Source organism: Glycine soja, chromosome 9, assembly GCF_004193775.1.
Source record: "Glycine soja cultivar W05 chromosome 9, ASM419377v2, whole genome shotgun sequence".
Taxonomy (NCBI): Eukaryota; Viridiplantae; Streptophyta; class Magnoliopsida; order Fabales; family Fabaceae; genus Glycine; species Glycine soja.
In genome coordinates this window covers 25372559-25444647 of record NC_041010.1, presented here as the reverse complement: position 1 = coordinate 25444647, position 72089 = coordinate 25372559, and positions in this window count along the sequence as shown.

The window sequence follows — 72089 nt, the reverse complement described above, 5'->3', positions numbered from 1 at the left end:
TAAACCAGCTTTCGCTAAAATTTGATGCGTTTGAAAACATTCATGCATACGCATACGCATGCATATTGTTGTGGTAAAACATGGGCAGGATCGTCTTGAGCTACCTTCTTGGGTAGAGACAAAACATGAACAGCAGAAATCAATCAAGGTAAGACAAAGACGGGGTGAAGATTGGCCATACCTGGTTGTTTATTACTTGCAGGTACTTAGGAACGGGTGCAAGTGGGGATGGAGTCACGACCGACTGATCGTTGCCCTTTCCCTGCGCTAAACAAGCAGAGAACGTCGCTGCAAGGCAGCCCCGTATCCTTTGTATTCGCAGTTTTCTTTTACTATTTGTTTGTTTTAAAAGAAAATAATAATAATAAAAAGTCGACGCCTAAATTCTAACTTAAGTAAATTCAAGTTAGGCAAAACGCTAACCCATAAGGAAGGAGGGGACATAGTTAATGTTCCCCTCAAAAAAAAAAATGCAGGTTAGCTCGCCTGGGCGAGCCACCCCTGCACCAAAATATAAAAGTGACGAAAGGGGGGACATTTTTGCATTCAAAAACTTCCTTTCCCCCTTCAAAATAGCCACGGAAGTTACGAGTTTGCACCCCTAGGGTCTCTACTTTTCGCATTCTTCGATTCCGTTTTGCGCTTTTATTCATCACCAACAAGTAAGTGTTCCATCCTTAAGCTTTCTAGCTTTTCATTGGTGTATTTTGATCTCCTTTTGGTGCTCTAAATTATGGAAATGTGCTCAAATATGTGGGGCAATTTTGGTTTGTTTTCTTGCTTGATTGGGTTGAATTGGGGGTTTGTATGAGATGGCCCTAGGCCTATAATGCATTTTGAAGTAATGGGGCATGCCACATTGTCCCCGTTCTCTTGCTATTAATGCCTAAACGCACGCCCACCAAGTGTTCGGTGAAATGCCTCAATGGCATTAGCGTGTGATTTTCGTAGGGAAACAACCCATGGGGCATTTTGGTTTGCACATATTTTCTATTTTTTTTTGGGACATGCATTCAGTTTAGAAAGGGCTAGAGTAATTGCCCCACATATATCCTAGGCCTAGGAACCAAAGTTTTTATGCAAAAGAACACAAGAGGAGGTGCATATTGGGTAAAGTTACCCTTTTTGGCCAGCAATCAGCTATGAGTCACGCTACAATAATTTCCCTACGCCTAGATGTTTAGGAATTTTGCTCGTCACAAATGTGTAGGTTTAGAATAGGTAGCAAAATACCTTTGGCAAGTTACACTTTGGGTGTGGTTGCAAAATACTTGGATGTATGTACATGTAATTTTTTGGTAGTCAAAATGTCTCACAAAAAATGCATATATGTTGCATGTTATGTAAAGAAAATACCTTACCAAAAATGCCTTTTAATTTGTGTCGCAACCTACCCTTCGGCGGGAGGGCGACGCGTGACTCGCGGGATGCGTGTTCCACGAAAGGAATACGCGCGGAGTCGCCACCAACGTTTATTTGAGGAAAACGTCGGAAAAACCGGAAAAGACGCGATCTACGAACTTTTAAGTGAAAGGTTCGGGAGTTGTATTTACGCACGGGGAAGGTATTAGCACCCCATACGTCCGTCCTAGGAGACAGCAGCCTTTAATCGAATGTGCAAACATGACTTTGATTTTTTATGTTCCCTTTTTATGTCTTTATATCCTTTATACCCTTTTTATATTTTCCTCTTTTTTTGGTCGACAAGGGTGTTTCCCTTTGCTCCTACGTATTCCTCAATTGCGATGAGGAAATCAGACCTACGTAGTTCTTTTTTATCAAGTGATTCTTTTTTTACTTAAAAGGTGATCATTTTAAGGCGTTGGACCTTAGAAATGATCCATTTTACTTAGTAAGAAATTGAAATGACAAACTTCAAAAACCTATTTTTGTGGACGAGCTTGACTACGCAAGTTGATTTCCAACGTGGTTACGGCACGACCGAACGGTCGGAATTCATTTTAACCGAAGTTAATGGATAATACAATTCAAACGTTCGGTGGAAATTTATTTTATTTTTAAGTTAAGCGAGAAATGACTTAAGTAAAATGGCTTAAGCACGTCAACAGGGGGTATAAAAAGTAAATGAAATGAGAATAAAGATACACGAAACACAATGTGGACCACCATGGGTACATAGAACGAATCGAAAAGCTTGGTTCAAGGTACTTACCCGTTGAAGATCGAAGAACGATGAAGAACGGATGAAGAACGTCGAAGAACGGTTGAAACCTTTGCGAAATTCTTCACGGAAAACGTTACGGAAACATTTCGGAAGCGCCTCGGCTTAGATTTTCTTCACGGAAACAATTTTTCCAAGCAAATTCGAAAGAGAGAGAAGTGCCTAAGGGGCTGAACCCTTTTCTTCTTCACTTCCTCCCCTATTTATAGCAAAATAGGGGAGATGCTTGCTGCCCAGCTCGCCCAGGCGAGCCAGGTTGCTTCCTCCAGAAGCAACAGCCTTCTGGAGGAATCTTCTGGAGGGCCCAAGTGGGCCTGGGTGCTATTTGCACCCCCATTTTTACTAAGTACACCCCCCCTCTGCTTTTTTTTGGTGATTCTTTTTTCGTAAAGTTACAGAAACTTACGAATTTCGTAACGATACTTGTTTTCTTTCCGTAATGTTATGGAACCTTGCGGATTACATAATCATCCCCTTTTTGACTTACGGAATGTTACGGAACCTCACTTAATTATGCAACGATGCTTCCATTTGATTTCCGGTGTGTCACGGAAACTTACGGATTGTGCATCAATATTTTTTTTGTTTTTCGGCATGTCCCGGAATTTCACAAATTGCCTAATGATGGGTGCCAAGCACCTCACAAGGACCAAAGAAAAGTCGCATGTCATCAAGCAAAGGTTCCCTGACGAAATTAGGGTATGACAGTTGCCCCTCTTTACTTGTCTTTTATTGGAGATAAAAGGAAAGTAAAGATAAGACACTAATTTCGTTTCTCTCGATTTGACGAGAGTCGCGGGTGACCATATAATTTCCACATGCAAATGACTTGTTGTTCCCGAGGGAACAAAAGGTGCAGAAGACGATGTCAGTCTCTGCATGCTATCAAGAGTTCTGTCTTACAGATAGCAAAAGAATGTTTATACGGATAACCACTCGGGTATTTCCGCCCGTCAGCGTGACTCAAAAGTCAGTATGACAGATCTTGTGAGTGCGGAAGATAATGTAAATCTCCGCGTGTCATCGGGCCCAGCGCCTCTGGATGACAAAAGGGTGCAGAATGACCAAATTTTGTCTTTGTGTGCCATCGGACACGACTGTGTCTGAATGGCAAAGGGGTGCGGAATGACCAAATTTTGTCTCCGCATGTCATTGGGCCCGCCGCCTCTGGATGACAAAGGGTGCAGAATGACCAAATTTTGTCTCTGCGCGCCATCGGACACGACTGTGTCTGAATGGCAAAGGGGTGCGGAATGACCAAATTTTGTCTCCGCGTGTCATCGGGCCCGCCGCCTCTGGATGACAAAGGGTGCAGAATGACCAAATTTTGTCTCTGCGTGCCATCGGACACGACTGTGTCTGAATGGCAAAGGGGTGCGGAATGACCAAATTTTGTCTCCGCATGTCATATGACCTCAGGGTCAGTATGACAGATCTTGTGGGGCGGCCGACAAAAGCAAGGCTCTTGCTCCTACGTATCCTCCAATGAGGAACTCAGACCTACGTAGTTTTGGATAACTTGTGAGACTTGAAAGAGTCTCCACCGGAAGATGCTGACATCTCCGGAAAGGACGTAGACGACCACATTGGCCTCTGCTCATCAATCATACTTGGGGTCACTGTATGACGAGGTGCGGATAACCGTAAGGTGTCTCCGCGGGTTACCAGCTCTTGGGTCATGGCAACAAAAGGTGGTGTGGTCGACAAAAGCGAGGCTTTTGCTCCTACGTATCCTCCAATGACGAACTCAGACCTACGTAGTTCTGGATAACTTGTGAGACTCGAAAAAGTCTCGGTGTTTTCTCCACTAAAATGCAAACATGCTTTAGCAAAGAGACAAATATTCCAACTGATTAGAGCAACATATGCTTTTTTGAGTGAAAAACAATGCGTCTACCGGGGAAGGAGAGTCTGCTGATGAAACCCCCCCATAACCATAAATGAGATTTTGGATGTTTAGCATTTCATTTCTAAATGACCATTTAGAGGAAACACTGGGTTCGACAAAATAGAAGAAAATCACTCAAAGTGTATCAATCTCGCACAGGTAAGTGTTTCATCCTAATTCCGAACCATAGATATGTCATGACTTGACTTTGCAAATTATTTCCTATCAAATAAAAAATTACATGCGTGATCATGGATCAATAGGGCTTCCCTTGGGAATGGGTTCTTTTGGTGGGTTTTTCGGCTTTTGTGTGTTTTTGGCTTTTGATTTTTGGTTGGCTTTTTCCTTTTCTGTTTTTGTTTAGTGCGGGGCGAAAAAGTCGCTAGCGCATAGGATTTTGGTTGGTAATCAAAGGGAGAAGACCACTTTTAGGTCATGGTTTCCTTTTCTTTCTTTTGTTCATTTGGTGACAATTCTGTATTGTTCAGATATCGTCTGGTCCAAAGACCTCTCTGCACATTTCTTCTTTTTTTCTTTCGATCCTTGATCAGGAGCTTTCTTTCCTTCTTCTTCCTTTTTTTTCTACTTTCTCCCATTCTTTGATTGGGAATTTCCTTTCTTTTCTTTTTGCTTTCTCCCACTCTTTGATTGGGAATTTTCCTTTCTTTTCTTTTTGCTTTCTCTTTGATTGGAAATTTTCCTTCTTTTCTTTTTTTGCTTCCGAGGGTAAGGATTGACATTCTCACCCTGGGTCAAGGTTTATGGTGAGTCAGGATTTTGGCTCAAGACTTGTAGAATGGCTAGGCATGGTACATGTCAGGGTTCGGTTTGGTTCAAGGATAAAAGGGATGCCCCACATTATTTCCATGACACAAATGCAAAAATGATGATTTGGAAATTTTATGCAAAACTGGTCATGCATGCATCTATGTGGACACTCAAATGTCAAATTTTTATGGTCATGTGATGCTAAGGCTCAGGATTCATCTCCTCTATTTTAAATCAACCCAATGTTTCCAAAATATGTTCTTTTATCAATTTGTGCTTTCATCCGAGTCCATTTTGGGCGTCCGGGAAAATTTTCACAGCATTCACCCTTCAGGTGTATACACATTTTTTCAAAACTAGCTATGATCAGCGAATTTTTCTTCAAAGAAAAGTTGGAAGTCATCTCTTTTCAAAAGCATGTTGGCTTTTCAGCTAGACAACTTATTTTTTTTTTCTCTCTTTTTCCTTTTTTTTATTTGTTTATTTCTTTTTCTTGTTTGTTTTTGTTTTTTTTTCCTTTTTTTCTTTTCATGAGGTATTTTGCTACCTAAACATGTGTATATTTTTGTGAGGTATTTTTGCTATATACATGCATATCCAAGGTATCTTGCTACCTAAACATACATATATATATTTTGTGAGGTATCTTTTTGCTACATACATGCATATCTAAGGTATCTTACTACCTAAACATACATATATATATATTTTGTGAGGTATCTTTTTGCTACATACATGCATATCTAAGGAATCTTGCTACCTAAACATACATATATATATTTTGTGAGGTAGTTGTTTGCTACCTAAATTACATACATGCATATCTAAGGTATTTTTCACTACCTAAACACGCATACATATATTTTGTGAGGTATGACTACCTTCCGAGCTTGTGCTCGTTTTATTTAAATTTTTATGATTATGAGCAACTAGGTGTGTCCAATATGACTTGAGAAACAAAAGGTGATCAAATAGCAGGCAGAAATTTAAACGTTACTAGGTTGCCTTCTAGTAGTGCTTCTTTAGCGTCTTGAGCTGGACGCCTTATAACTTACTAGGTTGCCCTGTAGGGCCGACAGAGGCCCGTAACCAGAGCTGGAAACCCCAGGGCCCTGTTGGACTTCTTCAGGTCCACTGGGTATCTTTGTGGGTGCGATCCCTGCAAACAATAGATGGTATCAGAAATCAGTTGAACCATATGCATACTTACCCATGTCGGGACGACACAGACCAACTGATACTTTTGCAGGGGGAGATTGGCATTGCGGTCGCTGGACAGAATGTTGCTAAGTAGCAATGTCATCTATATCTGTGTAAGAGTGTTCATGTTGGTGCGCATGATCCGCACTCGTCTCTTTGCAGCGGCACAGGTGAAATCTTGCCCCGGTATGCATAGTAGCCGTGTGATAGCCTCCCTCTCTGGTTGTGCTCGCACAGTTGGCCCTCCTCCAATATCAGGGGGTGGCCCAGGAACCGTTAAAAGCAAACTACTGGCCCCTTAACCGGGAGTGCAAGTCACGGTTAAGCATTTAAGGACAGAGGACCTTAAATTCTCTTAAGGTGTGGATGTGGAGCACACTGAAAATGAGGACACGCAGCCCTTTAAAGGTGAGAGCGTGCAGCCCTCTCAAGGCGAGGATGTGTAGTCCCCTGAAGGTGAGGGCGTGCAGCCCTCTGTTGGCGAGGACATGTAGTCCTCTTCAAGGTGAGGGCGTGCAGCCCTCTGTTGGCGAGGACGTGTAGTCCTCCTCAAGGTGAGGGCGTGCAGCCCTCTGTTGGCGAGGACGTGTAGTCCTCTCAAGGTGAGGGCGTACAGCCCTCTATTGGCGAGGACGTGTAGTCCTCTCAAGGTGAAGGCGTGCAGCCCTCTGTTGGCGAGGACGTGTAGTCCTCTGAAGGTGAGGACATGCTGTCCTCTGATGGCGAGGGCGTGTAGCCCTCTGAAGGTGAGGACGTGTGGTCCTCTAAAGGTGAGGGCGTGTAGCCCTACGAAGGTGAGGACATGCAGTCCTCTGATGGCGAGGGCGTGTAGCCCTACGAAGGTGAGGACATGCAGTCCTCTGATGGCGAGGGCGTGTAGCCCTCTGATGGTGAGGACATGCAGTCCTCTGATGGCGAGGGTGTGTAGCCCTCTGAAGGTGAGGACGTGTGGTCCTCAAAAGGTCAGGGCGTGTAGCCCTACGAAGGTGAGGACATGCAGTCCTCTGATGGCGAGGGCGTGTAGCCCTCTGAAGGTGAGGACATGCAGTCCTCTGATGGCGAGGGCATGTAGCCCTCTGAAGGTGAGCACATGCAGTCCTCCGATGGCGAGGGCGTGTAGCCCTCTGAAGGTGAGGACGTGTGGTCCTCTAAAGGTGAGGGCGTGTAGCCCTACGAAGGTGAGGACATGCAGTCCTCTGATGGCGAGGGCGTGTAGCCCTACAAAGGTGAGGACATGCAGTCCTCTGATGGCGAGGGCGTGTAGCCCTCTGAAGGTGAGGACGTGTGGTCCTCTAAAGGTGAGGGCGTGTAGCCCTACGAAGGTGAGGACATGCAGTCCTCTGATGGCGAGGGCGTGTAGCCCTACGAAGGTGAGGACATGCAGTCCTCTGATGGCGAGGGCGTGTAGCCCTCTGATGGTGAGGACATGCAGTCCTCTGATGGCGAGGGTGTGTAGCCCCCTGAAGGTGAGGACGTGTGGTCCTCAAAAGGTGAGGGCGTGTAGCCCTACGAAGGTGAGGACATGCAGTCCTCTGATGGCGAGGGCGTGTAGCCCTCTGAAGGTGAGGACATGCAGTCCTCTGATGGCGAGGGCATGTAGCCCTCTGAAGGTGAGGACATGCAGTCCTCCGATGGCGAGGGCGTGTAGCCCTCTAAAGGTGAGGACGTGTGGTCCTCTAAAGGTGAGGGCGTGTAGCCCTACGAAGGTGAGGACATGCAGTCCTCTGATGGCGAGGGCGTGTATCCCTACAAAGGTGAGGACATGCAGTCCTCTGATGGCGAGGGCGTGTAGCCCTCTGAAGGTGAGGACGTGTGGTCCTCTAAAGGTGAGGGCGTCTAGCCCTACGAAGGTGAAGACATGCAGTCCTCTGATGGCGAGGGCGTGTAGCCCTCTGAAGGTGAGGACATGCTGTCCTCTAATGGCGAGGGCATGTAGCCCTCCGAAGGTGAGGACATGCAGTCCTCTGATGGCGAGGGCGTGTAGCCCTCTGAAGGTGAGGACGTGTGGTCCTCTAAAGGTGAGGGCGTGTAGCCCTACGAAGGTGAGAACATGCAGTCCTCTGATGGCGAGGGCGTGTAGCCCTCTGAAGGTGAGGACATGCAGTCCTCTGATGGCGAGGGCGTGTAGCCCTCTGAAGGTGAGGACATGCAGTCCTCTGATGGCGAGGGCGTGTAGCCCTCTGAAGGTGAGGACGTGTGGTCCTCTAAAGGTGAGGGTGTGTAGCCCTACGAAGGTGAGGACATGCAATCCTCTGATGGCGAGGGCGTGTAGCCCTCTGAAGGTGAGGACATGCAGTCCTCTGATGGCAAGGGCATGTAGCCCTCTGAAGGTGAGGACATGCAGTCCTCTAATGGCGAGGGCGTGTAGCCCTCTGAAGGTGAGGACGTGTGGTCCTCTAAAGGTGAGGGCGTGTAGCCCTACGAAGGTGAGGACATGCAGTCCTCTGATGGCGAGGGCGTGTAGCCCTACGAAGGTGGGGACATGCAGTCCTCTGATGGCGAGGGTGTGTAGCCCTACGAAGGTGAGGACATGCAGTCCTCTGATGGCGAGGGCGTGTAGCCCTCTGATGGTGAGGACGTGTAGTCCTCTGAAGGTGAGGGCATGTAGCCCTATGATGGCGAGGACGTGTAGTCCTCTTAAGGCGAGGACGTGTAGTCCTCTCAACGGTGAAGGTAACTAGTACCCAAGGTGAGGGCGTGTAGCCCTCTCAAGGCGAGGACATGTAGTCCTCTGGAGGTGAGGGCGTGCAGCCCTCTGATGGTGAGGACGTGTAGTCCTCTTAAGGCGAGGACGTGTAGTCCTCTGACGGTGAGGGTAACTAGTACCCAAGGTGAGGGCGTGTAGCCCTCTCAAGGCGAGGACATGTAGTCCTCTGGAGGTGAGGGCGTGCAGTCCTCTGATGGTGAGGACGTGTAGTCCTCTCAAGGCGAGGGCGTGTAGTCCTCTCAACGGTGAGGGTAACTAGTACCCAAGGTGAGGGCGTGTAGCCCTCTCAAGGCGAGGACATGTAGTCCTCTGGAGGTGAGGGCGTGCAGCCCTCTGATGGTGAGGACGTGTAGTCCTCTCAAGGCGAGGACGTGTAGCCCTCTGAAGGTGAGGACGTATAGTCCTCTGGAGACGAGGGTACTAGTACCCAAGGGTCCATCCTTATGAGAAAGCAAGAGATCGACTCATCGAGAGAGCCAGTCATCCTAAATTCAAAAGATTTGGACATTTAGATGTAGGGAATCTATGTAGTCAACATGATTTTTAGGGATGCAGATGCATGCAACCTTTGTTGTGAAATTTGGTAAATGCGGACTTCATATGAAATAATGCAATGAAATGGAAAGTTTGTACAATGTTCATGTCATTCTTTCCTTGTTTTGTGATTTTGATTTGGATTTAATTTTTTTTGGAAAACACAGATTGACTGTCCTTTTGAAAAAGGTGATAATTCATGCAACCTCATCCTATCTTTTTGCAAATCTCTCCGGTAACTCCCTCAGAGTGTATGTTCTGTTTGATTTAGTCACTTGACCGTTTTGGAGTGACGGGAACGGAGCCGTTTGATGTTTAATCAATCTATTGAAATCCTAGGGTTTGTCCCCCTTTTTTTTTGTTAAAAACATCGACAGGTGAGAACTTTTGATCTGCCCGTATGTTCACTTGAGGCTCATGCACGATGCCCCTCATTGCCCCAGTGTAAGGCTTTGAGGTACCACTCGTTGTCTTCCGTCATGACCTTGTAGGAGGGAACCTATTGGGTGAGAACTTCTAATCTGCCCCTAGGTTCGCTTGAGGTTCATGCATGGTGCCTTTCATTGCCCCAGTGTAGGGCTTTGAGGTAACCATCGTTGTCTTGTTTTCATAGCCTCGTAGTGAGGAAGAATGAAAGAAGCAGTTGATTCTTGCAAAAAGAATTTTTCCAAGGACGAGAAATAGTTGAAGGATTTTTTTTTTGATGGCTTAAGTCAAATGACTCCTATGTAGAAGCAAGATGTTTTGATGTTTTGATGATGCCAAAGGATCAAGTGCTTTCCAATTTTTATTCAAGACAAGAATCCAAGAAAATCAAGATATATGATCAAGTTGATCTCTAGAATCTTAGGAAGAAGTTCCCAAATTGAAAAACAAAAGGTTTGACCAAAGAATTCTATCATTTCAAATTGAGATTTGCTCTCTGGTAATCGATTACCAGCAGCTGAAAATGTTTATAACAGTCACTAGAAATTTGAATTCAAAATTTATAATGTGTAATCGATTACACATGGATGGTAATTGATTACCAACAGTTTTTTGAACGTTTTAATTCAAATTTCAAAACCTGTAATCGTTTACACAAGTCTTGTAATCGATTACCAGAGGGAATTTTCGGAAAATAATTTCCAAGAGTCACATCTATTCAAATGGTTTATGAATGGGCATCAAAGGTGGCTTGGAAACACGAATTTAAAGAGAGTTTTCATTGCCCACAAAGTTTATCCTCTCAAAAGATTAAGAGTTTTTCTGAACTGAACTGTTTTATTCTCTCAAAAAGATTCCTTGGTCAACCACTTGCATATTCAATAAGGAATTTTGATTGGTCTTCATTGTACAATCTATCCCTTTTAAGAGAGATTTCTTCTTCTCTTCTTCTTACTTCTGAAAAGGGGTTAAGAGACTGAGAGTCTCTTATTGTAGAGGATTCTTGAACACAAGGGAAGGGTTGTCCCTGTGTGGTTCAGACTTTGTAAAAGGAGTTTTATAAAGAGAGTGGAAAATCTCAAGTGGGTTTCTTGAGGACTGGACGTAGGCGCGGGAAGTGGCCGAACCAGTATAAATCAAGTTTGCATTCCTCTCTTCCTTTAAACTTCTTTTATTGCTATTTATCTTTTGCTTTAAAGAAGTTTATTTTGATTTGTCTTTTGAGTATTTCATGTTAAGGGTGCATTGTTAATCCAAAAAGAAAGAGTGATAGTTTAATTGGGGAATAGTCTTTGCATCTTAATTCAACCCCCCCTTTCTTAAGATAACTGAGGCCATTTGTCCAACATCCTATTCTTGACAACTCGCTTCTCTAAGAAGACAAACTTTCCGGCATGATAAAATGAGGCCACATGAACGTCTATATTTTTACTTGAAAACACAGTCAATCAAATGCCCTTTTTCTTTTTGAACCCCTTTTTTTTATTTTGGAACTTATTTGTCTTGAACTTTACTCGTTGTTTTACGGCAACCCCACCAACGTGCAAGACGAGTAATCTCTGATTGAAGGGTCTTGGAGGTCCAAACTCAGGAGCACAGGTCGCTTGAGCAAACTGACCAATGGCTTGCACTTGAAAATCCTGATGAGTCATTAGAGACATCTAACAACAGCTTTCAAAATTGCCTTGTCAATGTCAGGATTTACACGCGATTCTCCTCAAATTTCAGCCAGCCCGTATCAATTAGACTTCACACTTTATGCTTCGGGGTCATACAATGCTCAATGGAATGCCCAAGGGCTCCTCCATGATAAGCACACGTTGCGTTCGAGTCGTATCCTTAGAAAAATGGAGGTTGAGGAACCTTGGCTAGGGTTATGGCTACCATTGAATTATCAAGTAGATATGGGAGAAAGTCAGCATAGGACACTGGAATTGGGGTGAATTCTACAGGCTTTCTCGCTGCAAAATTCATTTCTTGGTTGGTGTTTTTGGTTTGTGCTAAAGGTGGTATTCATCATTGGAAGTGCGGTAGACAGACTTTGTGGTTGATTTAGGGATGGCCTTTGTGGATAAATGGGCGGTAGGTAAGGAGAAGGTTTGTTATTGGCTGAGTAATGACATTGTTGGGTTGGTGGGAAACTTGGCCGTACAGGGATGGCAGTCACAACATGGGTTTCTCCCTCATCCTCACCCTCTTTATTTGCCCCAGTTTTCTCATTCGTCTAAGCAGGATGATTAAATTTGCCTCTTTTCAGATCCACTTCGATCCTTTCACTGGCGAAGACCAAATCCGCAAAGCTTTGAGGGTGCGTAGCCCACCATCTTTTCATAGTAGAGTATCGATAATGTGTCTACCATCACGATCATCGTCTCCCTTTCCATCATTGGGGGTACCACTTGGGCCGCCAGATCCCTCCACCTTTTGGGCGTGTTCTTTGAAAGATCCGTCCCCCTTTTTGCAAATGTTCTGTATTTGCATCCTATCCGGAACCATATCAAAATTGTACTAATACTGCCTAACAAAGGCAACCATTAGGTTCTTCCAAGAATGGACTCGGGAAGATTCCAAGTTAGTGTACCAGGTAACAGCTACCCCAGTAAGACTTTCTTGGAAGGAATGTATCAGCAATTCCTCATCTTTTGCGTATTCCCCCATCTTCTAACAATACATCTTTAGATGGTTCTTGGGACAAGTAGTCCCCTTGTACTTGTCAAAGTCCAGCACCTTGAACTTGGGAGGGGTGATGATATTGGGTACTAGGAACAACTCTTCTAGGTTAGCAAAGGAATAATCTTCACCTCCTTCAATGGCCCTGAGCCTTTCCTCTAGATGATCCGCCTTTCCCTTTTCGGCCATAGCAGGAGGGGCTCTTCCCACCGCAAAATGCAATGGTTGAGGTTGTGGGCGAAACTGAGGGCCCTCCAAAGTGTTTTCAAAGGGTATACCACCAACTGCTTGCCCTTCAGTGGCATATCCGAGCCAAGGCTCGAAGTCAGCTAGATTGTGGTGGGGAATTTCATGTGTCTCCCCCATGGTTTGAGAGATATGTGCCTGATCAGATTGAGGTTATTGGTTCTCAATGAGTATCGGAGTGGAGTTATTGAGATTTTCATTGAGAGTGTATGCCACGTTGGGTGGTGTATAGTTGGGAGGCAAGCCATATGATGGGAAGGCGTGCTCATTTTGAATTTGCACATCATGGGGTCGTCCGTACTTCCCAAATCTTTGCCTACCATATTTGAGGTTGGATGATTCATTTGCTTGAGGCCAGATGGGAGCATCGGGTTCACCTTAGCGACAGCGCTAGTAGCGGCAACTATAACCGCATTGGCTTCCATTATCTTCTTCATGCTCATCATGGCCTCCATCATTGTGGCCATTTGCTCTTTCATGGCCTCCATGTCGGCCTTCATCTTCTCTTGCACCTCCTCTGCTTCACCCATTACTCTAGCTCTAGCACGAGTTCGGTAAGGGCACCGTAAAGCGTGTCCTTTTCTTTTTGATAACAATGATTAAGTTCATTTTATTTTATTTTATTTTATTTTTCAAGGAAAGAATGCAATGAGCAATGCAACCAATGAAAAACATGGATGTATGCGAATGATGTACAATTGAAGTATTGCGAATTTTTACGCAGGACATGGGGTTGAATCAATTTTGATTTTTCCACATGGTTCATGACATCTTGGTCAAGGTGAAACTGGAAGTAACAAGGACATCAACAGTCCTAAATGTGTTTGGCAGAAAATGTAGCAGTGATGTAACTCGATTCATCTTTTGCCCCAATTTTTGCAAGATAGTTACTTCCATACTTCAACTTGACTTGATGAACTTTTTTCGAAAAAGCATGAGCTTGGTTAAACCCCATAACCCAGGGAAAGGCAATTTTGATCGCCAATACTTCAACAACATTTCATAGGGATGAAAGACTCAGGAATACGCATACTATGCATGGAGAATGTAATTATCAAATTGAGATGCCCGAAGAAACATCTTTTCTATGCATTAGGTACCATGTTCACTCATTTTGTTTTTAAGTGAAACGGGTTTATGATCCCAACATGGTTGGCTCATGGTACCGAATATATGCAACCAAGAATGCATCATGAATTTTCATGCTTCCTTTTTTGTTTTTGTTTTGTAGAGGAAAATGCAAGGCTCACACATGAGCAAACATGAAAACAAAAGGTATGCAGTTTGTAGAACAAAAAGTATGTTGAACGCATATGCATGATGATGCAATGATTCATGCAAAATGTGATGCTAGAATATGATAACGGACAAATGCAGGAACGATATGTTCATTATGATGCCATGAAGAGATGCTTATGCATGCTAGAGATAAAATGCGGGAGTGATTTGATTCGCACTTATCTTTGGAGTAAAAACGCGGGATAAACTCATTTTATTCAGAAAGTTTATAACTAGTCAAGATCTGAGCGACAATACAAACATCCTAGCAGTTTCTAATCATATGGTCCATTAAGTCTATCATATGCTGACAATAGCTGAGAAGTCCGTGGATCTCCTCGGGGGCGGAGTAGGTGTCCGCCATTGCTTTGGCCTTGGCTAGCAATCGGGGAAGTTCTTGACTCCTGTTCAAAGTAAGAGCAAATTGGTCCATCCACATTGTTGCCTCTTGGTGCAATGAATCAATTACCCTTTCCCTTGCTTCCCTTTCTGCTGATATCTTGGCATACTCATCCTCTAGCCTTTGCTCGTGAGTCGCTGCTAGATTTAGCTTCTCTTTGCACTCATCGATGATGGCCCACATATTCCCTTCAGTCTCACTTAACTGTTGGGACAAATTTCTTTTCGACCTAAGGCAAGCCTTTAGCTTGTCCTTCAAGATCATGCCTTTGACCCGTGATGATTCCTTTCACCTCTTCGGAGCTTGAGCTCACTATTGCTGCCCTATAAAGCCCCTCAAAACTTGTTTTGGTCGTGTTCTTCCTTTCGAGCCTTCTTGGTTTCTCATTCCAAGGCTTCATCGGTGGCCATATTGACGTCCCTTAGTTCATCATACTCTCTTCAGACTTTGATGGCTATGGATTTGAACTTTTCTTTGACTACCCGGGCTCTTTCAAGCTTTGCCTTTAGGGCTTGTACCTCATCACTTTCTTCTGAAGCTTTAACCTCATTGTCTCTCACAGTCTTTAGATTTGGGAGCCAATCCAATCCTTGTGTCCGGATTCTCAGCCACTTATGATAGCCTCCGATGATCCCATTACTGCTTCCCCTAAGCTCTCTGTCCTTTCTTCACGCCGCATCCCATGCCTTGCGAACTCCTTGGAGTACCCTCGTGTTGTGGTCACTGAAACCCCGTGCGATGAAAGGCGTGATGCTTTCGTCTGATGGCACTCCTCTCATGGGGTAGTCAAGCTGTCTTATGGAGAGGACGGGATTATAATTAATACAACCCTTGTTCCCATCAAGGGAACATTTGGACATCCTTCGCATGAAGATAGAATCCTAATTCTTCCTTCCTTCTAGCGAGGGAACCAATTAACAGACGCCCCTCCATGCTAGCCAAGAGTTGGTCCCAATTCGCCTTTCCTTTTTCGACGCACGAGCGGTGACCTTGTAGTGGATAGACAGGCCTACCTTCTTGGAGAAAAAGGTGTGAAACCAGCCACACATAGAGAGCCAGTGCACAACAAACAATTCTTGCGCTGCTCTTTTCACATCCCCGGTCGAACGTGTCATACATGGAAAAAATGGCGACGACCGGGCTTTCCTTGCCATGATGAAAGGCGAGGAAAGCGTCAATCACTGCTAGGTCCACTAACCCTTCCATATTCGGAAATAGGACAACTCCAAAGATCAAAAGCGCCAAGATGTCAATAAAAGAAAGCCCATTCGCCTTGATTTGCCAAGGCCTTTGCCCTTTCCTCCAAACATTTCCTTGGTACTCCGACTACCCCATTCTTGTTTTGCTTTACACGGTCCAACTCTTGTGCTGAGATTTTCACCACCTTGGCAACTCTTGTCGTGGAGGGATAGAACCCAGAGAAAAGATATGGCTTCCTTCCTCCCAGTGGGCATCCCAGGATTTCTTCAAACTCTTTCACAGTCGACACTAGCTGGAAGTCCTCACATGTGAAGCACCTTAGGGGCTGGTCATAATACTGGGAAAGGGATGCAATCGGTTCCATGGAGACTTCTACCCTAGCTAGGTCCCAAATCTTACCATAGGCTTTGCGGAAGGCTTGCCGTTGAAGTTGACCCATTAATTGCCCCAACTCTCGTAAACTAGTGACCTCTAATCTCTTGATTTTGACTTGATAGAACCTCTTTTTAAGCGAAGGCTTTTGACTTGATCCCATGTTTTACTAAAGTGAAATAAAATCTAGTGCGAATCAAAACTTTGACATCTATCATAGGTGGAATGGATGAATGCATGAAGAAATGCATATGACACAGATGCAATTTACGAATACGGGAGCCCGAGAAATTGTCCCCTTCTTGGATACAATGTTTGGGCGGCATGGCACCCAACGTATGTTTTTAAGAAGGCGACACGGACCCTCCGTCGGTTTGCTAAAGTGAGGGGATCAAGACAGAACCCATGTGCGATGCATATGCGCAAGGCGCAACATGGGGATGTACATAGTACGACAAATATTCACAAACAAATATAAGCAAAAGGGTACATGATACTTATACATGATACTAGATGAGGGTTCACTGTAATCAAGCAAGTCGGAGACCTAGCATGATCACAGATTCACCTCCACTCCTTAGGTTCCCATGAACCCGGGTATAGGGCCCTTTTTTCACTCACAATGTGTGCAAATAGTGTTGGTGTTTGTGTGCATCAAATGAATAAATATTTACTTCATGCATACATTTTAAAACGCACTAAAAGCAACAAAGAGTTTATATACACAAGATCATAATGAAGGGAAACCAACAAAGGGGTAAGTCACGGTAAAACATTGCACAAGATTTAAATGGCCTAACTCTCTAAAAACAGTCCCCAGTGGAGTCGCCAACTGTCGCAACCTACCCTTCGGCGGGAGGGCGACGCGTGACTCGCAGGATGCGTGTTCCACGAAAGGAATACGCGCGGAGTCGCCACCAACGTTTATTTGAGGAAAACGTCGGAAAAACCGGAAAAGACGCGATCTACGAACTTTTAAGTGAAAGGTTCGGGAGTTGTATTTACGTACGGGGAAGGTATTAGCACCCCATACGTCCGTCTCAAGGGACGGCAGCCTGTAATCGAATGTGCAAACATGACTTTGATTTTTTATGTTCCCTTTTTATGTCTTTATATCCTTTATACCCTTTTTATATTTTCCTCTTTTTGTGGTCGACAAGGGTGTTTCCCTTTGCTCCTACATATTCCTCAATTGCGATGAGGAAATCAGACCTACGTAGTTCTTTTTTATCAAGTGATTCTTTTTTTACTTAAAAGGTGATCATTTTAAGGCGTTGGACCTTAGAAATGATCCATTTTACTTAGTAAGAAATTGAAATGACAAACTTCAAAAACCTATTTTTGTGGACGAGCTTGACTAGGCAAGTTGATTTTAACCTTAGTTTCACTTTAGTTATTTAGTCAATTCGATTAAGAATGAGAAATCCCAAAGAGAAAACGTCCGATTGATTTTCCGCTTTATTTTACTAAAAGATGTTTTTTTGATTATTATATTATTTTTTACCTCTTTTTTTTTATTTCCAACGTGGTTACGGCACGACCGAACGGTCGGAATTCATTTTAACCGAAGTTAATGGATAATACAATTCAAACGTTCGGTGGAAATTTATTTTATTTTTAAGTTAAGCGAGAAATGACTTAAGTAAAATGCATTAAGCACGTCAACAGGGGGTATAAAAAGTAAATGAAATGAGAATAAAGATACACGAAACACAATGTGGACCACCATGGGTACATAGAACGAATCGAAAAGCTTGGTTCAAGGTACTTACCCGTTGAAGATCGAAGAACGATGAAGAACGGATGAAGAACGTCGAAGAACGGTTGAAACCTTTGCGAAATTCTTCACGGAAAACGTTACGGAAACGTTTCAGAAGCGCCTCGGCTTAGATTTTCTTCACGGAAACAATTTTTCCAAGCAAATTCGAAAGAGAGAGAAGTGCCTAAGGGGCTGAACCCTTTTCTTCTTCACTTCCTCCCCTATTTATAGCAAAATAGGGGAGATGCTTGCCGCCCAGCTCGCCCAGGCGAGCCAGGTTGCTTCCTCCAGAAGCAACAGCCTTCTGGAGGAATCTTCTGGAGGGCCCAAGTGGGCCTGGGTGCTATTTGCACCCCCATTTTTACTAAGTACACCCCCCCTCTGCTTTTTTTTGGTGATTCTTTTTTCGTAAAGTTACGGAAACTTACGAATTTCGTAACGATACTTGTTTTCTTTCCGTAATGTTACGGAACCTTGCGGATTACATAATCATCCCCTTTTTGACTTACGGAATGTTACGGAACCTCACTTAATTATGCAACGATGCTTCCATTTAATTTCCGGTGTGTCACGGAAACTTACGGATTGTGCATCAATATTTTTTTTGTTTTTCGGCATGTCCCGGAATTTCACAAATTGCCTAATGATGGGTGCCAAGCACCTCACAAGGACCAAAGAAAAGTCGCATGTCATCAAGCAAAGGTCCCCGGACGAAATTAGGGTATGACAATTTGAATGCAATTTTAGTCAGCAAAAGGAAATATACTTGAATTTGCATGCGGCTTTAGGTAGCAAAAACACTTGAATAAAGCATAAGATGTAGCACCTTATTGTGTAGATAGCCAAGATTCATCACAAAGTTTGTATATGCATAGGTATTAGAAATACCAGAATGTGCACGTGTGCAATTTTTGGTAGCCAAAATGCTTTGAGTATGCGTGTGTGTAAATTTAGCCAAGGAAGTACATGTGATGTAGGTAACAAATACACCTCGGAAGTACATATAAATAATCTAGGTGACGAAGGTGCCTTGATTGTGCGTGGGTGCATTTTTCTTAGTTAGGAGAACATCTTGTGCGAGTGAATGCTCGTAAGGAAGTATGTGCACGAGTTTGCTCTAAATTTACATTGATGTTTGCGTTTATTGGAGGAGGTTGTATGCCATTTTTGTTTTAAGAGTAGCATTTCTTGGTAAAACTAACTTTCCAAATGTTTTCCTTCGCAGGAAATGGCCCCGAGGAAGCTTGCCTCAAAGAGGTCAAGGAAGGATAAAGCGGCCGAAGGAACTAGTTTCGCTCCTGAGTATGACAGTCACCGCTTTAGGAGCGTTGTACACCAGCAGCGCTTCAAGGCCATCAAGGGATGGTCGTTTCTCCGGGAGCGACGCGTCCAGCTCAGGGACGACGAGTATACTGATTTCCAAGAGGAGATAGGGCACCGGCGGTGGACATCACTGGTTACCCCCATGGCCAAGTTCGATTCAGAAATAGTCCTTGAGTTTTATGCCAATGCTTGGCCAACAGAGGAGGGCGTGCGTGACATGAGGTCCTGGGTAAGGGGTCAGTGGATCCCATTTGATGCAGATGCTATCGGCCAGCTCCTGGGATATCCGTTGGTGCTGGAAGAGGGCCAGGAGTGCGAGTATGGCCAGAGGAGGAACCGGTCTGATGGGTTCGATGAGGAGGCCATCGCCCAGCTGCTATGTATACCGGGGCAAGATTTTGCCCGGACTGCTGCAGGGAGGTGAGTGCTGATCATGCGCACCAACATGACCACCCTGACTCAGATATGGATGACTTTGCTGCTCAGCAACATCCTGCCCACCGATCATAATTCCGACCTCCCCCTGCCGAAGTGTCAGCTGGTGTACGCCATCCTGACGCGGATGAGCGTCCATGTGGCTCAGTTGATCGCTGATGCCATCTATATTTTTGCAGGTATGGCGCCTACTAGGCACCCTTTGGATCCAGATAAGTCCAACAGGGCCCTGGGATTTCCCTCGCTGATCACAGGACTCTGCCAGTCGTTTGGAGTCCCCGTTGCACCTACCAATGTATTTCGGCCACCCATCACCCGGGCTTTTATTGAGAAGTACTGTATCCAGAGACAGGCTCAGGGTGATGTTCCACAGGCCGCAGGCGCGCCACCACCACCTCATCAGGCTGGCCAGGTTGGGTCATTTGACATGGAGCAGTATTTACGGCATTTGGTTCGCCAGCAGGCAGCCAACCACCGGGCACATGTGCAGACCCATGATTGTCTGTACCAGATGAGCCTCAGCATGCAGAGCCAGGGCTTCGCTTCTTTTTCATGCCCTACTCCAGACCAGTTCAGGGCAGAGGTCGCATGGCCCGGGGATTGGCCCGAGGCCCAAGCAGGAGAGGCACCCCCAGAAGCTCCCGGCGATGGAGAAGAGGCCCACGAGGACGAGGAGATGGCCGATTTGCTTGACTTCTTGGGAGGGAGTGGAGCTACATGACTGGGAGATCCCCAGATTCATGTTTTCTTTCATATTTCTTTTATCATTTTTTATGTTATGTTTTGACTTGAGAGACTAATGTTTGTTTTTGTTGTTTCGATTGTCGTTTGTACAGCGCATACATTTTTGTTTGGATTGTTGCGTTAGTGTTTATATCGTTATTATCAATGATGTTTGAAATTCTGGAACCGTGTAGAGTTCTTCGTTTAGGAACATCGTCCAAAAAAATAGGTAAAATAAACAAAAATCATGATAAAAGAGAAAAAAGAAAAGAAAAATAAGTTGTCTAGCTGAAAAACCAACATGTTTTTGAAAAGAGATTACTTCCAACTTTTCTTTGAGAAATTCACTGATCATAGCTAGTTTTTGAAAAATGTGTGTACACCTGAAGGGTGAATGCTGTGAAAATTTTCCCGGACGCCCGAAATGGACTCGGATTAATGCACAAATTGATAAAAGAACATATTTTGGAAACATTGGGTTGACTAAAATAGAGGAAATGAATCCTGAGCCCTAGCATCACATGACCATAAAAATTTGACACTTGAGCGTCCGCTTAGGTGCATGCATGACCAGTTTTGCATAAAATTTACAAGTCATCATTTTTGCATTTGTGTCATGGAAATAATGTGGGGAATCCCTTTTATCCTTGAACCAAACCAAACCCTGACATGTATCATGTCTAGCCATTCTACAAGCCTTGAGCCAAAATCCTAACTCACCATAAACCTTGACCCAGGGTGAGAATGTCAATCCTTACCCTCGGAAGCAAAAAAGAAAAGAAGGAAAATTTCCAATCAAAGAGAAAGCAAAAAAAGAAAAGAAAGGAAATTCCCAATCAAAGAGTGGGAGAAAGCAAAAAGAAAAGAAAGAAAATTCCCAATCAAAGAATGGGAGAAAGTAAAATAAAAAAAAAGAAGAAGAAAAGGAAGAAGGAAAGAAAGTTCCTGATCAAGGAAGCAGAAGAAATGTGCAGAAAGGTCTTTTGACCAGACAATATCTGAACAATACAGAATTGTCACCAAATGAACAAAAAGAAGGAAAGGAAACCATGACCTAAAGTGGTCTTCTCCCTTTGATTACCAACCAAAACCCTGTGCGTCGGCGACTTTTTCGCCCCGCACTAAACCAAAACAGAAAAGGAAAAAGCCAAAAAAATCAAAAGCCGAAAAACCCACCAAAAGAACCCATTTCCAAGGGAAGTCCTATTGATCCATGATCACGCATGTAATCTTTGATTTGATAGGAAATAATTTGCAAAGTCAAGTCATGACATATCTATGGTTCAGAATTAGGATGAAACACTTACCTGTGCGAGATTGATACACTTTGAGTGATTTTCTTCTATTTTTGTCGAACCCAGTGTTTCCTCTAAATGGTCATTTAGAAACGAAATGCTAACATCCAAAATCTCATTTATGGTTATGGGGGGTTTCATCAGCAGACTCTCCTTCCCCGGTAGATGCATTGTTTTTCACTCAAAAAAGCATATGCTGCTCTAATCAGTTGGAATATTTGTCTCTTTGCTAAAGCATGTTTGCATTTTAGTGGAGAAAACACCGAGACTTTTTCAAGTCTCACAAGTTATCAAGAACTACGTCGGTCTGAGTTCCTCATTGGAGGATACGTAGGAGCAAGAGCCTCGCTTTTGTCGACCACACCGCTTTTTGTTACCATGACCCAAGAGCTGGTAGCCCGCGGAGACACCTTACGGTTATCCGCACCTTGTCATTCAGTGACCCCAAGTGTGATTGATGAGCAGAGGCCAATGTGGTCATCTGCGCCCTTTCCGGAGATGTCGACATCTTCCGGTGGAGACTTTTTCAAGTCTCACAAGTTATCTAGAACTACGTAGGTCTGAGTTCCTCATTGGAGGATACGTAGGAGCAAGAGCCTTGCTTTTGTCGGCCGCCCCACAATCTCTGTCATACTGACCCTGAGGTCATGTGACATGCGGAGACAAATTATGGTCATTCCGCACCCCTTTGCCATTCAGACACAGTCGTGTCCGATGGCACGCAGAGACAAATTATGGTCATTCTGCGCCCTTTTGTCATCCAGAGGCGGCGGGCCCGATGACATGCGGAGACAAATTATGGTCATTTTGCACCCCTTTGCCATTCAGACACAGTCGTGTCCGATGGCACGTAGAGACAAATTATGGTCATTCTGCATCCTTTTGTCATCCAGAGGTGGCGGGCCCGATGACATGCGGAGACAAATTATGGTCATTCCGCACCCCTTTGCCATTCAGACACAGTCCTGTCCGATGGCACGTAGAGACAAATTATGGTTATTCTGCGCCCTTTTGTCATCCAGAGGCGGCGGGCCCGATGACATGCGGAGACAAATTATGGTCATTCCACACCGCTTTGCCATTCAGACACAGTTGTGTCTGATGGCACGCAGAGACAAATTATGGTCATTCTGCAACCTTTTGTCATCCAGAGGCGGCGGGCCCGATGACACGCGGAGATTTACATCATCTTCCGCGCTCACAAGATTTGTCATACTGACTTTTGAGTCACGCTGACGGGCCCGATGGCACGCAGAGACAAATTATGGTCATTCTGTAAGACAGAACTCTTGATAGCTGGCAGTGACTGACATCATCTTCTGCACCTTTTGTTCCCCCGAAAACAACGAGTCATTTGCATGCGAAAATTTTATTGTCACCCGTGACTCTCATCAACCGAGGGGAACGAAATTAGTGTCTTATCTTTACTTTCCTTTTATCTCCAATAAAAGACAAGTAAAGAGGGGCAACTGTCATACCCTAATTTCGTCCGGGGACCTTTGCTTGATGACATGCGACCTTTGTTTGGTCCTTGTAAGGTGCTTGGCACCCATCATTAGGCAATTTGTGAAATTCCGGGACATGCCGGAAAACAAAAGAAAATATTGATGCACAATCCATAAGGTTCCGTGACACACCGGAAATCAAATGGAAGCATCGTTGCACAACTAGTGAGGTTCCGTAACATTCCATAAGTCAAAAAGGGGATGATTATGTAATCCACAAGGTTCCGTAACATTACGGAAAGAAAACAAGTATCGTTACAAAATTCGTAAGTTTCCGTAACTTTACGAAAAAAGAATCACCAAAAAAAGGTAGGGGGGTGTACTTATTAAAAATGGGGGTGCAAATAGCAACCAGGTCCACTTGGGCCCTCCAGAAGATTCCTCCAGAAGGCTGTTGCTTCTGGAGGAAGCAACCCTGCTCGCCTGGGCGAGCTGGGCGGCAAGCATCTCCCCTATTTTGCTATAAATTGGGGAGGAAGTGAAGTGAAAAAGGGTTCAGCCCCTTAGGCACTTCTCTCTCTTTCGAATTCGCTTGGAAAAATTGTTTCCGTGAAGAAAATCTAAGCCGAGGCGCTTCTAAAACGTTTCCGTAAGAAATTTCGCGAAGGTTTTCGATCGTTCTTCGACGTTCTTCATCGTTCTTCAATCTTCAACGGGTAAGTACCTCGAACCAAGCTTTTCGATTCATTCTATGTACCCGTGGTGGTCCACATTGTGTTTCGTGTATTTTTATTCTCGTTTCATTTACTTTTTATACCCCCTTTTGATGTGCTTAAGCCATTTTATTTAAGTCATTTCTCGCTTAACCTAAAAATAAAATAAATTTCCACCGATCGTTTGAATTGTATTATCCGTTAACTTCGGTTAAAATGAATTCCGACCGTTCGGTCGTGCCGTAACCACGTTGGAAATCAAAAAAGAGGTAAAATAATAATATAATAATAAAAAAACGTCTTTTAGTAAAATAAAGCGGAAAACCAATCGGACGTTTTCTCTTTGGGATTTCTCATTCTTAATTGAATTGACTAATGACTAAAGTGAAACTAAGGCTAAAATCAACTCGCCTAGTCAAGCTCGTCCATAAAAATAGGTTTTTGAAGTTTGTCATTTCAATTTCTTACTAAATAAAATGGATCACTCTCAAGGTCCAACGCCTTAAAATGATCACCTTTTAAAGAAACAAGAATCACTTGATAAAAAGAGCTACGTAGGTCTGATTTTCTCATCACAATTGAGGAATACGTAGGAGTAAAGGGAAACACCCTTGTAGACCACAAAAAGAGAAAAAATATAAAAAGGGTTTAAAGGATATAAAGACATAAAAAGGGAACATAAAAAAATCAAAGTCATGTTTGCACATTCGATTAAAGGCTACCGTCCCTTGGGACGGACGTGTGGGGTGCTAACACCTTCCCCGTGCGTAAATACAACTCCCGAACCTTTCACTTAAAAGTTCGTAGATCGCGTCTTTTCTGGTTTTTCCGACGTTTTCCTCAAATAAACGTTGGTGGCGACTCCGCGCGTATTCCTTTCATGGAACACGCATCCCGCGATTCACGCGTCACCCTCCCGCCGAAGGGTAGGTTGTGACAGTGGTCCTCATTTGTTTCACGTGCTTTTATTTTCATTTCATTTACTTTCCGTACCCCCTTTTGACATGCTTTGGTCATTTGCTTAAGTCATTTTCTCCCCTAATCAAAAAATAAAATAAATTTCCACCGATCATTTGAATTGTAACATCCGTTAATTTCTGTTAAAATGAAATCCGACCGTTTGGTCATGCCGTAACTACGTTGGAAACCAAAAAGAGGTAAAATAATAATATAATAATAAAAAATATCTTTTAGTAAAATAAATCAAAAAAATCAATCGAACATTTTTCTCTGGGATTTCTCTTTCTTAATCGAATCAACTAATAACCAAAGTGAAACTAAGGCTAAAATCAATTCATAAACCAAACTTTTTTGTCATCGCATAAAAAAGCCATTTTTAAAGGTCCAACGCCTTGAAAAGGTATTTTCCGTGTTTATTGGATAAAATGTAGATTTCTAAAAAGCCTAAAATCAATATGTAACTTTGTTACCTCTTTCAAAAATAAAGAAATCATTAATGGTCCAATGCCTTAATGTTTTTTCACTTTTCAAAAGAATCGAAAGATTGTCTAATGGTCCAATGCCTTAAATGACCTTTCATTCAATAAAAACATATCTTGCAAAAAAGGATAAAAAATAAGTTAACCAAAACGCTTTGTTCACAAAAGAACTACGTAGGTCTGATTTTCTCATCACAATTGAGGAATACGTAGGAGCAAAGGGAAACGCCCTTGTCGACCACAAAAAGATAAAAATATAGAAAGGCATAAAAAAGACATAAGAATGTAAAAAGGGAGGATAACATAAATTGAAGTCATATTTGCACATTTGATTAAAGGCCGTCGTCTCTTGTGACGGACGTGTGGGGCGCTAATACCTTCCTCGTGCGTAAATACAACTCCCGAACCTTTCACTTAAAGTTCGTAGATCACGTCTTTTCTGGTTTTTCCGACGTTTTCCTCAAATGAATGTTGGTGGTGACTCCGCGCGTATTCCTTTCTTGGAAGACGCATCCCGCGAGTCACGCGTCGCCCTCTCGCCGAAGGGAAGGTTGCGACAAAAGGCGATGGCAATTCTTCATCATCCATGCTTGCAAGCAACAATGCTCCTCTCGACAAATCCTTCTTCACAATGAAATGTCCTTCATAATTTGGAGCCCACTTCCCCCTGTGGTCCTTTTGAGCTTGTGATACTTTCTTTAAGACAAGATCTCTGTTCACTCCTCTGTGATGCTAATTGGCAAGTGTACCGAGTCGCACAAGTAATATAAAACGGTAAAAATCGAGTATCGAATCCACAGAGAACTTGCTTCACTTAGAAAATATATGTTCAATAAGTAAACATTTGTATAAAGCAAGTAAATGTTAAGTTGGATATTTTTGTGTGGAAATCTAGTTAAACACAAATTAAAATATCTAGTGATTGAGAAGTAAGAATAGTCAAGTAAAAAGCGTTGGGTCATTCCACTGAATCTACTTTGATGTTGCTGTGTATTTTTCTCTATTTAACACTATCTTAGTGTTCTTATGCTGAAAAATTACCCAAACCAAGATCCCTCGAGTGAATGGGCCTAACTCTATTTAAACCTCGTCCTTGATCCCTCAACAAACTTAGTCTAAAAGAGTTGCATTACGATTATAACATAATGAGGACTAAATCACTGCACTCCATTCCTAGACATACAATTTTCTAGCTTGCTATATCGAGTTCTAAGGCTTTAAAGCACTTTCCAATGCTAAAAATCCTAACTATACATACAAATGGGTGATCAAGCCAGAAGCAAGTAAAAATAAGCATAGATAGAAGCAATGAACACATAAAAACAACATTAAATAGATAGTAAATGAGTATTACATAAAAGGTTTAGCAGAACTCCCCAACAAGAGGTTTAGCCTTCCATTACAAGTAATGAACTTTCAGCACAAAGGATAGATTTTGAGATAAGGAAATGGCTAAGAATGGTTGAGGATGTCTCCTTCAACCTCTAGAACCCTAATCTCACTCCACTAACCTAAACTCTCTTGGAGGCTTCGTTTCTGTCGCTTGGGCTTCTCTCTTGGCTTTATTTTTCAACTCATCTCTCCCTAGATTCTGCCATCTTCAGTGTTTTTAAAGGCTCATTGATGTTTCAGATTCTGAAGGCTCACTTAGCGAGATTGGCTCGCTAAGCGTGAGTTAGTGAAATTTGGCTTAGTGAGCTGGGATCGCTAAGCGTGAGAAGAGACAAACGACTCACTGGGCAAGCTTGTGGCACGTTGGGCGAGTACATCTTTGACTGATCCTCTTCTAGGGTTTCCCAACAGGCTATGCGAGCTGTGTGCCTCGCTTAGCGGATGCACTCGCTAAGAGCATATGCCTCGCTTAGTGAGACACAAACTGCTTGAACCTTCTCTTCTTTTGGCCTAAAATTGAAGTGGTTTCAACATTAATTCACAAAATGGGGGTATCTACTATATAAAATCAAACTAACATGAAAATATATACATTTCCTACAAAAAGAACCATAAATTGGAGGAAATATGCTAATTTCATGCAACTATTCAATACAAAAGTTAGTTGTAAATAACGACTAACAAACTCCCCCAAATTTACAGTTTTGCTTGTCCTCAAGCAAAGAAATAACAGTTTACTTGTCCTCAAGTGACAAAATTCACAGTGGTTACTCAAAAGAAATGTGTTTGTTCTAAAGCATTCAATCACATAACACAAGTGTCAAGCAATACTTCAACCAACAGCCTTTCATAAAGATATGCAGAATTTTAAACATATGAACATGATCATTAAGCAACACAAGTGAAATAAGCTAGCAAGCAAGACAGGTATCAAGGAAGGCTCATCAAGCCTAATCCTCACGGTCACTGTTTCTCTCATAAGCACAAGTATTTTAAGGCAATTCTTCAAATCAATAACCAACATAAGTCTCAACTTTTGCATTTCATCTGATGTCATACAATCACAATCACACAAATTGAATATGAAGGACTTTCTTGGCTTGTAATGAGGCTGGGCAGCAAAAAATTTATGGTTTTTCTAGGATGCAAAAGCTTAGGTTCTAGGAGAGCATTCATCCTTAGATCAACTCTTTTCCTTTCATTCCCATCTTCTATTGAAATGCCACCAACATTTAAGGTACTTAGTAATAGCACAACACAAACTTTTATTCTTGAAACTTTCTCTTTTTGTCTCTCTCTCTCTCTCTCTCTTTTTCATTTTTTTTATTTTAGCAGTTTTTACTTACTGCTTCTTACACAATTTTCTTGTGTGGCTGTTACTTGTCTTACCACAATTATCATCACCCAACATCTTCCCCCAAATTTGGGACAAATTTGCTTTGAACCATGATGCTCTCCTACAACCTAAGAAAGGTAGATGGAAATTGTAATTCAACAGGCTTAGAGTTCAACTCAATCAATCAGATTTAAGCTCAAAATGGGTGCAAAGGATTCATCAATCATGAACAGGGTAAGCTATTTGGCCAAGTGTCTAATTCAATCAATCATGGCCTTCATCATTTCCAAAATCATGCATTCATTTAGTACACAAAGATTCATACAAAAATCGATACTCAATGTTAGTCGTTCTCTCACAATTCAAGTTCACACACTCACCGGTTTATGGCTAATGATTACCTTCACAATTTACCTGTCAAACAAACTAACATTTTCACTTACGTCCTTAATTAATGTTCTTTTCTTCTAATTACTGCATACTTATTCAAAGCACGTGATCTAGCATCTCAATTCACTCAAATCATGCAATCAACCAATTCCAAATTCAATCACAAACACCATAATTTTAAAACCAAAACAAACCACTGCATATAAATGTAAACTGTTTTAAAAACTGCGAAATTTGCTAAATAAGTAAATAAACTTAACTAAAAAAAATTTGTAACTAAAAGCAGAAAAATAAATGAAGCCCTATCTTCAGTCATCCTGTGCCAGTGTGGGCTCATCATGAGGTGAGGAGGAAGCATCTTGGACTGGCTATGGTGTATTCTGAGCTGGAGTAGGCCAACGATCCCAGGTGCTCTGTGCCGCCGCCATATCAACTGCATAGTCTGTGTCCTCGGTGGGTGTGGCAGCAAAAGTATCCTCCATGTTGGATCAAGTGGCCTCGGAATAATTAAGAAGGGGGGGTTGAATTAATTATTAATGAACCTTTACTAATTAAAAATCTATTCTTCTTAATGTTACTAGATTCAATTAGGCTTTTATTATAATGATAAGAAAGTAAATAACTGAAATAGAAACTTAACCAAAAGTAAAAGCGATAGTTAAAGTGCACAGTAGAAATTAAAGAGTGTAGGGAAGAAGAAGACAAACACAAGAATTTTATACTGGTTTGGCAGCAACCCGTGCTTACATCCAATCCCCAAGCGACCTGCGGTCCTTGAGATTTCTTTTCAACCTTGTAAAATCCTTTACAAGCAAAGATCCACAAGGGATGTACCCTCCCTTGTTCTCTTTGAACAACCAAGTGGATGTACCCTCCACTTGAACTGATCCACAAGAGATGTACCCTCTCTTGTTCCCAGTCACAACAACCCAAGTAGATGTACCCTCTACTTGTACCACAAAGGATGTACCCTCTAATGTGTTAAGACAAAGTTCTCAGGCGATTAGTCCTTTCAAACTTTGTGAAGGGGAAACAAAATATATCTCAAGCGGTTAGTCCTTTGAAATCTTTTGTTTAAGGGAAAGGGAAGAATCAAAAGAATTCTCAGACTGTGTTGTTTTGAATTCTTTGACAAGGGAGAAGGGAGACACAAAAGAATTCAGGCGGTTAGTCCTTCATTCTTTTGGAAAAGGGAGAAGAGAGACACAAAAAGAATTCAAGCGGTTAGTCCTTGGTGAATTCTTTTTGGCAAAGGGAGAAGAGAATGAAAAGATGAATAGCACAAGTTTTTGAACAAAGAACTTTTCTTGGAAAAGAAAGTTTTGAACAAAAACTTTTAGAAAGATGAAGAGAAAAAAAGAATCAGAAAAATTTTGTAGAAAGAAATGAAAGAAGATGTTGAAAGATAGATTGAAAGATAGAATGATTGAAAGATATGATGGATCAATGAATTATTTGTTTCATGCCAAGGTCACATATTTATAATTTCTTGATGACTCAAGTCAAAACTTGTAACTCTTGGCAATTCCTTTAAAACTAATTACTTAAAAAGTTATGAATTTTGAAAGAATCTTCAGAAACAAGTCACTTGAAGAATTGTGACTTTTGGAAATGAGTTTTTCGAAAACAGTCACTAGTAATCGATTACCATTAAGGTGTAATCGATTACACATTAAAAGATGTGACTCTTCATTTTGAATTTTGAAAATCTTAATGTTTTAAAAACACTGGTAATCGATTACCAGAGAGTAAAACTCTTTGGTAATGATTTTGTGAAAGCTTCTTGTGCTACTCAATGTTTTGAAAAACTTTTTAATACTTATCTTGATTAAGTCTTCTCTTGATTCTTGAATCTTTGAGTCTTAAATCTTGATCTTGATTATTCTTGAATCTTGAATTTTGAATCTTCTTGATGAATCTTCAAATCATTCTTTGGGCTTTTTGTCATCATCTTTGTCATCATTAAAACTACTTGAATCAACTTGATTCATCGTCATGAAGCTTGCTTCTACACTCCGGTGTCTCCTCAGCCTCTGCCTCGGCCTCTGGTGTCACCTCTGGCTCTGGCTCGGCCTCTAGCTGCGGCTCCTTGCTATAAGAGCCTCACCTCCTCCCATAGGAGGAGGCTAGACTCCTGGCCAGGCCACCTGGGCCATAAAGGCCTCCATGCTCATAATGGGTCGATGCTGAGCCAAGTCGTGTATACTCTGCATCACCTGGCATAAGCTATGGTGGAGGCTCTGCAACATCAACACTATCACATCTGGTGTCTGCATGGAGGTGCCAAAGGGTGTTGGTGCGGGAGCTGGTGGAGCTGAAGAAGAAGGAGCAGAAGCGTCTGAGGGTCCCTGAGCCCTAGTTTTGCGGGTCCCCGGAAAGGTGATCGTGGGATCATCTGGGTTCCAGCAGTTCTTTCGGATATATGCCAAATTAATGACAGGGCTCTGGGACTCAAAGGACAACGAGTCTGGAACAACTCCCCGAGCGATGCATAAAGCAGTGATAAGCGCCGAAAATCCGAGCCTAAAGGAGTTGGACTGGGCCATCTGCCAGATCTGACCTGAAATGAATGAGCCCACATCCATATCCATCCATGTGACAAGTTCATAAACCAACCTTGCCCTGTCCATATTAAGATCAGACGTGCGAGAGGTGGGAGCGAGGTTAGAGTAGGACAAGACACTCCAGGTCTGAGCCAGAGTGGTCAAATCCTTCCTCAGGAGCTTCTAGGGTGCTCCTTCAGCATTAAGAACGAAACTGCGCCCTGGAATACAGAGCTTGGATGCAAGCTCCTGAGGATTTGGGTGCATGCTGTAGAACCTGGTGTATGCAGTGTAGCGCTCCCCTGGCTCCAAAACCATGGGGGTCTCCAGGAAAGTGTTGAGCGAATCCCCATCAAATTTTATCAGCTTCCCCCGTACTCGAACCTGCCTAGGGGATTTATCCTCTGGATCATATAAATTTGCATAAAACTCCTTGACCAGGACCACATCAATGTGACCATCAGGTTGCCTGGTCAAGGCTTTAGGCCACATGCACCTCTCAAGCTCCTGACGAAACTCGTCGTACTTAGTGATGTACAAGTTAACGTTCCTCTCCAGAAGGATGTTTCGGGAGTGAACATTCTGCTCATATCGTTCCCAGGCACCCTCAGAAATAAACCTGGTTGTGTCATAGGGCTCCTGGGGTTGGGAGGCAGTTGCCTTTCTCTTTCTAGAGGCCATTTGCATCAAAAGAATCACAGGAAATAAAGTTAGACAGGTTTTATTCAAAACTAAAAGTAGAAAAATAAAACAGAAAAACAGACTGTGCGTTTAGTGAGACTGGCTGGCTTAGCGCACCTTTAGAAAATAACAAGGTACACTTAGCGCATAGGGTGCATTTAGCACGACTACACAAAAATAAATACTATGGCTAAGTGAGACACACTCGCTTAGCTGACCCAACATAATGGCTAAGCGAGCATGGCTCGCTAAGCCTTATTCTCTAACAAAGAGCTAATTGCGCTTAGCGAGACAGGCTCCCTTAGCGTGACACACTATACAGGCTTAGCGTCAGCAGGTGCTTAGACCACTAGAACATAATTGGCTTAGCGAGACTGGCTCGCGAAGCCTTATCCAAAAATAGAGAAGAAATTGTGCTTAGCGAGTGGGACTCGCTTAGCGCAGGAACGAAATTCAGAACAACTGAATTGCCTTGGGCTTAGCGAGACTGACTTGCTTAGCCCAGGCATATTCAACATTAGAGGCATGGTGGCTTAGTGAGTGTGGCTCGCTTAGCCGCCAACAGAATACAAAAAGCCTCATAGACTCTGATCTTGGTAAACTAACTCACTTAGCGTGGCATGCTAACTTAGCGAGTTCATATGAACTCAGAAATTAAAACTAGAAATTTAAACACTCACAAAGCCAAAGTGCAGTGGCTTAACGAGTTCATACAGAAAAGCATAAATTCAAAAAAAATGATGAACACACTTAGCGGGACAGGGCCGGCTTAGTGAGTTCATCGGAAAACCCAAAAATTCATCTAAAATTGATGAACTCACTTAGCGAGTACATCGAAATTTCCAGAAAAGAATGGGGCTTCGAAGCCCCTACTATCCAACCACTTTCAGGTCTAAGAATCGTATGCAAAAACACGTCAAATCAACCTACATTACCTATGAAACTAAATCCCTAACAACATATGATCAAACAACTTAACAATCGACAACAACAACAACACACAATCAACGATTTCAGGGAACACAACATGGCTTCTATCCTAGGGTTCAAAAACAGAAATTAAAAGAAAGGGAATGAGTACTTACTTGGATTGCAGAGAGTGGTGAGGTGAGATGAGGGCAAAAGAAGCAGAGAATGCAAGGTGAGAACAATGCAGGTATGCAGTGAATGCCAATGATGGAGAAGAAATGTTATAATATGCACAAAGGTAAACTGCCTAAGGCCGTTATGTCTTATTTTTGGCAGTTTCGACTGTCTCGCTTAGCGCAAGCACTTAATGACGCTTGAATTTTCAGATTTTAAATTCACGCACTTAGCAGGGTAGGCTTGCTTATCCCAATTCGAAAATTAGAAAACCCAAAAAGGATTTGGGCTTAGCGCGAAGGTACGTGCTTAGCGAGTTCTGCAGCTCTGGTTGGTCTGCAACTTTCGCTAAGCGGAATGTGGTCGGCTTAGCGAATTAAATGACTCAGGGTGCAGTAGTGGGGTCACGCTTAGCGAGATGGTATTCTATTCCAGAGAGATAATTGGGCTTAGCAGGTATGACCCGCTGTTCGAACCCGGCAAGTGCATCGGATCGCGCAAGTAGTATAAAATGGTAAGAACCGAGTATCGAACTCTCGGGGAACTTGTGTTACTTGGTAAAGCTATATTCAATGAATAGGTGTCTCGTATGAAAAGAGATGTGTCGATTATGCACAAGTATGTAAACTAACTATTAAAAGGAAAATCACATGAGTAATGATGTGTAAAGACAAGTTGACAACACGTTGGTCTTCTTATTAGGTGCCTGATGTTAAAAGGATATTCTTTACTTAACAATGCTCATGTGTTCTATGGTGTCTCCTGAAATGCTAAACCCTGATTCCTCATGATAGTCTAGCCTAATCCTGATCAAGCATCATCCTCAGATTCCTCTTGTTGGACTAAACTCAACCAGAACCACATTAAGACAAACATACAAACAACTAGGTTACCGTACCCCGATCCCTCATGATAATACGATAAACTAGCCCTGTCCTATCAAGTTCTAAGAATCAGACTAGTTTCCACTGTTGAATGATCCTAACAAAGCAAGCATCTACGTGATCAAGGCAAAAGCACACTGAAATGACGTACTGATAGCACAGAGAACACATAAAACATCATTAAATAGATATACAGGTATTTACATCAAGTACCTACAAGGAAGAACCAACAGAGGATTTAGCTCTCCATATCTGGGAAGCTTCCTTTACAACAAAGAGAAGAGAAAAATGAAGGATTCAAGAAATACAAGTAGTGGGGATGTCTCCTTCATAGACTCATCTCATGCTCTTAGGATGGCTTCCTCTTCTGGCTCAGTTCTCTGCCAGTCTTCTCATAGCAAAAGCTCTCAAAACTCTCTAGAACTTGGACCTTTCTCTCTCTAGAAATCTCTAAACATGCAAAAGCTTCGAGAATTGCCCAAACTCCCTTCCAAAATCTGATTTCAGGCTTAAATAGGTGGCTTTGTTTGTGCTAGCGCACTTAGCACGACTATGGACCGCTCGACGTGCATTAGTGGATTTCAGCTTAGCGCATGCTTTTCTTGCTCAGTGGATGGACTGAAGCGGTGCGCTTAGCAGGATGACCCTTCGCTCAGCGTAAATGCACAGCTCATCCTTCTTCCAGATTCTTGCTCATGCTCAGCCGAGGAGTGTTGCGCTCAGCGGATGGCTTGCTAAGCCAGAAGATTGGCTTAGCGAGCGGATGAAAATCAGCACTTCATAAACTTGCCTAATTAACTTGAAATTGCGAGTAAATGGTTATTAAACACACAAAATGGGAGTACTAAGTATTTATTACCTATCTTTAACAAAAAGTAATTACAACACTACTAAATAACCATAAATTGGAGGAGTTTGATACAATTTACACAAGTTTTATACACAAAAGTTAGTCGTATTCATCGACTAACACCCGCTTAGCCCAATTGGCATGGGGGTCCAGGTAGAGAGATATGTGTGCTTAGCACACAGATGTGCTTAGCGAGACTATGTGTTGCACTTAGCGAGCTGACTCACTTAGCCCAATTCCAATAAATGCAATTTCAGAGAGGTTTTTGGGCTTAGCACAGTTGCCTCGCTTAGCGTGAGTGATTACTCACTTAGCGCATGAAGGATTATTCGCTTAGCGCACAGGGAGCGCTGAGAGAATGGATGACTGAAAAATTTTCGAAGTTATTCCTCATCCACAGCTTCAGAAAAGCTTAGCAACCCCTTTTTTTCATACAAAACTTGCTGATGTCTTTCTTTAGCAATCACAAACAAGTTGAAACCTAACTATATGCAATGATTAAGAAAAAACAAAGAAAAAGAGTTGGGTTTCCTCCCAGTAAGCGCTTTTTTAACATCACTAGCTTGACGCATATTACCTCAAGGGTCTAGAGCAATCTTGGCTCTAGCCATCAGAACCATCTCATTCTCAATTTCATCCATCTTAGAACAAATATTCCGATCAAGTGAGTGTTTTTCTGCATCAAACAAATCAAATGTGATCTTCTGATCATCTATTCCCATTTTCAAATTACCTTTCCCCATATCCACCACACAATTGGTGGTTAACATGAAGGGACAACCTAAAATCAGTGGGATTTCAGCATCCTCTTCAATATCCATAATCACGAAGTCTGCAGGGAAGGTAAATTGCCCCACCTTGACCAAAACATCTTCAACCACACCATAAGGCCTTGTGATAGACCAATCTGCCAGCTGCAATGTCATTCTTGTTGGCATAATTTCTAGCTCCCCAATCCTTCTGCACTTGGAGAGAGGCATCAAATTTATGTTGGCCCCCAAGTCAATGAGAGCTTTTCCAACTGACACTGCACCAATAGAGCAAGGGATTGTGACACTCCCTGGATCCTTGTATAGGTGGAAGGATTCTTTGAATAACAACACTACAATTTCCCTCCACCACAATATTATCGTTATGGATATATTTGCCCTTTTTAGTTAGCAGATCTTTCAGAAACTTGGAGTAGAGTGGCATTTGCTGTAAAGCTTCTCCAAAGGGGATAGTTATCTCCAATTTCTTGAAGATGCCAAAGAAACAAGCAAAGTGTCGTTCCTTGTTTTTTTGGACGGCACCAACGGATATGGTACTTCCTTCCCTGAACATGAGATAGCCTCCTTCTTTTTTTCTCGAGCCAACTCACTCTTTGTCTTCTTCTCTTTCTCATTCTCTTTTTTTTTTCTTCTTTTTCTTCTTTCTCCTCATCATTTTTTTCCTCCCTCACCTAATCTTCTTCCTTTTCTTTTTCTCCTTCAGCTACTAACTCCTGCTCATCACTATTCCTCCCTTCATCTTCTACCATGGTTTCCCTCTTGCTTCTAGTCATGACAGCTATGTATTCTTCTTTGGGATTTTTCTTAGTATTAGCTCCAAAACCTCCAGAACAATTCTCAGTTATTTGCTTAGCTAGCTGTCTCACTTGAATCTCCAGGTTCTTTATGGCAGACTCTGTGTTCTTGTGATTTGACATTGAAACTTGCATGAACTGAGTCAAAGTCTCCTCCAGCTTGGTGGTGGTCTTCTCATAAAGGCTAGGCCCTTAATTTTAAGGCCTGTTGGATGATCCTCCTTGGTCTTTGCTGAATTGGTTTCCAGGATGAGATCTTCATTGCCCTTGATTCTGATTAAAATTGGAACCTTGCTGATAACCTGCAATCCACTTGCATTAAACCCTGGTCTGTGCTGATTTCGCATATAATTCACTTCCTTTGCAGCATCATCAAGAGGTATACAACAACCAGATTCATGCGCTCCTCCATATATGCTACAACCTCCAACCTGCATAGTTGTTGAATGTGAAGGTTGAGTCACTTGTAATTGAGTTGGCAGCTTACTAAGTGTCTCTATCAATATCTCAAGTTGCTTAGCTACCAGCTTGTTCCGTGCCAATAGTGCATCTTGTGAAGAAAGCTCTAGTAGGCTTCTTTTTGTGGGTACATGAGTCCGATCACGCAAAATAGCTTGACCACTAGCAGCCATATTTTCAATAAGTTCCATTGCTTCTTTAGGGGTCTTCAACTTAATTTTTCCTCCAACAGAAGCATCCAATAATTGCTTGGACTGTGGTCTCAAACCATCTATAAAAATGTTCAGTTGAATTGGCTCAAATAATCCACGAGTTGCTGTTTTCCGCAACAAGCTACAGAATCTTTCAAGTGCTTCATCTGGAAATTGATGGAATGAGGAGATAGTTGCCTTGCCTTCAGCTATCTTGGACTCAGGAAAATATTTCTTCAAAAACTTGTCTACAACCTCCTCCCAAGACTTCAAACCGTTTCCCTTGAACGAATGCAACCACCTCTTGGCTTCTCCAACCAAGGAAAATGAAAACATGCTAAGCCTTACTGCATCCTCCGGCACACCTGCAATTTTCACAGTATTGTAGATTTCTATTTAAGTAGCAAGGTGTGCGTAAGGGTCTTCATTTGGAAAACCATGAAACAAGTTTCCTTGAATCAGCCGAATCAAGGAATGAGGATAGGTGATATTGTGAGCTTGAACTTTCGGCCGCGCGATACTTATGAAGAATTGTGACACGGTAGAGCTAGAATAATTTTCAAGAGTCACCCTCCGTGGTTGATCTTCAGCCATGATATGTGCTTCAGACGCACCTACTTTGGATTCCCTTAACTCAGGGAATACTGAAGATGATTCAGCTTCCTCCAAACTTGGTTGTGCTGTCCTTTCCTGTAAAATATTTCTCCCTCTTTCTGCATTGTTTCTCCTGCAAGTAGCTTCTATCTCCAAATCTAATGGAGCTAAATTACTTGTAGAAGAGTTACCTCGCATACAAGAAACACTAAACAGAGCAACAGTTAACCAAATCAAGAGAAAATAAATTTTAACTAACTATTCAAAAAATCAATGAAAGAATAAAGAATAAATGTCTACACACTAAATTATACTATCTAAGTGGAAAGAAATTCCCCGGCAACGGTGCCAAAAACTTGTTCACTCCTCTATGATGCTAATCGGCAAGTGTACCGAGTCGCACAAGTAATATAAAACGGTAAGAATCGAGTATCGTATCCACATGGAACTTGTTTCACTCAGAAAATATATGTTCAATAAGTAAACATTTGTATAAAGCAAGTAAATGTTAAGTTGGATCTTTTTGTGTGGAAATCCAGTTAAACACAAATTAAAATATATAGAGATTGAGAAATAAAAATAGTCAAGTAAAATGCGTTGGGTCGTTCCACTGAATCTACTTTGATGTTGCTGTGTATTTTTCTCTATTTAATGTCATCTTAGTGTTCTTATGCTGAAAAATTACCCAAACCAAAATCCCTCGAGTGAATAGGCCTAACTCTATTTAAACCTCGTCCTTGATCCCTCAACAAACTTAGTCTAAAAGAGTTGCATTGCGATTACAACATAATGAGGACTAAATCACTACACTCCATTTCTAGACATACATTTTTCTAGCTTGCTCTATCAAGTTCAAAGGCTTTAAAGCACTTTCCAATGCTAAAAATCCTAACTATACATACAAATGGGTGACCCAGCCAAAAGCAAGTAAAAATAAGCATAGATAGAAGCAATGAACACATAAAAACAACATTAAATAGATAGTAAAGGAGTATTACATCAAAGGTTTAGCAGAAATCCACAACAAGAGATTTAGCCTTCCATTACAAGTAATGAACTTTCAACACAAAGGATAGATTTTGAGGTAAGAAAATGGCTAAGAATGGTTGAGGATGTCTCCTTCAACCTCTAGAACCCTAATATCACTCCTCTAACCTAAACTCTCTTAAAGGCTTCATTTCTGTCGCTTGGGCTTCTCTCTTGGCTCTATTTTTTGACTCCTCTCTCCCTAGTTTCTGCCAACTTCAGTGTTTTAAAAGGCTCCTTGACGTTTTAGATTCTGAAGGCTCGCTTAGCGAGATTGGCTCACTAAGCGTGAGTTAGTGAAATTTGGCTTAGCGAGCTGGGTGGCTAAGCGCGAGAAGAGACAAATGACTCGCTGGGCGAGCTTGCGGCACGCTGGGCGAGAACATCTCTGACTGATCCTCTTCTAGGGTTTCCCAACACGCTAAGCGAGCTGTGTGCCTCGCTTAGTGGATGTCACTCGCTAAGTGCATATGCGTCGCTTAGCGAGACACCAACTGCTTGAACCTTCTCCTCTTTTGGCTTGAAATTGAAGTGGTTTCAACATTAATTCACAAAATTGGAGTATCTACTGTATAAAATCAAACTAACATGAAAATATGTACATTTCCTACAAAATGAACCATAAATTGGAGGAAATATGCTAATTTCATGCAACTATTCAATACAAAAGTTAGTCGTAAATAACGACTAACAATCTCCCTCGCTGAACTTGCGTGGGCACACCTTCTTGTCAAAATTGTTCTTTACTCGGCTTTGATATAGTCGTCCATGGCTCATTGCGACTAACCTCTTACCTTTTGATGCAATCCTCCCTAGGAAGGGACCAGTTACCAGAGCCATGGCCCATGGCTTATTCCATAGTGGTTGGTGCCTCCTTTCACCTCTTCTCCTTTGTCTTCCGCTGCACCTCCATGGTGGAAAATCACTATTGAAGGACCTCATTGAAGCTCAAAGATCCAGCCTCCATAGAAGCCCCACAAGCAAGCTTCCATCACCTTCTATAAGATTCAACTGATCAAAGTGAGTTTGGGCCTATTTTGATTCCTCTAACCTTGATTCGGCTAGAATTCTCAAAGAAGGAACCTCTACCTCAAATGGGAGCACAACCTCCATCATATACACCAAAGAGAAATGGGTTGCCCCAGTCGATGTCCACACCGAAGTTCGATAACCATGCAATGCAAAGGGGAGCATCTCGTGCCAATCCTTGTATGACATAGTCATCTTCTGAACTATTTTCTTGATATTCTTATTAGCAGTCTCAACTGCCTCATTCATCTTGGGCCTGTAAGGTGTAGAATTATGGTGTTGGATCTTGAAATCCTCACACATTTCTTTCACCATCTTGTTGTTTAGATTGGTGGCATTATTAGTGATAATCTTCTTGGGCAACACATACTGGCAAATTATCTCTTTTTTGATGAACCTAACCACCACACTCCTAGTCACACTAGCGTATGAAGCCGCTTCGACCCATTTGGTGAAGTAGTCAACGGCGACCAAAATGAAGCGATGTCCATTCAAAGCTTTGGGCTCAATAGCTCCAATCACATCTATACCCCACATAGAGAATGACCAAAATGCTACTAAAGGTATGGGCGGAGCATTGACATTATCGGCGAAGGCCTGGCACTTGTGGCATTTCCTCACATGGATGCAATAATCATTCTCCATAGTGAGTGATGAGGACATGTTCAAGAGCAAGGGCAAGGATCCACTTGAAGGACTTGGAGGACCTATGACAAGGGCTAGAGCAAGGAAAGCCAAGGAAGCTCTTCAACAAGTGCTGTCCATACTATTTGAATACAAGCCCAAGTTTCAAGGAGAAAAGTCCAAGGTTGTGAGTTGTATCATGGCCCAAATGGAGGAGGACTAAATGACACCACTTTGTCTCAATTTTAGAGTGTTTAGTTTGTCTAAATAATGGCCCAATCCTTGTAAAGTTGGCTGACCAAAAATATGTTTTGGGTTAATCAACTAAAAGGGCTTTAGTTAGGTTTAGTTCAAGTTGTAATAAGGGCCCAATTGGCAACCTAGGCATCAGCCTTTTGGGAGACCAAATGGTGGCTGACTTGTTGGCTGTTGGGGGTGACTTTTGGTTGCCACAATTTCAGTTACACTCAGCCATTAAGTTTTTTTTAATTCTCTAGGTTAATGGCATTAAGTTATTTTAATTCTAGGTTAGTGGGTCATTACTAAAATCTGCTGTAAAGCTTTTATATAAGCTGAACCATTTTATCAATAAACACAAGTTGAGTTTTATTCAGAAAATTAGAGTTTATCTCTTTTATCTTAGTGAGAGTGATTCTCCTAAATTCTTGAGTGATTCAAGAACACCTTGGCTGTATCAAAGGACTTTCACAACCTTTGTGTGTTGCCCTCGCTGGAAAGAGTGATTCTTTCCTTCCTTTCATCATCACCCTTGTTCTTTCAAACCACAATTCCAGAAAATCCACCTCTGCCCAGAATTATCTCGTGGCCATAACTTCCATTTTACGCACTCAAATTAAGTGATTCTCGAGCCTAAATTGAATTTCAAAACGAGACCTTTCACCTCGTTTTGGAATCACCTCATTTGGAGCCTGTAGCTTCAGTTATTGCCATTTCTATATTTCTGTCCAGCCACCACTTAACCTACGTTTTACCATCCCATTCATCCATTTTATGCCAAGAACCACCTTATTAAGACCCACGAAATTAGCCACCTTATTTTCCATCCTTTCCTTAATCAATTTCCGCATTTTCCATCAAGGTTTAATCCTAGACGATCCTAAGTCAGCCCTTGTGCCATGTGGGTTCATATCAGTGAGCCAGTAATACCTTGCTCTCAGAATCTTCCAGGCCATGGCATCTTCATTGGCATGTGTTCCAAAGGATCCCTCATGCACTTCTACCAGCATTTACTCAGCCTCTCTAGCCTCCACACATCGAAGCAAAACCATATCATGGTTCCTTTTGTACAAGATATTCCTACTTAGGAAAAAGCCAGCTGCTAACCTTCGCAACATTCTCTCGTTGTTGTCAGAGGCCTCCTATGGGTATTCCTTGTCTTCAATGTATCGTTTGATATCAAAGTACCAAGGTTTACCATCTTTCTCTTCTTCTATCAAGTAGTAATGTGCAGGCTTGCCACGATATATGAATTTGATGTACAACAGGTCTCTGTGCAGGGTGAGTTTGAACATGGATGCCACAGTGGCAAGGGCATTGGCCATCTGATTCTCCTCTCTAGGAATATGGTGAAAGGATGTCATCGAATAATTCTATCAACTTTCTGATGTAGGCTTGGTAGGGCACCAACTTATGATCCCTGGTCTCCCAATCCCCTCTCAACTGGTGGATTACCAAGGTTGAGTCCCCATATACCTTGAGCAACTTGACCTTGAAGTCAATTGCCGCTTGGATCCCAAGGGTGCATGCCTCGTACTCAGCTATGTTGTTGGTGTAGTCAAAACCCAACCTAGCCATGAAAGGTATATATTGCTTGTCAGGGGAAACCAAAACCGCCCCAACTCCATGGCCTAGTGCGTTAGACGCGCCACCAAACCACACAATCCATTTGTCCCTATCTTCATCCTCTACTTCCTCCTTGAACAAGGTCATGATGTCCTCATCCGAGAATTCTGGATGCATAGGCTTGTAGTTGTTAATGGGCTATTGAGCCAGGTAATCTGCCAAGGCACTCCCCTTTATCGCTTTTTGAGTGACATAAACAATGTTAAATTTCGACAGTAGAACCTGCCACCAAGTGATTCGTCCAGTGAGATTGGGTTTTTCAAAGATGTACTTGACTGAGTCTATTTTGGACACCAACCAAGTGGTGTAGTTCAACATGTATAGCCTTAGACAGTGGGCTGCCCACACCAGGGCACAACATGTCCTTTCGAGCAAATAGTAGTTCATTTCACATGCCGTGAACTTCTTGCTTAAGTAATAGACAACCTGTTCCCTTTTTTCGGATTCATCATGTTGCCCCAACACACACCCCATTGACTCATCCAACATAGTCATATACAAGATAATGGGTCTTTTGGGTACCGATGGAACAAGCACAGGAGGATTCATGAGGCACCACTTAATCCTTTCAAACGCCACTTGGCAGTCATCGTCCCATTGGATAGACTGGTTCTTATGCAATAACTTGAAGAGAGGCTCACAAGTGGAGGTCAACTGTGATATGAACCTCGATATGTAGTTTAACCGTCCTAGGAAACCTAGGACCTGCTTCTTGGTGCATGGTTCGGGCATTTTGAGGATGGCCTTCACTTTGTCAGGGTCTACCTCTATCCCTTTCTGGCTCACGATAAAACCGAGCAACTTTCCAGATTTGACCCTGAAAGTGCACTTTGCGGGATTCAGCCTTAATCGATATTTATGCAGCTTCTTGAACAACTTTCGTAAGTTGACAAGGTGTTCCTCCTTGATCTTTGACTTGGCAATCATGTCATCCCTGTAAACCTCATTTTCTTTGTGCATCATCTCATGGAATAACGCTACCATAGCCCGCTGGTAAGTTACCCTAGCATTCTTGAGCCAAAGGACATCACTTTGTAGCAAAAAGTTCCCCATAGGGTGACGAAGGTCATCTTCTCCATGTCCTCTGGTGCCATCTTTATTTGATTATAGCCCAAGAACCCATCCATGAAAGGAAATAAGGCAAAATTGGTCGTGTTATCTATGAGGATATCGATGTGCGGTAAAGGAAAGTTATCCTTTGGATTGGCTCGATTTAGATCCCGATAGTCCACGCACATCCGCACCTTCCCATCCTTTTTAGGGACTGGCATGATATTGGCAATCCATTCTGAGTATCAAGAAATAGCCAAGAAGCCAGCATCAAATTGCTTTTTCACCTCTTCTTTTATCTTCAGGGACATCTCAGGCTTCATCCTTCTTAGCTTTTGCTTTAGCGGGGAACACTCGGGATTTAGAGGTAATCTATGTTGTACGATGTCAGGACTCAACCCAAGCATATCTTGGTAAGACCAAGTGAAGATGTCTTGGTATTCTCGTAGTAGAGCCACCAATTCATCTTAGACATTTATGGACATGTCAGTGTTAACTTTGACCTCATTTCTTTCTTTGCCAACATCTAAGTTTACAATCTTCGTTTCTTCTTGGTGTGGCTTCACTTCCCTGTCTCCCTATTCAACCATTCTTTTTAGCTTTGGGGGAAGCCCCAACATCACCCAAGCTACCATCAACGTGGCACTTGATGAGGGCGGCTGTACTGGGGGAGACTCCACGTAAGCATTGCTCATAACTTCTAATGCCTGAAAGTATGTTTCCAAGGGCTCCTCCACAGTCTCCACATAAGGCGTAGAAGAAGGACAACTCACAAGAATGTTTTTTTCTCCCAAAACTGTAATCAATTGCCCCTTTACCACAAATTTCAACTTTTGGTGCAGTGTTGAAGGGACCACCCCAACCGAATGAATCCAAGGCTGACCTAATAAGTAGCTGTAGGCAGGATTTATGTCCATTACTTCGAAGGTAATTTGGCACATGTGGGGTCCAATTTGAATCAGGAGATCAATCTTCCCCCTTACATCCCAGTGGCTGCCGTCAAAAGCCCGCACTGCCATGGAGCTTGGTTTAAGGTGTGATGCATTTAAAGGCAGCTTGTCCAAAGTAGCCTTGGGCATGACATTGAGGGAAGAGTCGTTGTCAATAAGCACTTTGGCCACTATGTGGTCCAAACATTTGACAGATACGTGCAAGGCCCTGTTGTGTCCCCTGCCCTTAACGAGTATTTCTTCATCAATGAATGTGAGGTAATTGTTGGCCGTGATTTTTTTTATTATGCCCCTGAAACCTTCCCCTGAAACCTTCCACAGATTGTTGGTCATGATTTTGTTGATAATGCAATAAAACATACATTTTTCTATATTTTCATGTTGATTATTCCTACCAAAAAGTACAACAAACCTAAGGAGTCCCATATGAGTACCTAAGTTTGTATTGAAACTAAAAATAAGAACAAACCTACCTAATGAGTTCCTATGTACACAAATCATGAAGATGTTGGGTACATGAGTGATTTTACAAAAGAGGGTTGCACCACTTAAAGCATTCATCATACCACCTATTTTAGGGATTTGGTGCCTAATAATACCTATTTTTAGTACCAACAAAGCACAAGGATTTAAGCTCTTGCGAACCAAACCCTTATCCAACAACTCTTTTACTTGAGGAATAAACTCAAGCCCAAGAGGTGTGGCAATGCTAACAAGTGTTTTTTTATAAATGAGAAAATGTGGAGGTTTTTTAAGAGGGGAAGTTTCTTTAATGTTTGTCTTTATTGTAAATTGACTTTCCTTCTTAGCTAACCTCTTGGAGGAGACACTTACCTTCTTACACTCCCCCTTAACCATTAATGGTTGTCCTTCTTCTTGCGGGTAGATTTCTTCAATAGATTCTTCCCCTCATGCTTCTTCACTTTCACTAGAGGAAAGTGAAGTAGTAGCCTCATCTTGGCTACTATAAATGTCTTGGCCCATCATAATCATGGTTTTCTTGGTGGGGCATTGAGAAGTAATGTGTCCTCTTCCAAGACATTTAAAGCACTTTATAGAGCTAGTCTTCTCTTGCATACTAGCCTTAGGGGGTTGTTTTTCTATTGTCTTCCCCTTATCATCTTTGGGCATAGAAGGTGCTGCCCCTAAGATGCCTAGACGCTGGTCTTTCTTTGGATAAGAGTGAGAGCCATAAGATTTTAAAGTAGACTTTCTTGTAAGTTTTTGCTCTACCCTTATTTCCTAATCTAAGTAAGCCTCTACATTGTCCTTCCCATGAAAGTATGGGAGGTTAATGTTAGCTTCTTGAGGCTTTCTTGCATTTTCTCTCTTATAGGAGTGAGGTCTAAGATGTGACCTATTCCTTCCTTCATAATAATCAGGAAGTTCTTCACTTAGGCTCTTGCTTGTTGGGGGACTGAAAAAATGGTAAAAGCTAGGGTTCCAAAAGAACTCAAGATAAGCGTGATAAGCAAGAAGAAAGTATTATTGAATAACAAGATAATCTAGGTGTGACTAGTAAAGACAATAAGCTATAAAAGTAGGCAACAAATTAAAGTGAAAGAAATGTAAACTAGGCGGTTCCAAAGAGTGTTTGGATGACCTCATTTAAGGTTCCCAACAAAACACTCACTATCCTAAGGAAAAATTGCCTAAAACTGTTACACACAAATGGAAGTAGGGTGACCTATTGGAGGCTCCCAACTTACTTCCAATGAAAGGAGTTTTGGTGGTTGTTCTCTCTTTGGTGATTCACTCAATTTGGAGTGCTTCTTAGTCCAATAGCTCTTAAGGTGGTTGGCCCCTTGCTTCTTGACTCAAATTCTTAATGGGATGGCACCGATTCTCCTTTGCAATTCCCTATATGGCAACTCACAAACAAGGAAACAAAGAGACAAGCAATAACCAAAGACCAAAAAAACTAAAATGAAAGCTAAACCAATAGAGTTTTATCAAGAGAAATTTTCAAGGATTATTCAACAATTAAAGCAATGACAAGCACATAAAAGCAAGCTAGGACTCAAAGAGAAACCTAGAATGGCTCTAGAGTAGAGTAGAAAAACTAAAAAAAAAGACTCAAGAAACCTCTAGTTTTGGCACTTGTTTTCGCACTAATTTTCAATTTAAATTTCAAAACAAAGATTGGTATAAAATAGGCACCAATTGTAGAATAAATTTTGAGCCAAAACAACAAGCACACTCATGGTTATCAAACTCTCGAGTTAACTCGCTAACTCTTACGAGTTTACAAGTCCACTTGTCCTCTGCAAATTGACTCTTGAGTAAAATCTTTTTTTAGTAGACTCTGGGTAAACTCTATAAACTCTAAGTAAACTCGATAGACTCTTGAGTTTACCACCAAGTCAAGGAGTTAGCAAGTTAACAAAATTAGACCAAAATGTAAGTCATTTTTTATTGTTTTATGTGTGTTTAGCATTCAACATATCTTCATTGAGCATGTTATTCTCAAATACAAAATTCTCACCTTTAATAATATCAAACCTCTTGTTCTCTAATAACATTAAACCCTCAATGAGAATGATCTACCACTACTATAACCTCTACAAGTTATTGTCTACTAGTGATGTATTATTACTAGACTTGGTTTAAATATTCAGAACTTTATGATTTACTGTTTTGCTTTATTATATTCTTGAAATGTTTAATTAGTATATTTTTTACAGATATTTTGTTATTATTTTTATATGAAGTATACTCTTACGAGTCTACGAGTTGAGTCTACGAGTCGAGTCTATAGAACTCTCACGAGCTTGATAACCTTGAGGACACTTCCCTTTCACTTTTTTTTCCTAGACACTGATTTTTCTACCAAATTGTGCGATTTTTCATATTTTTTCCTTTTACCCAAATCACTTGGTTCTTTTTTTATAATTTTGGTACAGATGTCTAGAAATTTCAGTAAAACTTTAAGCTAAAAATTATTAGTGACCAATTCCCAGTAATTTATACACGTTCGTATGTTCAAGCTGCCAGCACCCGCGATTTCAACCTAGAAATCAAGAGTAGTGTTTATGTTGCTTAAGGCTTGGATAGTTACAATTTGTGTTTGCTTATGCTTAATTATCTTTAATAACAAAATTCAAGAGAGCTTAAGACTTATTTTGATTCACAAATCCAGTCACAACTCAGCACCACAACTCAACTTCTTCATAGGCATCATGTAGGAAACTTAGAAAACAAAAAAAAAAAAAGTTCAACAACAAGGCTACTTCTAGGAATTGATTTTGAACATGTTATGAACTAAATAACATGCATGAATTAGACTCAAAATTCAAAAGATAGGCTAAGAGTGACAAGAATACATGAACAAATGTATCTAGAATTCTATCAACAAAATAAATATTCAACATAAACTTAGAACATAATGTGACAATTAGTATGACTAAACATGACTCTAAGACAACATGGATTAAGTGATTTACACTTAGATTTTTGTGTTTTTTTTTCTAATCAATATTTTGGAAGAAAATTTAGATCTAAAGGTTTAGCACAAGAATATTATCACTGAAAAATGATAGAACCTAAAATCAACAAAAAAACATGATTCAAGAGTAGATCTATAAAATTTGAACCATAGTAATGCAAGAACAAGTGTAGATTTAAGATTTAATTGGTTTATTTTTTTGAATCTACTCTAAACAGAACCAAAACCCAAGACAATGGAGGATATAAATGGAGAATAATATGAAGAACAAGGAATTAAATTGAATTGACCGAACAAAAAGATAGAGGAAGAAAAAGAACATCACCTAGATGAAGATGCTCTGATACCACATGCTATAACTCCATGTGGAGCTTGTAGGCCTTGGATCTTCTTCATCAAATGGAGTCCTTTTCTTCTTGAAGATCATGGCAGCGGAATGGAGAAGGAAGAATGATGATTGAAGATGCCACTTCAAGGAGAAGATGAGTCAAGAAGAAGCTCACCACCATAGGAAGCCATGGATAAGAGCTTGAAGGTAGGAAAAGATGAGAGGAAGGAGAGGGAGAAAAGGAGCACAAAATTTTGTGCCTAAAAAGAGGTCTGAAATTTGAAGTGTAATTCTCAAATGATCAAATTTGAAAAAATGCACACACATGACCTCTATTTATAGCCTAAGTGTCACACAAAATTGGAGGGAAATTTGAATTTCTATTCAAATTTCACTTGAATTTGAAATTGAATTTGTGGAGCCAAAATTTCACTAATTATGATTAGTGAATTTTAGCTATGGTTCAGCCCACTAATCCAAGATCAAGTCCAAGATTCTCCACTAAGTGTGATTAGGTGTCATGAGGCATTTAAAGAACGAAGGACATGCACAAAGTGTGACTATATGATGTGGCAATGGGGTGTAGCAAGCGAATGATCACCTCCCCTTCTTAAATTTAATTGGATTGGGCTTCTCCCAATTCAATTAAATTTATTTCCCAACACAAACATCAAATATTCACGTAATGCAGGTGAAATTACAAAACTACCCCTTATACAAAAAACTGGTCTAGGTGCCCTAAAATACAAGGGTTGAAAATCCTACATTTCTAGGGTACCCTAGCTACATTATAGAGCCCTAAATACAAGGCCCAAAAATAATGAAACCTTAAGTGGGCTCATACTTAGCCCATGGACCTGAAATCTATCCTAAGACTCATGAGAATCCTAGGGCCTTCTCTTGCATCTCTAGCCCCATCTTCTTGGAGTCTTCTATCCAATGCCCATGGGAGGTAGGATTGCATCACAATAACAATCATCAATTTCATAATAAACAATTAGCAAGCATTATGCAACAATTATACTAAGACTCAAGCCTACATGCAATGTGGAACCATGTCAGTGAAAAATCACCCTGGGGCGCTTAGGAGTACATAACAAGACACACACAATGGATATGTAAGGTCACTCTCACTAAGTAAAATCATAAGGTGACCAGTTAGGGTCACTCTATTTTGCGAGAATGCTCCAACCATATGGGATCAACATAGGTGTCATACCCTAATTTCGTCCGGGGACCTTTGCTTGATGACATGCGACCTTTGTTTGGTCCTTGTAAGGTGATTGGCACCCATCATTAGGCAATTTGTGAAATTCCGGGACATGCCGGAAAACAAAAGAAAATATTGATGCACAATCCGTAAGGTTCCGTGACACCCCGGAAATCAAATGGAAGCATCGTTGCATAATTAGTGAGGTTCCGTAACATTCCGTAGGTCAAAAAGGGGATGATTATGTAATCCGTAAGGTTCCGTAACATTACGGAAAGAAAACAAGTATCCTTACGAAATTCGTAAGTTTCGTAATTTTACGAAAAAAAAGAATCACCAAAAAAGCAGAGGGGGGTGTACTTAGTAAAAATGGGGGTGCAAATAGCAACCAGACCCACTTGGGCCCTCCAGAAGATTCCTCCAGAAGGCTGTTGCTTCTGGAGGAAGCAACCCTGCTCGCCTGGGCGAGCTGAGCTCGCCTGGGTGAGCTGGGCGGCAAGCATCTCCCCTATTTTGCTATAAATAGGGGAGGAAGTGAAGAAGAAAAGGGTTCAGCCCCTTAGGCACTTCTCTCTCTTTCGAATTTGCTTGGAAAAATTGTTTCCGTGAAGAAAATCTAAGCCGAGGCGGTTCCGAAACCTTTCCGTAACGTTTTCCATGAGGAATTTCGCGAAGGTTTCGACCGTTCTTCGACGTTCTTCATTCGTTCTTCATCGTTCTTCGATCTTCAACGGGTAAGTACCTCGAACCAAGCTTTTCGATTCATTCTATGTACCCGTGGTGGTCCACATTGTGTTTCGTGTATTTTTATTCTCGTTTCATTTACTTTTTATACCCCCTTTTGACGTGTTTAAGCCATTTTATTTAAGTCATTTCTCGCTTAACCTAAAAATAAAATAAATTTCCACCGATCGTTTGAATTGTATTATCTGTTAACTTCGGTTAAAATGAATTCCGACCGTTCGGTCGTGCCGTAACCACGTTGGAAATAAAAAAGAGGTAAAGTAATAATATAATAATAAAAAAAACGTCTTTTAGTAAAATAAAGCGAAAAATCAATCGGACATTTTCTCTTTGGGATTTCTCATTCTTAATTGAATTGACTAATAACTAAAGTGAAACTAAGGCTAAAATCAACTCGCCTAGTCAAGCTCATCCATAAAAATAGGTTTTCGAAGTTTGTCATTTCAATTTCTTACTAAGTAAAATGGATCATTTTCAAGGTCCAACGCCTTAAAATGATCACCTTTTAAGTAAAAAGAATCACTTGATAAAAAAGAACTACCTAGGTCTGATTTCCTCATCGCAATTGAGGAATACATAGGAGCAAAGGGAAACACCCTTGTCGACCACAAAAAGAGAAAAATATAAAAACGGTATAAAGGATATAGAGACATAAAAAGGGAACATAAAAAATCAAAGTCATGTTTGCACATTCGATTAAAGGCTGCCGTCCCTTGGGACGGACGTGTGGGGTGCTAATACCTTCCCCGTGCGTAAATACAACTCCCGAACCTTTCACTTAAAAGTTCGTAGATCGCGTCTTTTCTGGTTTTTCCGACGTTTTCCTCAAATAAATGTTGGTGGCGACTCCGCGCGTATTCCTTTCGTGGAACACGCATCCCGCGAGTCACGCGTCGCCCTCCCGCGGAAGGGTAGGTTGCGACAGTTGGCGACTCTACTGGGGACTGTTTTTAGAGAGTTAGGCCATCTAATCTTGTGCAAAGTTTTACCGTGACTCACCCCTTTGTTTGTTTCCCTTCATTATGTTCTTGTGTATATAAACTCTTTGTTGCTTTTAGTGCGTTTTAAAATGTATGCCTGAAGTAAATATTTATTCATTTGATGCACACAAACACCAACACTATTTGCACACACTGTGAGTGAAAAAGGGCCCTATACCTGGGTTCATGGGAACATAAGGAGTGGAGGTGGATCTGTGATCATGCTAGGTCTCCGACTTGCTTGATTACAGTGAACCCTCATCTAGAGCTTTTCTCTTTGAAAACTTATTGTTGCTAGTAGTCCCTACTACTGCAATATGTTCTTCGAAGAGGATAATACCTCTAGAAACCATCAAGAGAGATATGACTACCTTGGGGGGTTATCACTAAATGCCTAGTTAGTTCTCTCCCTTATAGGTCCCTTAAATAGGGGCACGGAGCAAACACGCTGCGTGCCATGTTTTCACACTGCCATGCATAAGTATCATATACCCTTTTGCTTATGTTCAGTGAATTTTGTTATACTATGTACATTCCCGCATTGCGTCTTTTGCATATGCATCGCATATGGGTTCTGTCTTGATCCCCTCTATAAACAAACCAACGGAGGGTCCGTGTCGCCTTCTTAAAAATATATGTTGGGGCGCTTTGCTACCCCTAGACGTTGTATCTAAGAAGGAGACAATTCCTCGGGCCCCCGCATTCCTAGATTGCATCTGTTTCATATGCATTCCTTCATGCATTCATCCATTCCACCCATGAGATATCGAAGTTTTGATTTGCACCAGCTTTTTGTCTCACCTTAGTAAGCATGGGAACAAATCAAACCGGCAAGAGGTTTTACCAAGTCAAGGTTAAAAGCCTAGATACCACCAGCATCAAGGAATTAGGGCGGTTGATGGAACCTCTCCAAATGCAAGCCTTCCGCAAGACTTACGGAAAGATCTTAGAGTTGACCATAGCAGAAGTATCCATAGAAGCCATTGCATCACTCACCCAATACTACGACCAGCCTTTGAGATGCTTCACGTTCGGAGACTTCCAATTGGTACCAACCATTGAAGAATTTGAGGAAATTCTAGGATGTCCTCTCAGGGGAAGAAAACCATACCTTTCCTCCGGGTGTCTCCCCTCTTTGAGCAGAATTGCAACTGTGGTCAAGGATTCAGCAAGAGGTTTGGACCGCATAAAACAGACTCGAAACGGCATAGCGGGCCTACCACGGAAGTACCTAGAAGATAAGGCAAAGGATATGGCAAGTCAAGGAGATTGGGTCCGGTTTATGGATGTGTTAGCGTTGCTAATTTTTGGGGTCGTCCTCTTTCCAAACGTAGATGGTTTGGTGGACCTAGCAGCAATCGACGCTTTCCTTGCATACCACCATAGCAAGGAAAGTCCGGTGGTAGCTGTCTTGGCAGATTTATTTGACACATTTGACCGAAGGTGCGAAAAGAGTAGCGCACGGATCATCTGTTGCTTGCCCGCTCTCTGTGTTTGGTTGGTTTCACACCTGTTCCAGCAAGACACGAGGCATCCATGTCCGCTCCAGAGCCATCGCTCGTGTACTGAAAAGAGAAGAATAGATTGGGACCAGCTTTTGGCTGGGATAGGAGGTAGAACAATCAATTGGTTCCCCCGATGGAAGGAAGGAAAGGAGGGAGTCCTTTTCTCATGCGGAGGGTACCCAAACATTCCGCTGATAGGAACGAGGGGTTGTATTAACTACAATCCCGTGCTCGCTATAAGACAACTAGGATACCCCATGAGGGGAGCACCGACGGAAGAAAGCATGTCTCCTTTCCTAGTGAGGGATCTCTGCGTGCAAAATTTCAAGGCTATACAGAGAATCCATAAGGCGTGGGAAACCCCGTTAAGAAAAGATCAAGAACTTAGGGGCATTCGTAATGGCGCCATTGGTGGTTACCATGGATGGCTGAAAGTTCATATACGAGGTTTGGATTGGCTCGCCAAGTTAAAAGTCGTCAGCGAAGAGAGTTTTGAAGCACCGGAAGAGGACGAAGAAGTCCTAGCTCTCAAAAGCGAGTTAGGAAAGGCGAAACTTGCCAAAGAGAAGTTCAAGTTGGCCGCTACACACATCCGGAAGGAGTGTGCCGGATTACGGGAAGAGAATGCAACTACCGCACGAGCCCTTGAACAAGAGACCAAGAGGGCTCGCAAGGAAGAGAATGGCCGCAAAAAATTTCGTGGAGCTCTGTGGGGTAGCAACAGTGAACTCAAGCTGCGAAGGGAAGAGAGGGACCAGTCGCGAGCACATAGTATGGTCTTGAAAGACAAGTTAGTTGCCTGTTCAAGGTCCAAAAGGAGCTTGTCTCAACATTTATGCGAGACAGAGACCAACATGCTAGCTATCATCGCCAAGTACCAAGAAGAATTAGATCTAGCCACGGCCCACGAGCATAGGGTCGCGGACGAGTATGCCCAAGTATACGCGGAAAAAGAAGCTAGAGGAAGGGTGATCGACTCTTTACACCAAGAGGCAACCATGTGGATGGATCGGTTTGCTCTTACCTTGAACGGGAGTCAAGAACTTCCCCGATTGTTAGCCAAAGCCAAGGCAGTGGCGGACACCTACTCCGCCCCCGAAGAAATTCATGGGCTTCTCGGCTATTGTCAGCATATGATAGACTTAATGGCCCACATAATTAGAACTTGTATGGTCTCTCAGACCTTGACTAGATACGACTTTCTTTTTGAAATAAAATGAGTTGGTCCCATGTTTCTACTCCAAAAAGCTTGTGCAAATCAAATCACTCCTGCATTTCATCTCTAGCATGCATTTTTCTTTCTTTACACACTCCTCACGTTTGGTTTTTAGGGAAAAAACACCATAACTAAACGCGCCACAAGGCATCCCTATCGCACCAGATCCAAATCTAGAACGATGGGTGATCAAGAGGAGACACAGGAACAGATGAAAGCCGACATGTCGGCTCTGAAAGAACAAATGGAGAAAAATGTGGCAGCTCATGGAGAAAAATGTGGCCACCGCTGCCGCTGTCAGTTCGGCTGCCGAAGCAGACCCGACTCTCTTGGCAACTGCGCACCATCCTCCCTCAAACATAGTAGGACGGGGAAGGGACACACTGGGGCACGATGGCAACCCTCACCTGGGATACAACCGAGCGGCTTACCCTTATGGATTGCCGCCCAACTACTCACCACCCGTCTTGCAAGATGATGCGGGCCGTATTGCTTCTCCCGTCCTTGAAAGAGAGCCTCCTCAACAGCCCGACGAGGTCCACAAAGACCCTCAAGACTATGCTCAAAGGGATGTCGAGTTCTATCCTCCGATCCCCGAAGGGCCGGCACCCAGCACGTTGCCTCAGCCCAACATCACGACACAACCAATAGTTTTGTCCACGGAAGGACCGCCCCCAGCAACTGAAGAAAGGAGGAAGCTCGATCTTCTCGAGGAAAGATTGAGAGCCGTGGAAGGATTTGGGGACTATCCGTTCGCAGACATGACGGATCTTTGCTTAGTACCCGACGTTGTTATCCCCCCGAAGTTCAAAGTGCCGGACTTCGACAAGTATAAAGGGACGACCTGTCCCAAAAACCATCTCAAGATGTACTGTCGCAAGATGGGCGCACATTCTAAGGATGAAAAGCACAACATCACCCGAGCTGCTCGGCTCATACCGGGAACGCCTCTAGTTCGGCACCTGTGCAGCCTAAGGCACCCACCCAGAGGGAAGCTCCCCAAGTTCCAAATCCGAACATAACTCGCCCGGCCGGTAATTCCAACGCAACAAGGAACTTCCCTCCGAGGCCATTTCAAGAATTCACCCCACTCCCAATGACATACGAAGACCTCTTGCCGTCCCTCATCGCCAACCATTTGGCCGTGGTAACTCCCGGAAAGGTCCTCCAACCCCCTTTCCCGAAGTGGTATGACCCTAATGCAACTTGCAAGTACCATGGGGGTGTCCCGGGGCATTCCGTTGAAAAATGCTTGGCCCTTAAATACAAGGTCCAACATTTGATGGATGCTGGATGGCTGACCTTCCAAGAGGATCGGCCCAATGTGAGAACCAACCCACTCGCCAATCATGGAGGGGGAGCAATTAACGCTGTTGAGTCCGATAGGCCGCGCAGGTCTAAACCTTTAAAGGATGTGGCAACCCCTAGGAGGTTTATCTTTGAGGCCCTACAAAAGGGAGGTGTGATTCCCCATAATGGGTGTAAGGAGGATTCCTGTTTGCTGCATTCCGGCGAGCTGCATGACATGGAAACGTGTTTGGGAGTAGAGGAATTGTTACAACGGATGATAGATCAAGGCCGACTGGAAGTTGGCAGTGAAGGAAAAGTAGAGCAGCATATATGCATGCAGTCCACGGATGGGAGCAGTATTGCGAAGCCCAAACCCTTGGCGATATACTTCACTAAGGGCACAGCTTCGCAAAAGCCCGGGCACCCCTTAGCAGCTAAACCTGTTCCTTTCCCATACCAAAATAGCCACGCAGTCCCATGGAGATATGCACCTCCGAGGGGGGAGGAAGAAGAAGCCACCGACGTCAGCTCGTTGTCGGCTAAGGTGACAAATATCACGGGGCTGAGTGGTGTGACCCGTAGCGGTCGTGTGTTCGCGCCTCCGGACCTACCAGTCCAACCCGCGAACGTCAAGGGAAAAGGAAAAGTGGTGGAGGAACAAGATGGCGAAGCACCCCACACTTCGAATAAAGATATTCCAGCAAAAGGTCTTCCGGAGAAAAAGGATGGTAAAAAGGAGGTATCACTAGAGGAAGCCAGCGAGTTCCTCCGTATAATTCAGCAGAGCAAATTCAAGGTTATCGAACAGCTCAACAAAACCCCGGCCAGGGTCTCGCTGTTGGAGTTACTCATGAGCTCCGAGCCTCATCGGGCTCTGCTAGTAAAATTTCTGAACGAGGCCCATGTGGCCCAAGATATCTCGGTAGAAGGTTTCGGAGGGCTGGTCAACAATATCACTGCCAACAACTATCTCGCCTTTGCCGAAGAAGAAATCCCCGCCGAGGGGAGAGGGCATAATAAGGCTTTGCACGTATCAGTCAAGTGTATGGACCATATCGTAGCCAAAGTGCTCATCGATAATGGTTCCAGTTTGAACGTGATGCCTAAGAGCACTTTGGAGAAATTACCATTCAATGCCTCCCACTTAAAGCCAAGTTCAATGGTGGTTCGTGCATTTGACGGCACCCGCCGAGAGGTTAGGGGAGAGATCGATCTCCCAGTACAGATAGGCCCTCACACCTGTCAAGTTACCTTCCAAATAATGGATATTAACCCCCCCTACAGCTGTCTGTTGGGGCGCCCATGGATCCACTCAGTAGGAGTTGTTCCCTCAACACTCCACCAAAAGTTGAAATTCGTAGTGGAAGGGCATCTGGTCATCGTATCAGGCGAGGAAGACATCTTGGTGAGCTGCCCATCCTCTATGCCTTATGTGGAAGCCGCAGAGGAGTCATTAGAAACCGCTTTCCAGTCTTTTGAGGTGGTAAGCATTTCCTCCGTGGACTCCTTCTTTGGGCAAGCTTGCCTGTCTGATGCAGCAGTAATGATGGCCCGAGTGATGTTGGGGAACGGTTATGAACCCGGAATGGGTTTAGGCAAAGACAACGGCGGCATAACTAGCTTGATAAATGCCAAAGGAAATCGTGGGAAGTATGGTTTAGGCTATAAACCCACTCAGGCGGATATAAAGAGAAGCATCGCGGTTGAGGCAAGAAAGTGAAGGAAGCCCGCCCTGCCACATAAGTAGAAGCTTTATAAGCGCGGATCTGGGAGACGAAGGTCAAGTGGTCGCGGTATACGAAGATGATGTTCCGAGTACATTGGATTTGGTACGACCATGCCCTCCTGATTTCCAGCTGGGAAATTGGCGAGCGGAGGAACGCCCCGGCATTTACGCAACGAGCATAATGTAAACCTTTATGGTTTTAAAAGCTCTATAGTTGGGCCTAGGCTTTAGAGTTTTTCCTTTTGTTAAGGCTTTGTGTCTTTTTTTTTGAATTTATAATACAAGGATCTTTCTTCATCTGTTCCTACGTCTCTACCCATTCTCATTCATTTGCATGTTTACTTCTTTTTCTGAAACGACAGATCTGATGACGAGTCCCCCAAAGGTACTAATACCTGGGACCCGCCTATCGATTTCGAGCAAGAAACGAATCAAACGGAAGATGAAGGAAACGAGGATGTGGGACTTCCCCCAGAATTAGAAAGAATGGTCGCCCATGAGGACCAAGAAATGGGGCCTCATCAAGAAGAAACAGAGCTAGTAGACTTAGGAATTGGCAGTGGAAAAAGGGAAGTGAAGATAGGCACAGGTATTACCGCACCTATCCGTGAAGAATTAATAATCCTGCTAAAAGACTACCAAGACATCTTTGCTTGGTCATACCAAGATATGCCCGGTTTGAGTTCTGACATTGTACAGCACCGATTACCTCTAAAACCCGAGTGTTCCTCGGTAAAGCAAAAATTGAGAAGGATGAAGCCCGAAACATCCTTGAAGATAAAAGAAGAAGTGAAGAAGCAATTTGACGTTGGTTTTCTGGCCGTCGCTCGGTATCCGGAATGGGTTGCCAACATTGTACCGGTCCCTAAGAAAGATGGGAAAGTACGAATGTGTGTGGATTATCGGGACCTGAATCGGGCCAGTCCCAAGGACAATTTTCCTTTGCCACACATCGATATCCTCGTGGATAACACGGCCAATTTCGCTTTATTTTCCTTCATGGACGGATTCTCCGGTTACAATCAGATAAAGATGGCGCCAGAGGATATGGAAAAGACTACCTTCGTCACCCTATGGGGGACGTTCTGTTACAAGGTGATGTCCTTTGGACTCAAGAATGCCGGGGCAACTTATCAACGGGCCATGGTAGCTTTGTTCCATGATATGATGCATCAAGAGATTGAGGTCTACGTGGACGACATAATTGCTAAATCTAAATCCGAGGAAGAACACCTTGTCAACCTGCGGAAGTTGTTCGAGAGGCTTAAATAATATCAATTAAGGTTGAACCCCGCTAAGTGTACCTTTGGGGTCAAATCAGGGAAATTGCTTGGTTTCATTGTAAGCCAGAAAGGGATAGAGGTAGACCCCGAAAAGGTGAAGGCTATCCTTGAGATGCCAGAACCCCGTACAGAGAGGCAAGTCCGAGGTTTCCTGGGACGCTTGAATTATATTGCCAGATTTATATCGCAGCTCACCGCCATTTGTGAGCCGTTGTTCAAGCTCTTACGCAAAAACCAAACTGATCGCTGGAATGAGGATTGCCAAGAAGCTTTTGGAAGGATCAAGAAGTGCCTTATGAATCCTCCCGTGCTTATGCCACCAGTACCTGGAAGGCCTCTCATTTTGTACATGACAATCTTAGATGAGTCAATGGGGTGTATGCTGGGGCAACATGACGAATCCGGAAAGAAAGAGCGTGCTATTTACTACCTAAGTAAGAAGTTCACGACCTGTGAAATGAATTACTCCTTGCTCGAAAGAACGTGTTGTGCTTTAGTATGGGCATCCCATCGCCTAAGACAGTACATGCTGAGCCATACTACCTGGTTGATATCCAAGATGGACCCGGTTAAGTACATCTTTGAAAAGCCAGCTCTCACGGGGCGAATCGCCCGGTGGAAAGTCCTGCTATCTGAGTTTGATATAGTTTACGTCACCCAAAAGGCGATAAAAGGAAGCGCCTTAGCAGATTATTTGGCTCAACAGCCTCTTAACGACTATCAGCCCATGCATCCTGAATTCCCGGATGAGGACATCATGGCCTTGTTTGAGGAAAAATTGGACGAAGATCGGGACAAATGGACCGTATGGTTTGACAGAGCGTCAAACATTCTAGGCCATGGCGTTGGGGCAGTATTGGTCTCTCCGGACAATCAATGTGTACCTTTCACAGCCAGGCTAGGATTCGGCTGCACCAACAACATGGCCGAATATGAAGCATGTGCCCTAGCCGTCCAGACAGCAATTGACTCCAATGTCAAACTACTCAAGGTGTACGGCGACTCAGCGTTGGTAATCCATCAGATGAGAGGGGAATGGGAAACTAGAGATCCCAAGCTGATACCCTACAAAGCCTATATCAAGGAATTGGCTAAAACCTTTGATGAGATCTCTTTCCATCATGTTCCCCACGATCAAATGGCGGATGCGCTTGCTACTTTGGCGTCTATGTTCCAGCTAACGCCGCACAGGGATTTACCCTACATTGAATTTTGGTGTCGTGGCAAACCTGCTCATTGCTGCCAAGTAGAAGAGGAACGGGACGGTAAGCCTTGGTATTTCGACATCAAGCGATATGTCGTAAGCAAAGAATACCCGCCAGAGATTGCCGACAATGATAAGAGGACATTGAGAAGGTTGGCGGCCGGTTTCTTCATGAGCGGAAGCATACTGTATAAGAGAAACCACGACATGACACTTCTGCGGTGTGTGGATGCCAGGGAGGCGAATCACATGATCAAGGAAGTCCATGAGGGCTTGTTTGGAACGCACGCCAACGGGCATGCTATGGCCAGGAAGATCCTAAGAGCAGGTTATTATTGGCTTACCATGGAAAGTGATTGTTGTGTCCATGTAAGGAAATGCCACAAATGTCAAGCGTTCGCAGATAATGTCAATGCTCCACCGCATCCTCTGAATGTCATGTCCGCCCCTTGGCCTTTCTCCATGTGGGGAATAGATGTCATCGGGGCCATTGAGCCCAAGGCCTCGAATGGTCATCGCTTCATCCTTGTAGCGATAGATTATTTCACCAAGTGGGTCGAGGCGGCTTCCTACACCAATGTCACGAGGGGTGTGGTGGTCAGGTTCATTAAGAAAGAGATCATCTGCCGATATGGTTTGCCAAGGAAGATTATCACGGACAACGGCACCAACCTGAATAACAAGATGATGGGGGAAATGTGCGAGGAGTTTAAAATCCAGCATCACAATTCCACACCCTACCGGCCAAAGATGAATGGAGTCGTGGAAGCGGCCAACAAAAATATCAAAAAGATTATCCAAAAGATGACCGTGTCATACAAAGATTGGCACGAAATGCTCCCATTCGCATTACACGGTTACCGAACTTCAGTGCGAACGTCAACTGGGGCAACGCCATTCTCATTGGTATATGGGATGGAGGCTGTGTTACCATTTGAGGTAGAAGTCCCGTCATTAAGGATCTTGGCAGAATCCGGATTAAAGGAATCAGAGTGGGCTCAAACGCGCTATGACCAGCTCAACCTCATTGAAGGTAAGCGCTTAACGGCCATGAGTCATGGGCGTTTGTACCAGCAAAGAATGAAGAGTGCATTCGACAAGAAAGTACGCTTGCGCAAGTTCCATGAGGGAGACCTTGTCCTAAAGAAAATGTCCCATGCTGTCAAGGACAATCGAGGGAAATGGGCCCCGAACTACGAAGGGCCTTTTGTTGTGAAGAGGGCTTTTTCCGGAGGAGCCCTGGTGCTTACCAACATGGATGGCGAAGAGTTACCTTCACCCGTGAATTCTGATGTCGTCAAGCGATATTATGCTTAGAATCTGGGGCAATTAAGGATGTCGCTGCATGTTCTTTATCTTTATGTGTTTTCTGGATTTCCCCCAGGGATTTCCTGTCTGCCGTATCTCTCGTTACAATCTTTCAAAGAAATGAACGTGGATTCGAGGCTTTAGTCCTCACTTTGGTTTCAAACCTTGCGTTGATTTATGATCACCTGAGCTCTTCCGCTCAGTTCATGGGATGCCCCAAGCGCTTAATCAAAATTGAACCTAAACCAACTTTCGCTCAAATTTGTTGCATTTGAAAACATTCATGCATACGCATACGCATGCATATTGTTGTGGTAAAACAGGGGCAGGATCATCTTGAGCTACCTTCTGGGGTGGGGACCAAACATGGGCAGCAGAAACCAATCAAGGTAAGACAACGACGCGGTCAAGATTGGCCATACCTGGTTGTTTATTACTTGCAGGTACTTAGGAACGGATGCAAGTGGGGATGGGGTCACGACCGACTGATCGTTGCCCTTTCCCTGCGCTAAACAAGCAGAGAACATCGCTGCAAGGCAGCCCCGTATCCTTTGTATTCGCAGTTTTCTTTTACTATTTGTTTGTTTTAAAATAAGTAATCGACGCCTAATTCTAACTTAAGTAAGTTCAAGTTAGGCGAGACGCTAACCCATGAAAAAGGAGGGGACATGGTTAATGTTCCCCTCAAAAAAAAAAAAAAAGTGCAAGTTAGCTCGCCTGGGTGAGCTGAGCTCACCTGGGCGAGCCACCCCTGCACCAAAATATAAAAATGACGAAGGGGGGGGACGTTTTTCCATTCAAAAACTTCTTTCCCCCCCCCTTTCAAAAGCCATAGCCACGGAAGTTACGAGTTTGCACCCCTAGGGTCTCTACTTTTCGCATTCTTCGATTCCGTTTTGCGCTTTTATTCATCACCAACGAGTAAGTGTTCCATCCTTAAGCTTTCTAGCTTTTCATTGGTGTATTTTAATCTCCTTTTGGTGCTCTAAATTGTGGGATTGCGCTCAAATATGCGGGGCAATTTTGTTTTGTTTTCTTGCTTGATTGGGTTGAATTGGGGATTTGTATGAGATGGCCCTAGGCCTATAATGCATTTTGAAGCAATGGGACATGCCACATTGTCCCCGTTCTCTTGCTATTGATGCCTAAACGCGCGCCCACCAAGTGTTCGGTGAAATGCCTCAATGGCATTAACGCGTGATTTTTGTAAGGAAACAACCCATGGGGCAATTTGGTTTGCACATGTTTTTTGGGACATGCATTCAGTTTCGAAAGGGCTAGAGTAATTGCCCCACATATATCCTAGGCCTAGGAACCAAAGTTTTATGCAAAAGAACACAAGAGGAGGTGCATATTGGGTAAAATTACCCTTTTTGGCCAGCAATCAGCTATGGGCCACGCTACAATAATTTCCCTACGCCTAGATGTTTAGGAATTTTGCTCATCATAAATTTGTAGGTTTAGAATAGGTAGCAAAATACCTTTGGCAATTTACACTTTGGGTGTGGTAGCAAAATACTTGGATGTATGTACATGTAATTTTTGGTAGTCAAAATGTCTCACAAAAAATATAAATATGTTGCATGTTATGTAAAGAAAATACCTTACAAAAATACCTTTTAATTTGAATACAATTTTAGTCAGCAAAAGAAAATATACTTGAATTTGCATGCGGCTTTAGGTAGCAAAAACACTTGAATAAAGCATGAAATGTAGCACCTTATTGTGTAGATAGCCAAGATTCATCACAAAGTTTGTATATGCATAAGTATTAGAAATACCGGAATGTGCACATGTGCAATTTTTGGTACCCCAAATGCTTTGATTATGCATGTATGTAAATTTAGCCAAGGAAGTGCATGTGATGTAGGTAACAAATACACCTTGGAAGTACATATAAATAATCTAGGTAACGAAGGTGCCTTGATTGTACATGGGTGCATTTTTCTTAGTTATAAGAATGTCTTGTGCAAGTGAACGTTCATAAAGAAGTATATGCATAAGTTTGCTCTAAATTTACATTGATGTTTGTGTTTATTGGAGGAGGTTGTATGCCATTTTTGTTTTAAGAGTAGCATTTCTTGGTAAAACTAACTTTCCAAATGTTTGCCTTCGCAGGAAATGGCCCCGAGGAAGCTTGCCTCAAAGAGGTACAGGAATGATAAGGCGGTCGAAGGGACTAGTTCCGCTCCTGAGTATGACAGTCACCGTTTTAGGAGCGCTGTACACCAGCAGCGCTTCGAGGCCATCAAGGGATGGTCGTTTCTCCGGGAGCGACGCGTCCAGCTCAGGGACGACGAGTATACTGATTTCCAGGAGGAGATAGGGCGCCGGCGGTGGACATCACTGGTTACCCCCATGGCCAAGTTCGATCCAGAAATAGTCCTTGAGTTTTATGCCAATGCTTGGCCAACAGAGGAGGGCGTGCGTGACATGAGGTCCTGGGTAAGGGGTCAGTGGATCCTGTTTGATGCCGACGCTATCGGCCAGCTCCTGGGATATCCGTTAGTGCTGGAAGAGGGCCAGGAGTGCGAGTATGGCCAGAGGAGGAACCGGTCTGATGGGTTCGATGAGGAGGCCATCGCCCAGCTGCTATGTATACCGGGGCAAGATTTTGCCCAGACTGCTGCCGGAAGGCGGGTGCGGATCATGCACACCAATATGACCACCCTGACCCAGATATGGATGACGTTGCTCCTCAGCAACATCCTGCCCAGCGATCATAATTCCGACCTCCCTCTGCCGAAGTGTCAGCTGTTGTACGCCATCCTGACACGGATGAGTGTTCATGTGGCTCAGTTAATCGCTGATGCCATCTATATTTTTGCAGGTATGGCGCCTACCAGGTACCCTTTGGACCCAGATAAGTCCAACAGGGCCCTGGGATTTCCCGCACTGATCACAGGACTCTGCCAGTCGTTCGGAGTCCCCGTTGCACCTACCAAGGTAATTCAGGGTGATGCTCCACAGGCCGCAGGCGCGCCACCACCACCTCATCAGGCTGGCCAGGCTGGGGCATTTGACATGGAGCAGTATTTACGGCATTTGGTTCGCCAGCAGGCGGCCAACCACCGGGCACATGTACAGACCCATGATTGTCTGTACCAGATGAGCCTCAGCATGCAGAGCCAGGGCTTCGCTTCTTTTTCATGCCCTACTCCAGACCAGTTCAGGGCAGAGGTCGCATGGCCCGGGGATTGGCCCGAGGCCCAAGCAGGAGAGGCGCCCCCAGAGGCTCCCGGCGATGGAGAGGAGGCCCACGTGGACGAGGAGATGGCCGATTTGCTTGACTTCTTGGGAGGGAGTGGAGCTACATGACTGGGAGATCCCCAGATTCATGTTTTCTTTAATATTTCGTTTATCATTTTTATGTTATTGTTTTGACTTGAAAGACTAATGTTTGTTTTTGTTGTTTCGATTGTCATTTGTACAGTGCATACATTTTTGTTTGGATTGTTGCGTTAATGTTTATATATCATTACTATCAATGATGTTTGAAATTCTGGAACCATGTAGAGTTCTTCTTTAGGAACATCATCCAAAAATATATATAATAAAACAAACAAAAATCATGATAAAAATAAAAATAAAAATAAAAATCAAAAAAAGGAAAAAGATAGCAAGTAAGGGAAAAAGAGAGCAAGTAAGAAAAAAGAAAAGGAAAAGAAAAATAAGTTGTTTAGCTGAAAAAACCGACATGCTTTTGAAAAGAGATGACTTCCAACTTTTCTTTGAAAAAAATCACTGATCATAACTAGTTTTGAAAAAATTGTGTGTACACCTGAAGGGTGAACGCTATGAAATTTCCCCGGACGCCCGAAATGGACTCGGATGAATGCCCAAATGGATAAAAGAACATATTTTGGAAACATTGGGTTGACTAAAATAGAGGAAATGAATCCTGAGCCCTAGCATCACATGATCATAAAAATTTGACACTTGAGCGTCCGCATAGGTGCATGCATGACCAGTTTTGCATAAAATTTCCAAATCATCATTTTTGCATTTGTGTCATGGAAATAATGTGGCCCATCCCTTTTTATCCTTGAACCAAACCAAACCCTGACATGTATCATGCCTAGCCATTCTACAAGTCTTGAGCCAAAATCCTGACTCACCATAAACCTTGACCCAGGGTGAGAATGTCAATCCTTACCCTCGGAAGCAAAGAAAAAGAGAAGGAAAATTTCCAATCAAAGGAAAAAAGGAAGCAAGGAAATTCCCAATCAAAGAGTGGGAGAAAGAAAAAAGAAAAGAAAGAAAACTCCCAACCAAAGAATGGGAGAAAGTAAGAAGGAAAGAAAGCTCCTGATCAAGGATCGAAAGAAAAAAGGAAGAAATGTGCAGAAAGGTCTTTGGACCGGACAATATCTGAACAATACAGAATTGTCACCAAATGAACAAAAAGAAGGAAGGGAAACCACGACCTAAAGTGGTCTTCTCCCTTTAATTGCCAACCAAAATCTTGTGCGCTAGCGACTTTTTCGCCCCGCACTAAACAAAAACAGAAAAGGAAAAAGCCAACAAAAAAAGGAAAAGGCCAAAAACACACAAAAGCCGAAAAACCCACCAAAAGAACCCATTCCCAAGGGAAGCCCTATTGATCCATGATCACGCATGTAATTTTTTGATTTGATAGGAAATAATTTGCAAAGTCAAGTCGTGACATATCTATGGTTCGGAATTAGGATAAAACACTTACCTGTGCGAGATTGATACACTTTGAGTGATTTCTTCTATTTTTGTCGAACCCAGTGTTTCCTCTAAATGGTCATTTAGAAACGAAATGCTAACATCCAAAATCTCATTTATGGTTATGAGGGATTTCATCAACATACTCTCCTTCCCCGGTAGACGCATTGTTTTTCACTCAAAAAAGGCATATGCTGCTCTAATCAGTTGGAATATTTGTCTCTTTGCTAAAGCATGTTTGCATTTTAGTGGAGAAAACACCGAGACTTTTTCAAGTCTCACAAGTTATCTAGAACTACGTAGGTCTGAGTTCCTCATTGAAGGATACGTAGGAGCAAAAGCCTCGCTTTTGTCGACCACACCGCTTTCTGTTACCATGACCCAAGGGCTGGTAGCCTGCGGAGACACCTTACGGTTATCCGCGCCTCGTCATTTAGTGACCTCAAGTGTGATTGATGAGCAGAGGCCAAGGTGGTCATCTGCGCCCTTTCCGAAGATGTCAGCATCTTCCGATGGAGACTTTTTCAAGTCTCACGAGTTATCCAGAACTACGTAGGTCTGAGTTCCTCATTGGAGGATACGTAGGAGCAAGAGCCTTGCTTTTGTCGGCTGCCCCACAATCTCTGTCATACTGACCCTGAGGTCATGTGACATGCGGAGACAAAATTTGGTCATTCCGCACCCCTTTGCCATTCAGACACAGTCGTGTCCGATGGCACGCAGAGACAAATTATGGTCATTCTGCACCCTTTGTCATCCAGAGGCGGCGGGCCCGATGACATGCGGAGACAAAATTTGGTCATTCCGCACCCCTTTGCCATTCAGACACAGTCGTGTCCGATGGCACGCAGAGACAAACTTTGGTCATTCTGCACCCTTTTGTCATCCAGAGGTGGCGGGCCCGATGACATGCGGAGACAAAATTTGGTCATTCCGCACCCCTTTGCCATTCAGACAATGTCATGTCCGATGGCACGCAGAGACAAAATTTGGTCATTCTGCACCCTTTTGTCATCCAGAGGCAGCGGGCCCGATGACATGCGGAGACAAAATTTGGTCATTCCGCACCCCTTTGCCATTCAGACACAGTCGTGTCCGATGGCACGCAGAGACAAAATTCGGTCATTCTGCACCCTTTTGTCATCCAGAGGCGGCGGGCCCGATGACATGCAGAGACAAAATTTGGTCATTCTGCACCCTTTGCCATTCAGACACAGTCGTGTCCAATGGCACGCAGAGACAAATTATTGTCATTCTGCACCCTTTTGTCATCCAGAGGCGGCGGGCCCGATGACATGCGGAGACAAAATTTGGTCATTCCGCACCCCTTTGCCATTCAAACACAGTCGTGTCCGATGGCACGCAGAGACAAAATTTGGTCATTCTGCACCCTTTTGTCATCCAGAGGCGGCGGGCCCGATGACATGCGGAGACAAAATTTGGTCATTCCGCACCCCTTTGCCATTCAGACACAGTCGTGTCCGATGGCACGCAGAGACAAATTATGGTCATTTTGCACCCTTCGTCAATCGCGGCCGACAAGCCCGTTGACACGCGGAGATTTACATCATCTTCCGCACTCACAAGATCTGTCATACTGACTTTTGAGTCACGCTGACGGGCGGAAATACCCGAGTGGTTATCCGTATAAACATTATTTTGCTATCTGTAAGACAGAACGCTTGATAGCATGCAGAGACTGACATCGTCTTCTGCGCCTTTTGTTCCCCCGAGGACAACAAGTCATTTGCATGCGGAGATTTTATGGTCACCCGCGACTCTCGTCAATCGAGAGGAACGAAATTAGTGTCTTATCTTTACTTTCCTTTTATCTCCAATAAAAGACAAGTAAAGAGGGGCAACTGTCATACCCTAATTTCATCCGGGGACCTTTGCTTGATGACATGCGACCTTTGTTTGGTCCTTGTAAGGTGATTGGCACCCATCATTAGGCAATTTGTGAAATTCCGGGACATGCCGGAAAACAAAAGAAAATATTGATGCACAATCCGTAAGGTTCCGTGACACCCCGGAAATCAAATGGAAGCATCGTTGCATAATTAGTGAGGTTCCGTAACATTCCGTAGGTCAAAAAGGGGATGATTATGTAATCCGCAAGGTTCCGTAACATTACGGAAAGAAAACAAGTATCGTTACGAAATTCGTAAGTTTCCGTAACTTTACGAAAAAAAGAATCACCAAAAAAAGCAGAGGGGGTGTACTTAGTAAAAATGGGGGTGCAAATAGCAACCAGACCCACTTGGGCCCTCCAGAAGATTCCTCCAGAAGGCTGTTGCTTCTGGAGGAAGCAACCCTGCTCGCCTGGGCGAGCTGGGCGGCAAGCTTCTCCCCTATTTTGCTATAAATAGGGGAGGAAGTGAAGAAGAAAAGGGTTCAGCCCCTTAGGCACTTCTCTCTCTTTCGAATTTGCTTGGAAAAATTGTTTCCATGAAGAAAATCTAAGCCGAGTCGCTTCCGAAACGTTTCCCTAACGTTTTCCGTGAGGAATTTCGTGAAGGTTTCGACCGTTCTTCGACGTTCTTCATTTGTTCTTCATCGTTCTTCGATCTTCAACGGGTAAGTACCTCGAACCAAGCTTTTCGATTCATTTTATGTACCCGTGGTGGTCCACATTGTGTTTCGTGTATTTTTATTCTCGTTTCATTTACTTTTTATACCCCCTTTTGACGTGCTTAAGCCAATTTATTTAAGTCATTTCTCGCTTAACCTAAAAATAAAATAAATTTCCACCGATCGTTTGAATTGTATTATCCGTTAACTTCGGTTAAAATGAATTCCGACCATTCGGTCGTGCCGTAACCACGTTGGAAATCAAAAAGAGGTAAAGTAATAATATAATAATAAAAAAAACGTCTTTTAGTAAAATAAAGCGAAAAATCAATCGGACATTTTCTCTTTGGGATTTCTCATTCTTAATTGAATTGACTAATAACTAAAGTGAAACTAAGGCTAAAATCAACTCGCCTAGTCAAGCTCGTCCATAAAAATAGGTTTTTGAAGTTTGTCATTTCAATTTCTTACTAAGTAAAATGGATCATTTTCAAGGTCCAACGCCTTAAAATGATCACCTTTTAAGTAAAAAGAATCACTTGATAAAAAAGAACTACGTAGGTCTGATTTCCTCATCGCAATTGAGGAATACGTAGGAGCAAAGGGAAACACCCTTATCGACCACAAAAAGAGAAAAATATAAAAAGGGTATAAAGGATATAGAGACATAAAAAGGGAACATAAAAAATCAAAGTCATGTTTGCACATTCGATTAAAATCTGTCGTCCCTTGGGACAGACGTGTGGGGTGCTAATACCTTCCCCGTGCGTAAATACAACTCCCGAACCTTTCACTTAAAAGTTCATAGATCGCGTCTTTTCTGGTTTTTCCGACGTTTTCCTCAAATGAATGTTGGTGGTGACTCCGCGCGTATTCCTTTCTTGGAAGACGCATCCCGCGAGTCATGCGTCGCCCTCTCGCCGAAGGGTAGGTTGCGACAAAAGGCGATGGCAATTCTTCATCATCCATGCTTGCAAGCAACAATGCTCCTCTCGACAAATCCTTCTTCACAATGAAATGTCCTTCATAATTTGGAGCCCACTTCCCCCTGTGGTCCTTTTGAGCTTGTGATACTTTCTTTAAGACAAGATCTCTGTTCACTCCTCTGTGAGGCTAATCGGCAAGTGTACCGAGTCGCACAAGTAATATAAAACGTTGGTGGCGACTCCGCGCGTATTCCTTTCGTGGAACACGCATCCCGCGAGTCACGCGTTGCCCTCCCGCCGAAGGGTAGGTTGCGACAATAGGCTTAAAGGAACAGTCAAACCAAGTGTCTTTACCCCTAAGGCCAAGACTCCGAAGAATCCGTCAGGGCCTCACCTTCCTGATTCAGGTCCAACCCCTAAAATAATTTTTGCAAGCAGACACTGCTCATGAATTATACAATACCCATGACCTCACACTCGTGTTTCAAACATGTTTAACACATTGCACTACAATTTAACACTGGTTCCTAACTAGGAACCCACACTTTCTCTTTAACACTGCGTATTAACACTTTTCTCAATATAAACACTGGTCGGGTTATTGTATAATTCACAGCTCACAACACAATTATTGTCACATCAAGTGTTAAACACACACACTTATTCACAACCAAATATCATGCCACAATTAAACATCTCATAATGTCACAATCCACCATCATAGGTTTACATGTATTTCACAAATTAACACATGTTCAACTTTGTACTTATACTCAATTTCAACAATAATATTATAAGCAGACACTGCTCATGAATTATATAATAGCCACGACCTCACACTCGTGTTTCAAACACGTTTACACATTGCGTTATAATTTAACACTGGTTCCTAACTAGGAAACCTACATTTTATTTTTAATATTGCGCATCAACATTTTTCTCAAGATAAACACTGGTCGGGTTATTGTATAATTCACAGTTCACAACATAAGTAATGTCAAATCAAGTGTTAGCCACACACTTATTCACCACTAAAACTCATGTTCACAACTTCGCATCTCATTATGTCATAATCAACCATCTTATGTTTACGTGTATCTTGCAATTTAACACATTCAACTTTGCACTTATACTCAATCTCCATGACAATATTATAATCTCAAAGTAATATATTATTCTACAATTCATCATATATTCAATTTATCACTACAATTTCAATCACAATTTCATAATCCCAATATAACAATTTATACAAAAGGTTTATCACAACATGGGGAGTAAAACCCCTCAAATAATTTCACACAATTATATCAAAATCAATTAATCAAAATCAGAGGTATGAAAACACCAAGAGCACTCAATTTTATCAACCAATTGGCATTAGGACATCAATATCATATTTATAATCATAAAGGAAAAATTATAATTCAATAAACCTCCCAAAATAAACCCCAATTTAATCTTCTAAGGATCCCTACACATGTTCATTCTAACCTCAATTGCGATAAACTCATCCCTTACCTCTAAGCGGGCTCACGTGTGTATTGTGAAAACAATAGCAGCATCTCTAGTAGTTTCCTGAGATTCCTCAAGTTTTTTCTCTGGCTGTTTTGACAATGTTCCCAAACGTTAGAGAAAAAGAGAAGGGATTGAAGCCTTCATTCCACTGTCTACGTGCGATGAGTATTTCTCCATTTTCAGATGTTCTTTTGCAAATCCCAATGGTAAAGATGTGCGGAAATGAAACGCAAATCACATATCAAAATTTCATGACAATCCAACGGTCAACGATTCCGATATCATAGTTTTACTAAGACAGTTCTGCGTTTCTGCGGGAAAAGGAAATTTACGATGAAAAGGATATTTCTCTCAGCTCCGACATGATTTTATAATTCCCAATGGTGAAAATCTTTGGAAATGAGTTCCAAACCTAGTTCTCAAATTTCATGACGATTCAACAGTTAATGAGTTAGAGATAGTCATTTTACTGAGACATGTTTTGTGGTATGCGGGAAAAAGAGATGGTTTTGTGAGGGAAAAAGAAAAAAGGAAATTGAGAGAGAAATGAGGTGTAGAAACTTTCAGACCTAACATGTCTCTGTTTATAGTCAGGGTACTCACAACCTATCATTTACTCTATTTATTTATTTTTTATTTTATAAAAACAAACTCTATTTTATTCCCTATCAAATGAATAAATAAAATGTCCTTTTCATTTTCTCTCAAACCATTGTTTTAATTAATAAAGTTATTTCTCATTATTTATTTAATTATAAAAACCTCATCATTTTTATAAAACTCTATTTATTTATAAATAACAATCCTTTTTGAATTAGTTTTAAAAAAATGGGATGTTACAATAGAGTTCAAACTCATTACCAAGAGTTGATGAATTCCTTCTTGATTAATCATTAATTATACAAATATTTAATCATATCTAATATTCATTCAACTAATGCCCTAAGGCATTAGGCGACTAAAATTAAAATATAATAAATAACTTGTTAATTACTATGATAATCTCATGCCAAAAGAAACTATTATATTTCTTCTTGACAATTTCCTATTGACAAATTAAAGTAATATTAACCATTAGAAAATTTTAATTGAGTCAGTTAAATGATGACATCCAAATGTATATCATCTATATATGCAATTTAGTAAAGGAAATGGTCATCTATTAATCTTTATCCAATAAAGACTATTACACACACACACACACACACAGATATATATATACATATATATATATATATATATATATATATATATATATATATATATATATATATATATATATATATATATATATATCGATCTATCTAAATTGTTGATGTCCTATTCACAATAATCTTATAATAAAAAACAATTTAAATTAAAACTATAAAGAACTTGTTTCTTATTATCATAATCTCTATCATGATAACAAGTCTTTAATTTTAATCAAGGACTTGTCAAATTAATATTTTAATAAAATAATATGATAATAAAATAAAGAAAAATTATTTACTATAATTGATAGCATGATAGATTGAATCTTTGACATATACATATTTATTCATAACAGACCACGGTAGGGAATCTACAACACTTACACATTCTGCTCAATTTATCAAGTTAACCCCCTGAGTAAATCTTCTAATTCAATAATTCGATTCTGTATAGGTAAATCCATGTCAATTAAAGACTCCATGCATAGATGAGCAAGAACCATCCTTACATTGAAGCAACACTCATTTTGGAAATAGAGTTTTAATGTCAAAAAACTATCAAAAAGTAAATTTTACTTATTCTTCTAGACCTAAACTACTAATAGTTTGCTTTGGAGGCGAGTTCTACCATGCGTGAGTTAGTGGAGTTTGGCACCATGCCTGAATAAATATGGGTCATCCGATCTAAACGTCTTTTTAATGTGTGCATTGGATTTGGTATGGTAAGGTGGTACAGGTGTAGGGTAACACTTTTTTTATGTCTGCTAATTTTACAGATAACAACATTTTAACTTATTATGCCACTTGGTTTTTTGAATTGTAAAAAGAAAGCGCGAGGAACCCGAGTGTATTTGATTAGGTTTGAAACAATAAAAACCTTTCAATGAAAGTACTTTTGTCGCCTAAACTTTCTGATTGGGGTGTAAAATTTCTGATGGGGTCATTGGTGGGAGGTGACTAGCTGTTTATACCTTCGCCAGGAATATCACCCATGGTAAGTTGCGTCTGTTTTAGTTCTTTTGTTGTAGCTTTCTATTTTCTCGATCTACTTCCCTTTCATCGATGAATCTTCTGATAACCAACCCCGTTGTTTTTTGGTCCAGATGGTGAATTCTTTTTTGTAACTGATACTTTGTTTCCCTGTTTATGCCGATCTACTCCCCTTTCATGTTGTTGTTTGTTTGTCAATTTTCCATTTGATTGATAAAATTTATTGAGGAATACTCTGCATCATGCATTATTTCTTTTCAAAAGGGTCGTGTAGGTTTTGGAAATTTTTTATTCACAAATGGCCATGAATTTGTTTGACTTTGTTTTTTTATGGTTTGTGTGGGATAATCAACGCTCCCACAAATAAAATTATCCATATCCACAAAAGGATCCTGAGAACACATACAAAGATTACACCGTAGGAAAATAATAACAAACACAAAAATTT